We start from the raw sequence: 72089 nt of genomic DNA, 5'->3' as shown, positions 1-72089 counted from the left end.
AACTAGAAAAGATCTGTTTAAGTACAAACTTGAATCTTAAGATGCAGTTCTGCTAAACTTTAATGAAATGTCCATGAACTTGACAAACAATCTTTCAAAGTTCATGAACTTATTTAAAAGTTCATCAACTTTCAACGTGATTTATGAACTTTCAGTTAACTGGCAAAAAGTTCATGAACTAATAAATTATCACAATGATAGTTCATGAACTTCAATACTTGGTTCATGAACTTCACAAACATTGTTTCAAAGTTCATGAACGTATTTGGAAGTTCGTGAACTTTTGGAATAGTTCATGAACTTTTGGAATAGTTCATGAACTTTTGGAGTAGTTCATGAACTTTTGGAATAGTTCATGAACTTTTGTAACAGTTCATGAACTTCATGAACTTTTTTTCGCTGGGGGAGTTTCCTAAACGTATGCAATAACGAGACTGTTATGAAATTGGGTGGTCAGTGTATATAAATTCAATGTTTTATACTTTAATAACGATATACATCTCATGATATTAAACACAACTTTACCATGTACAAAATCCCGCAGCAGTAATAAGAATAACATTAGACAGTAGGCGCAGCCTAATATTCATTAGCAGCTCTGAGTAATCATGGTTACATTTTATATGAATGGAATACCAAATAGAGACATTCTTTGCATCATCTTTATATTAAACTCGACAGTGTGTTGCTCAATGTACTTTTTAGGCTTGCTGACTAGCCTTTATAAACATTTTTTTATGAAAAAATAGCTACGTAATCATTAACTCCCTAGTCAAAAAGCCCCTAAATACCGCTTATATCTTTCGATATGTACCTAGATTGTATGCATTTCTTTATTTTGATCATTAAGGGGTTCATAAAATGCACTTATTACCTAACAAAGTGTGTCAAATCATGAGGGGTTTAAAACTAAGATACTACAGCTGGAACTCTTCAGGAAATGTTTATATTTGCTCAAAGATCATCACTGCAGAACACAATGTTCAATAGCGTTACTTACGGCTTTCAGTAATTAGCTTGTTGCGTGATTGGTTGATTGACATAATCACGTGATGTTGTATTGTTTTAAGGTAGAACTATTCTGAATAAATAATTGCGGCCTTCTGGTAAAGGTGTCGGTTTGCTGACCTTTCTTGACTAAACCGGATGGGGTTCGCACTCACTTAAACTTAAGCACGCTTTTATTCTTAACTTGTATATTTCTTCAATTTCCATATCATAGAAAAACGAATAGTAAGATTATAAGTATCTTCCATGGCCGAGAGTGTAAGATAGGTTAATCCAAACCCGAGCGTAGCGTCGGTAAACCTCGTTCCCGCAGAACACACTGCACGAGGATTGGTATGAATCCATCTTACACGAGCGGCCATGGTAGATGCTTTTTCTCCTACCCAAGTTAACCAAAATAAAGTAAAATTGTATTTTCTCGCAGGAATTATTTTGTGCGTAGTGAAAATACATGCGTATAGATATGTGATAATTCGTGGTTGCCATAGATTTGCGCGCAGTGATTCAGATTATGTGAAAAGTGAAATCGTTCTACAAATAGTTTTGAGGAGAGTGCAGCATTATTTCTTGAATTGAGGTTGAAAACCTTTTATGGTGTCATTTGAAGCGAATTATTAATAAGCATCAAAATATTGCGACACGACAAGATTTCCATGACGACGGTCTTCAACAAGGAAGGTATTTAAGTGGTGACAATAAAAAAGGAGTTCCATGGTACTTGTTTTATCTTTGCCCATGGGCAAGATAAGAATTTCTAGCATGGTTTAATTTCCGGATTTACTTATCTGAGGTGGGAGAAAATAGTTTTTTAGATGCTTTACCGGGAAACTTATTTTTTTCCAAAACATGATTCAGTTGCTTTGAGTCATATGAGTTCAACACGATAATTCATTAAAATGTAAAAAAGGATTGAATCAACTTTTAGTTTGCTCTCTTAAGCTAATGAGAAACCTCATACACAGATGTGTGTGTATGAAGACTTGTTTTTTTGCGGACATGGTTGAACAAATGACAGCCTAACAGCTAGTGCTTTTAATTTATGTAAAAGGCAACATCTGAAACGATTTATCAAACACAAATCCAATATACAGAAGCCTTTCACGGTTTTCCACTGGAAAGTATAATGTAATTTATAGATCCAACACCCGTGTATCACCATTTTCATGTTCAATTATTAATACTGTCTTGGAATTTATATCACAGACAATCATGGGAAATGTTACCACAAATCATTGGTTACAAGCGTGTCAATATCATTTAATATACACAGTAATGCGCGTATCCAGTTTGCTAAGATATTTATTTTAGATCAAGTACTCTTGGCAAATGTAACCTATTTCTAGAAATAATGTAATGCCTGCCTTTTCTAATCTTTCATCTTGAAATGTGTTTCCATGGTAGCATTAACTAAGTTAGGAATTTGATTTTCATGGAATTTTCACTAAACAAGTCATTAGTTGGTCTTAAACAAGTCAGTCAATTCAGTATTATTAGCTTTCGAAGGATTTCTCATTCTTTTGGTTTTAAGAGAGCTGCACTCTCACAGATTGAACGTTTTGACAACTTTTTTACTTTTTGTCTTGGAACGAGCCAATATTTCGGAGCCAGTTATATGAGACCGCTGACAATAATATCAGATCGAACTTTTTTATTTGTCAGTTAAAACATTTATGTTTTGTGCATTTGTGCATTCTTAAACCATAAAACATTAATTTTCGAACGGAAATATGAAAAACCGCGATCTGATATTCTGTCAGCAATCATTTATCATTGGTTGGCAGATTTTTGCGCCCAAAAATGCTCTTTCCAAGACAGAAAATAAAAAAAAAAGTTTTAAAAATGGTATATCTGTGATAGTGCAGCTGTATAGCGTAGTAACTGTACATTTTTTGTTTGTTTTCAACGTTGACATAAAAAAGGCTTATTTCGAGGACAAAAGAAACGTTATTTACCATCTACACGACATCATTATGTATAAAAAAATGTCGCTTGGGTACCAGACTGTTTGAAGTGCGTTTTGGAAAAAAAAGAGAAATTTATATTACCGGTGCTCTATCATTCAGTTGGAATAAGAACAGTTTTCTATTTTAGAGCATTTATAAAACGCTTTCTAGGCAACCAACTGGACACCGATAGCCCACCAACTTCATGCCGTTTGACACGCACGCCGCAAGGCTGCTAACTTGATGCCTCTATGTAACTTACTTGATGCCTGAAGGCCGCTTATTGAACTCATCTAGGCCGCCAACTTAACGCTGCTTGGCCGCTTACTAGACGCTTCTATGTATCTCACTTGACACCGTTAGACCGCTAACTTGATGGCCAAATGGCGTTACGTTCTCATTGAGGCATATAATAAAAAAGAAGAAAACATGCTGGTTTCAGTTTTAGAGCCAAGGAAATGGCACTAGGTCTTAAACTTATTACAAAAGGTGGAACGTTTGACACGCAATTAAAGTCGCACATACATTGTTTTAATCATAGTGAAAAAAGGTATAAATATTACCCAAATACACACACAAACCACATGTGAGTCGTGTTTACTTTTAATGGGAAACAAACAGTTTGTCACAGTATAACACAATGCAAATAAGGAGTTTTAGCCGCAGCCATAGTTATTTGAGATAGTATCCTTTATTACAATACTTTAATCAAGCGTGCTTGACATCTCTCAGTTTCATTTCCGAAATTCCTTTAATCATATATCATTTATGCAAGTAATCCAATGCAATCTCAATTAGGTATTGATAACAGACCCCAGCTTTTGCAGTGTTGTTTCAGTTGTCAACAGCTTTAGTTGTGATAACTGAATTTGTGTTGATGTATTTTTCTGAGAGAAATAACAAACTTGTATAACTAGCCTGCAAACAATATTTATCTATCTATTTTTTAGTTTGTTTGTTGAAAATCCATAGTTAGAAAATAGCAAGACAATTATACATAATTATTTCATTTAACTAACGAAGGCGATCTCAAGCCGATGTCAACAGCTAAAAGCAAACAGAATTAAAATTGCCTTTATTTGTAATGTTGGTTTCCTTTTCTAAACCCAAATGGTAAGGGGTTGTTAACATAGTTTGATATTATCACCGTTATACTGTAACATAAATTGTAAGATTTCTGATTGCCTGACGTCATTTGAGTCACATTCAACCATTTACCTATTGCCAATTTGGTAGGCAAAGTGTATGTTTTAGCCTCCGAGTAAGGTTTCATACAGACAGTGACCGAGGAAGAATCATACAGACAATGACCAAGGCGAATTCATACAGACCGTGACCGAGGCGGATTCATATAGACAGTGACCTATGTTCATTGCGCTCTTACGGCATGGCAATGGAGGTAGAACCTCCACAAAAACGCGTCTTATAGCTATTTTATGTTCGTGAAGAAAATAATATATCCATGACACCATTCAAGGATTTATCTAAGGACTATACACGTAAACATTAATGCATTATAAGTAAGGTTTTTAAGGAATTATAATGCGTTTTTTTTCAGAGAATTACATGGAGCGTGGTGCTTTGTCATTTATTTTCAGTATAAAAATTGCCATCAATATATAACGGCGATGTGCTGCCTTTATATTTAAGAAATACATTTGTTATAATAATGGTTTTTCGTAGACTGTAGACGCGGACCTTACTGTACGCACTTTACGATACGTACTTTTATCTGTAAACAAACTGGTGGGAATAGTTTTATGTTGACCTCCTATAGCTTGACGTTTGATTTTTATGTTGTTTTTTTCTTATTTATAAGCGTGGTAAGAAGTAATATAAAGTAACCTTATAGATTATGCTGATACTAAATATTGTGATAGATTTCCTTTAGCTTATAATTTAATAACAACAACTACAGAAAACACCAACCAACTCAAACATAGAGAAAATTAGACAAGTTAACACCAATAGAAAAGGAAGAACGTTAAAGAATCATTTTTGAACGTATTCATATAAAACAATATTCAAACGCCAAGTAGACACTATTTTCCAGATCAACATGACTGAGTTACAGAACACAGCTAATGGACGCGTTCACAATCCATGACACAGTGGTGTACACGCTAAGCAGTGGGTTTTAGTTCCAGGCAATTTCTGATTCTCAAGCCGAATTAATATTTACCCAGATATTTACCCAGATACCATTGACTCCATTGAGAAGGTTTAATTTCCCCCATATATGGACTAACAGGTCAAAGTTTGAGCGGGTCCGGGAATTTGAGGGAGTAAGAATGTGACGCAGTACAGCCGCCCCATGAACGACAATGGCGATTATAACCGCCATCATATCGAATACAATGGACAGTATTCCAGATAGTATGGCCACACCGTGGACGACAACATTTACAGCGTCATTTATGCAAATAACGGTCTAAATAATGTCAGCTATACAACCAGTTATACGACTTTTGTAAAAAAAAAAAAAAATGAAAAATAAAACACGCTTTGTTCCATTTTACCCAAGTACTGCATGATAAATATTGTATACCGTTATCGAATAATGCATCCATTTTAATTCACGATTTGACCATTATTATAGCATAACCGCATCATATTTGTTTTTCTCCTTTCTTCATTATCGGAGGCGATTGAGCAGGCAAACAATATGATTCTCTAGTGGAAGCGAATGCTTTGATTATCAACCAATTAAACTTGACATTGCTTAATTGTTCAGAAAATAACAATTTTCTGAAATCGTCTTTTCTTCGTATTTCTGTCAGAATAAATTAAAGTTTAATTAGGTGTGCATGATTTGCTTTTATGAAAAATATTGGTATTTTTCTGTTACACAGATAACTGCCTGCAGTAAAACGAAACCGCCGATTAACTTCACGTTTCAAACTTTGGTGGAAAACAGCTTGTTAATACTTTTCAAAGAGCCAATAAAACTGTGAACTAATTATTGTATTAAAATATCAATATACATGTAACCTTGTTAATTTAACATAAGTAGATTTAAGAAGTGAAAAACATATTACAAAACAACTTGGGTGGTATTCAATATGCAACTTAAGTCAATAATATGGTCATACATCATTGACTCCATTTACTGTATAGGTCCATTATTTATATCGGACACTCGGACTAGCTACATCGTTCATCGTACAGCTAGCCTCGGACAAATAACTAGGCCAATATGAAATCACTTAATTAATAACATTATATTATAAATGGAATTCATGAATGAATAGCTATGTAGCTACACATTCATCAGTTTAAACGCACCTAAACAACCTATAATGTGCGTCTTTTAGAGTTAAGATATACCGCAACATTTTCAGTGAACACATACGTTTTTTTGTGCGTTAATGGTGGAACATATGATAGCCTTAAAGCCAGTCCTTTGAATTTCTGTCAAAAGCAACATCTAAAACGATTTATCAAACCAGAATTCAATATACAGTCAGAAGCCTTTCACGGTTTTCCATTGGAATGTATAATGTAATTTACAGACCCAACAGACGTATATGATATCGCCATTTTCATGCTATCGTACAATTGTTAATAGTGTCATGGATATTATATCAGATTGCACGCCGTTTTCTGTATTATTTATTGAGAAAATCTATACTGAAAATATAGATTACTGAGCTCGTACAAGTTGTGTATCCAATTTATAAAAAAAACCCAGACGTTTTGGCATTAGGGCAATCATGCGAAATGCTACAATATATCCTTGGTTACAAGTGTGTAGATATGTGTATGTCTAAATGGTATCACCAACATGCGCGTATCCAGTTTGCTATAATATTTATTTTTTAGGTCAAGTGCACTTTGCAAGTGAAACCTATTTCCAGAAAGGATGTTATGCCTGCCATTTCTGATTGTTCATCAGTGCGTTTCCATGACAACATCAACCAAAGAAGCAATTTGATCTTCATTCAGCTATCCCTATCTTGAACAGTGAGTTATTTTATCCTCAATGTAGTAGTATAAGCTTTCGAATAATCCTCGAAGTGTTGATCAATTCCGGAATGAATTCCTGTCTTGGCTACTTTTTTTTGAATATCAATTATTGTACATTTCAACATTTTTTAAATGGAGTAAGAAACGTTATTCGTCAGCTACACGACATCGGAACGTTTATAAAAAAGTTTCTTGCCTTCCAGACTGTTTTAAGTGTGTTCAAGTGGGATCAAATAAAGAAATATGTATAACTGGTATGTTTTTTTCAAGCTTTATTATTTAGCTGGAATTAAAACAGTCAGTCAGTCAAAACAAGACAGTTATTTATTATTCCATTATTTTCTAACCCATAATCTTTCTCTTTCATAACTTCCAGACTGTTCTAAGCTTAAATTGGCCAATAGAATCATAGCATCACCGACACCTGATCAAAAGTTAGAACAGTCCGAAAAACATTACAGTTATGGCCATTTTCGTTTTTATGAAAGTAAATACTATAGAACAATAACTGAATGTTCATCCCTTTTTATATAACATAGACATTTTTATGTTTTAATGGTGCGTGAAATTTTGGTGAAAGCCCGTTTAGAAACAGAAAAGGTTATAACAAGTTTAAACTGTAAACTAACTTTTCTTAAAATACGGTCAATAGCTGTGAGAACAATCTGGAACACAAGCGACAATATGTCCAGTATTAATTCTGAACAAAGCCATATATGCAAATAACAATTGTGAATATACAGCTTAAAAGTTGCAGTAGAAAAAAAGAGACTAGAATTGTTTAGAACTATTTGGTTTTCCTCTATACCATGTCCCAATTTCGCGAGTCATCTTTATTCTCACCGGTAGTCCTCTAACTTCAACACAGTTATACATGTCATCCCAAATCTTGCAAATTCAAACGAAAATTATGTGAAAACTGTCATTTTACAGGACGTTATAAACAATGGGAATGGCATTTTTTCAAGAAGTTTTGAGATCAAATTTCGATTCAGCAGCCCAGCGACCAAGCGGTTAGAAGTTAGCGGCCAGGTCGTCAAGCAGCCTAGCGGCCTAAACTTGTTTTCCATTTCAAAGCATTTATGAATACGTTTTTGAGGCCGCCAACTTCATTACGATAAGCGTAAGTAGGCCGCTTTCTTTACGCTGCTAGGCCAACAACTCCACGTCGGTAGGTCGCTATCTTCACAGCCGTTAGTCCGTCAACTTCCTGCCAGTAGGCCGCTAACTTAACGTCTTTAGGTTGATAACTTCACGCCAGTAGGAAGCTGTCTTTAATCCGCTATCTTCACGCCGCTTGGCTGCTAACTTGATGCATCTATGCCGCTTACCTGACGCCTCTAGGCCACTTACTTGGCGCCCATAGTCAGCTTATTTGACGCCGCTAAATTGATGCCGGTTACTTGACATAACCGCTAGGCCGCTAACTTGACGCCACTAGGACGCAAAGTTGAAGGCGAAATGGCGTTACGTTCTCTATGATTGTTGAAATATATTCATTGAATTCAAAAATAATTAACTATAAGATTGTCATAAACTGACAACAAATGTTTACCAAATAGCATTGATAAGATTATGTTCACCTAGACAAAAGCAATTAACCTTGACATCTGCCAAACTTGTTTATGTAACTAAGAAAAACGTTAATCATACATGGGTTTTTTATGTTTACAAATTCGATATTGATCAAAACATTGCTCATCATAGATGGGAGCATCCGACATAATTTGTTTTCTACATTCTGTCGAATTCAGTAAGCATTAACATTATGAATACATAGCCAAACATAAAAGAAATGCATGTGCATTGATTTACATGAGTTTAAGAACTATTTATAATTTAGGTTAAAACACCGATGCATAACTGCTTTTTAAAGTTTAATAGCAATATTAACTATGAGTTATCTTCCCTGTTTGTATGGCAACCCGTTACTAAGCAAAACATGTACATGTTTGTACGATGGATAAAAATAAAAAAAACATGCGTGGAATGTTTCCATGCTTTATCTGTTATATAAGTAAACAATGAAGAACTAGCATTTCAAAGCTGCACACTCACAGATAAACCGTTTTCATATTTGTTTTTCTTTCTTTTCCTGTTTTGTTTTGAAATGAACCAATCTTTGCGTAAACATCTCAAAACCATTGATTTAAGAATGGTGGCAAAAAATCAGATCGCAGTTTTTAATATTTATTATCGATAATATTCATTCTGCTAAGAGCAGTACTAAAGCTTTAAGAAAAATAAGTTTTTTGGCATAAAGCATTTATTTTTGAACGTAAATATAAAACACTGCTATCTGATTTGTCAGATATCTTATATCACTTATTCTCAAGCATTTACGCAAATATTGCCTCATTCTAATACAAAACATAAGTTGTCAAAACGGTCAGCTCTGTGAAAGAGGAGCTTTTATATGTACAACGCTAATCCATAATGTATGGCCAATCCAAAAGTTTTATGTTAACTAGGTAGGTAACTTTAGCTAGTTGTTTATGTTTTTATTTTATCCTTATTCTTATTCTTAGACAATACACTCATATTGTAGATTTAATTAACTTTATTTAAATACGAAATTGTATGGAAACGGTAATTAAAAGCTGTAATCTCACATATTTGATTCTGTGATATATTTTAAAATATGCTTACCAACACTTGCTTATTAAAGTTTGAAACAAATACCCACAATTCTTTTAAAAGTTATGTAAAGTACATATATGTTTCCTTTGAAGAGCATAGGCAGTTCCCTGCAGAATTTGACGTTAAAATACCGAATCATAGTTTACATGAAGTACAAGGGTTTGGGGTATCAGTATGACAAATATGTATAATAATATTCTGCAATGGTATTTTCTGGTACTTTCTGGTGTATTTTATTCTGTAATCCCCCCAATTGTTTATATTCTAGTATGTAAGCTAACTACAGCATGCACTCTCAATACGACAACAGTGTCCAATTAATATCAAATGTCTAATTTGTACATGGGATGAAGAGGACATCCCTAGAGTTAGACATCCAGTTTACAAAAACAAATCCAAGGTCTTGCCTTTCTAATGCTCTTCAACTCATAACGTCATCCATAACAGTCTCTGGGCTATATCACATCGTCAATTATATGTTAAAGTCAATCTTTTACTTTCATCTACTGGGAAACTGAAAAAGACTCAAAACAAAAATGCTCATGAACTATAATCTAATTTAGATACAATAACCCCTGAAGAATTATCGCAATACTTAGTCAAAGTAAACTTTTAGAGTTCTTCACTGTTTAATGTTCAAAATGCGGAACAACACAGCCTCTGGATAATATCAGAAAATACATCATAGGATATTAAAAACAATTGAAAGGTTATTACACAAACATGATCATTAGTATCTCTATCCGATACTTCTCCTAAGGCGTATGGGAATTAAAATAAATGATTGAAATTATCGAATCCATTAGTCTCAATTAAGTTAAGTCTAAAGGGACGATCGCCATATTCAAACCATACCATTGCCTTATTTTGACCAAGCATATTTGACCTAAAAGCCTTAACTCTCTCATACAAAAATCCGATTGATTGCTTGGGCCACCCTAAATGATTTGTAGTTGTTTTTTGTTCAAGATAGCTGCCAATGGCTTCCAATCAACAATATTCGTACATCCCCTTGACACCTTGTTGTATACAATTACATTCGAAACAAACGAAAATGATCGGCCAATCCGCATTTGTTTTTCTTTTTCTGTAGTACCAGGAAACGAATGGTTCAGAAGCTCAACCACTGAATAATACAATAATTTGATCACTAACAAAGCAATGAGGCTTTTATATATTCTGTCAAATATGAGTTCCATTCTTGAAAATATAGTGTTTTTTTAATATGATAAAAATGCTCTTTCACTGGAATCAACAAATATCCTCATTTATTGTACTAATGCTCGTTAACAGTTCTATTTAATAGGCAACGTAAGCTTACTTAACGAACATTCTTGAGGTAAGCGATTGTATAGTTTATAAATTGGTTCCAATGGGATTGTTGTATAAAGTAACTGCGGTTTTACTATTTCACAAGTGCTCAACATTATATTTTGTCCAATTAAAAGGCGATATTAATCAAAGTGTCCAATACATTTATTTCAGTAAATCATCAGTCCTCCGTTATTGATTTTAAACAGGTGAAGCGGTAGAAATAAACAGGGGCTGGTTCAAGTAGTGGTTAGTTTCAACAATATAATCTAGTTCACCGAACAAATTAAAGATTATTAAAAAGAATTACATACTAACAATATTTAACATTTACATTATCGTCACACAGTATGTCAAAACTAGAAAATCTCTTAGCAAACCTTGTCGTGACTGTACAAACATACAAAATGGGTTGTTTTTACGGATACAGACAAATCTGTTTTGATATATATATACATAATAAACTCAAAACAACATATTCATACATAATAAACTGAATGGTTTTGTTTATAGCTGTTATGGATATTGAAATGACTTTCCATTAAAGCAGTAAATCAAATACATTCTGTAAATGTACTTCTCTTACAGTATGATATAATCTTTCTTGAAGGTGTCTATCGTTTAATTCTTGTCATATCTCTAAGCGACATTAATGTACGTTAAATGTCTATGAAAAGCTCTAAGACTAATCTAATTCTGCGAAAATACCAAAATATGAAAGTATTGTTTTGTTTAATACGAAAGGAAAAAACAAAATTAATACGTGCGATGTTTGCACATGAAATAATATACACAATACATATTGTAACGGTCCATACAGACCTCTTTGGTAACGGTCCTAGTTCAATATAGAGCTCTTTGGTTATGGTTCTAGTTCCATATAGAGCTCTTTGGTAATGGTCCTAGTTCCATATAGAGCTCTTTGGTATGGTCCTAGTTCCATATGGAGCTCTTTGGTAATGGTCCTAGTTCCATATGGAGCTCTTAGGTAATGACCCTAGTTTCATAAAGTGCTCTTTGGCAATGGTCCTAGTTCCATATGGAGCTCTTTGGTAACGGTCCTAGTTTCATATGGAGCTCTTTGGTAATGGTCCTAGTTCCATATGGAGCTCTTTGGTAACGGTCCTAGTTCCATATAGAGCTCTTTGGTAATGGTCCTAGTTCCATGAGGACCAATTTTGTAATCGCCCTAGCTCCATATAGAGTTATTTTGCAATGGTCCTAAATCAATATAGAACTTTGTGGTAACGGTCCTAGATCCTTAAAGAGCTCTTTGGAGACGGTCCTAGTTTCATATAGATATATTTGGTAACATTCTTAGTTCCATATAGAGCTCTTTTGTAACGGTCCTTATTCCATATAGAGCTCTTTGGTAATGGGTCAAGTTCCACATTGAGCTCTTTATTAATGGTCCTAGCTTTATGAAGACCTGTTGATAATGGTTCTAACTCCAAATAGAGCTCTTTGCTAATGGTCCTTGCTCAATTTAGAGCCGGCTTCTGGTTTGCAACTATTATGTATGTCTTGTTTCAGACTGAGGTGAGGTGTATACATGATCTAAGACAACGTTTCTGTGTTCTATACTTAATTGTTATTTATCATTGATATAATTTAACGAAAAAAAATATCAAGTGTTTGTTCGCTTATCAAATGTTCATTAACTATGTTACCAATATTCCATACTAGAGGACGGTTTTAAAATATAAAGTTGTGTTTTTCATTCGAAAACCTATATCAATGGCCTTTTATGCAATTCCTGATCAAACACCACTTTTTTATAGTAACTGGGGTGAACGTTTTCACGGTTCCGTTTTCTGTAAATTTGTTGAAACTGCGTACATGTGCATTCATCTGACTGCTAAAAAAATGCTATTGGTAAACGCTATCCTGATAATTATGTCCGAGCCAACCAAGGCAATGCTTACGAAATACAGACGTATTAACATCTGATGTTTCAGACAATCCTGACCATGTATTTTGTTTACAACGGTATTATTGACAAAAATTCCGCATCGAATGTCTTTAAAACGTTACTGCACTTAAAATCATTTTTATTTCCAGTGCAGACTGTAGCACTTTTACCACTATAAATTCACCGAAAACACAATTTAAATTCAGTTTCCTGTTAAGGGATTGCCAGGGTAACCTGAGGCAACATCATAACTCTGCTGGGAGTGTCAGATATATGCATTAAACTCCCTTTTATTCGCAATACATTATGCATTTCCTATTTCAACTGTCAATTCCTTGAGAAATACACCAAAATATCTTGGTTTTCTAACTTACCCACTATCAGTCTCCCAATACTCATTAAAATTGAAAAGGTCTCTATGTTTTTTCTTCCCATTTGATGTATTTATGTTCCAAAGTTTTCGTCGGATTCCTTGATAGAAAGGCGATCAATACCAATGAAGACTGACAAAGTTCGCAACTCATATCTGCGGCAAATGATGAGTCAACTTTTTTAATAAACTTATTTCTTATATTGTGCTATTGTGTATTGTATTGCCAACAGATAATACTTGTCTGCATGCGATCACATAGTATCAAATATATCAGCCAAATAACTGACGTTTCTTGACTATGAAATATAGCTTTTTGTTAAAGGGATACTCGATGGACATGGCGCTGTCAAGATTGACCTTGTGCTGAATAAAAATGGTTAAGACCTTAAGACATATCCATCGAATAACGTCGAACTCGGTATTCGAAATAATAGTTCATACTATAATATGAAGGAATGACAACTCATACATCTTCCGTTAATGTCGATAGTTTATGCATGTTTTGACAAAATATGTCTGAACTCTATTCACATTTTAATGTCCATTCTGTCGGATTATCTGGTGCACGGATGGATTTTTCTGGTTATGAAGCCTTTTATAAGAAATGATTGGCCAATTATCGGCGGATGATGGTATCGAATGATCATGTTATGTTTGATTATGGGTTTTGTGACAATTTGACATAAATAAGCTTTTTGTTTGTTGAAAAAATACAAACTACAAAATTATTTCAGTACATTGTTTTATTTGATTGTTAAGCCATGCAGTATGTGTGATTCTATTTATCAGTACATACTACATGCAACTAGATGCGAAACTTTCTCATAACTATCGATTAATCCGAGTAATTAGTCGGTCTTTTTGTCCGATTAAAAGTGTCTGTTTCAACGAACCCGATCGACCATATTGTTTCTTTCAGACCCTTCACTTTTTTGCCGAATTGTGGATTTTAATTCGTAACTTTTATCAATAAATGTCATTTCTTGAATGAGCATGTTAAGAATTTACCACTTTATATCCGGAAGTTCCAAAATAGTGACATACCTTTTGCACCGCAGGAACAAAATCTTAAGACGCGTTGAATCTAGCTTTTTAGCATTTGGATACTAGTTATTTTGCTCCTAATTAAAGCAGTTTAGACTTCATAGGGTGCGATAACAAGGTGACCCAATATGTGTTTGGCATCACTTAAATTAGTAGAGTAAGTATATCAAAGTTTAAAACATACCAATATTGCGAAAACGATATTTTGGACAAACAATTGATTAAAACATGTTATTGTAACTACACTTAAATTCAAGAATAAAACAACAACAGTAATCAGCATGCAATACCATTTGAAATGACAGCGAAGATGTATGGGGTCATCAATTTCTTTTTTCCAGACTTATTAATAACTCAGTGAAATGACATAACTAATTTATAGGATACCTGAAATAACACTCATTATCCAACAAAAAACAGTAATTCCTCGAAAAAGAGAATTTAAGCACTATTTTGTTTTGCAGGAATATTCTAGCAAAGGAATGGGTCGCCCAAGAGTCCGCGTTCATCCGGTTAAAGCTACTGGCTTAAAGATGCAATCTTAATCCCAAATAAGCAGTTTCACAATTGATACCATTCTTTTACTCTAACGCAAAGGGTAAACATATATCGAGAACAATGATTCTTATGAAAGATAGCGTGTTTAATTTGAACAAAGTTGAAGTTTTTCTACCTTATTTGACGTTATTAGACCCACAAGTCGTATAATATTTGTTCATTTTCAGGCATTAAATACACGGTTAGAATATTGTTATCAGTAAATGATTAAATAAATATCCATAAGTGCATTACAAAGTAAGTAATTAAAGGTTTGTCACTCTAAATGTATGTTTGTTACACATGTGCATGTATTGATTTTAAATACGAGCATCGCTTTAAGTCCCGCTTATATGTGCGTAATGTGGGTTGCTGCCATGAAGTCTGCATTCCTAGTACAGAAGCATCAGATGTCCGGGTAATATGAAACAATTTGTCCCTAATCCCCAAGCAATTGCGATGCTAAAGGTATTCGGGAACATTTCCATTAAGCTGGATCTGGATACTACCAATTTTATCATTAAAACAAATTGTGCTTTAAACGCCATAAGTGACATGAGATGGAAGTGACAGCAATTCGCAGTCAAATCCAGACATTGGAAGACTTGAAGAAACAGAGTGAGATACAAGACATTCGGGTGCGATACCCTAGCTCTTTGCGAAGAGACATCTTATTTCTTTAACGTGCTCGGTGTAAAGCACCGATACACGGGATACAACTTTCCTGGATTGAAGCAGTACTAAGTACACCACTTTTCCAAGCACTACCCTTTAAATACCGAGCGCCAGGCAAGGACGCTACTTGTACCAACTTTTAACGTCTTTCGGTTTGACGCGGCCCGGGATTGAACCCACGACCTCCCGCTCCGTAGGCAGACGCCATAATCTCAAGGCCACGGAGACGGTAATTGAAAACTATAAACTATATCTGCTTATAAACTATCGTCAAAGCCCAAGTGAGTATGTAATTACGCTTGACAACGCTCAGTAAATAATCACTAACGTCACGTTCACCAACAAACGGAATAAAGGGCATGTTTATGTGCGTTAATGGACTGAAAAGAAAGCAATCAGCTTTAATTACATCTATGTCATTGCGTTATCAAATTTACTTGTATTGTACACACAATTAATGATTTTGATAGTAAATAACCTTTATGAATTTATGTTGTTAAACGTTAGAGAAATAGGAAGCAGTTGAATAAATACTCTTCGTTTGCTTTCAAGCTTTTAGGTTAAATATGGAATTTTGACTGTGAAGAAGAAGCAGTTTAGATAATTTACAGTAAACTAAGAAGTAAAAAAAAATCAAAATACAAAATACGCATCTTTGATCAACTGTTGTTAATTCCCTTTGATTGGCAATCTTTGTAAATATTATTAATACAATATAAGTTTTGACCGCGACCGAGGCAGATTCATACAGACATTGACCGAGGCAGATTTATACAGACATTGACCGAGGCAGAGTCATACAGCCAGTGACCGTGGCATATTATTTAAGGCAGTGACCGAGACAGATTCATGCAGACATTGATAGAGGTAGATTATAAAAGGCATATTCATACAGCCAGTGACTGAGGCAGATTCATGCAGACATTGTCCGAGGCCGATTCATGCAGACAGTGATCGAGGCAGTTTCATATAGACATTGACCGAGGCAGATTATTAAAGACAGTGGCCGAAGCAGAGTCATACAGGCAGTGACTGAGGCAGATAATAAAAGACAGTGACCGAGGCAGATTATTAAAGACACTTTAATACAGTGACCGAGGCAGATTATTGGAGACAGTGACCGAGGCAGATTCATGAAGACAGTGACCGCGGCAGATTCATGCAGACAGTGACAGAGGCAGATTCATGCAGAGAGTGAAAGAGGCAGATGCATGCAGACAGTGACAGAGGCAGATTCATGCAGACAGTGACCGAGGTAGATTATTAAGGACAGTGACCGAGGCAGATTCATGCAGACAGTGACAGAGGCAGATTCATGCAGACAGTGACCGAGGCAGATTCATGAAAACAGTGACCGTTGCAGATTATTAAAGACAATGACCGAAGCAGATTCATGCAGACAGTGAACGAGGCAGAGTCATACAGACAGTAACCGAGGCAGATTCATACACACAGTGACCGAGGCAGATTTATACAGACAGTGACCGAGTCAAACTTATATAGAGAATGGCTGATATTCTTTGCGCACTAACGACAATTCAACGAGGCTAAATCCTCTCCGCAAATACGCGACTTTAAGAACATTTCTGTACGTACACAAATACCTTATTCATACATCATTCGCAGGATTGATATCAAAAGGAATATTTACGCAAAAAATAAATGTATGGCAAATCAGTTATGTAAAGTTGAATTGTGTTTCTTCAATGATCAAGATGGAACGTGGTGCTTTGTCATTTATTTGCAGTATAAGCTTACTTTACTTTTTACAGCATGTTTTGCCATTCTGATCTTTAACGAGGAAGTTGAAAACAATGACGACGGCACGTGAGACGTGCGCCGACGGTCGCGGTACGTAGGGAATGAAAATACCTAAGCGGCAATGCCGGATCAGGCCGCCCCGCATTTGTGGTTCTAGAGATATCGTCGGCATAACTTACATTATAAGGTATGGCTATAACCGCTGAACAACTACGGTTTTGGACGAACTTTATGGCCTTAGAAACCGGTGACCAAAAATGTCCCAGGCACATCGAAAACTACGTCAGGTAGGTATTAGCAGCCCCTGCATAGCAAATTGATCCAAACGCCCGCACGTGCAGGGATTTTTAGCTATCTTCGACACGATGTACCCCAATTTACGGCATTCTCGCGCCATTTTGATCGTGAACGAGAAAGCTGCACTCGTAAGGAAACGTTGACGCCGGAATGTCAGACATGCACCGACGGTCGCGTCACATAGGGAATGGAGATGCCTAAACGGCAATACCGGTCCCGACCGCCTGTATTTGTGGTTCCTAAAAATATTCCGCATTACCATTACATTATAAGGTATGGCAAAAACTACGGTTTTGGACGCACATTGCGGTTAAAGAAACTGCGTTTTTTGGACGCACTTTGCGGCTTAGAAAACGGTGATGAAGTAACGTTCCAAACACACCGAAACTTGCGTCAAGTAGGTAATAGCAATCCCTACAGAGCAAAGTTGGTCCCAACTTCCGCACATGCAGGGATGATTACCTGTATTCGACACGAGATACCCCATTTCACGGATTTTCGCGCCATTTATATCGTAAACGAGAACACGTGCGACGACGACAGTGTCACCTAGCAAATGGAGATACCTAAACGTCAATATCGGTCCCAACAGTCCCGCCTTTGTGAGTCCGGAGATATCCTCGGCATTAATTTTACATTATAAAATATGGCAAAACCGCTTAAAAACTACGGTTTTGGACTCACTTTGCGACCTGAGTTACCGGTGACCGAATAAAGTCCCAGGCACTACGAAAATTGCGTCACGTAGGTATTAGCAAACCCAACACAGAAATGTTGGTCCCAACTTGCAAGTATGCTAAGCTATCTTCGACACGAAGTACACAATTGAAAGGCATTTTCGCGCCATTTTTTTTTCGTGAACGAAAAAGTTGTACGCGTTAGGAAACATTGACGCCGGCATGTCAGACATTAGCCGACGGTTGCATTACGTCGGGAATGGAGATACCTAAATGGCAACACCGGTCCCGACTGCCCCGCATTTGTGGTGCCGGAGATATCGTATGCATTAACTTTACATTATACTGTAAGGCGAAAACCGCTGGAAAACTACGGTTTGGGATGCACTTAGCGGCCTTCGGTGACCGAATAACGGTTTTAGGCGCACCGAAAATTGCTTCATGCAGGTTTTAGCTAACCCTATACAGCAAAGCTTGTGCAAAATGAAAAACTACGATTTTTGACGCACTTTGTAGCCTTAGAAACGGTGACCGAATAACGTCGCATGCAAACCGAAAATTTCGTCTCGTAGGTATTAGCAAACCCTACAAGCAAAATTTGAACGTTCAGGGATGCTATGCTTTATTCGACACGACACGCGATATCGGATCAGGGCCGCCCCGTTTTGTGGTTCCGGAGATATCGTCGACATTAATTTTACGTTATATTGTATGGCAAATACCGCTGAAAAACTAAGGTTTTGGACGTTCTTTGCGGCCTAAAAAACCGGTAACAGAATGTCCATGAAAACATAAAATATCTGGTTTCGACAAATATCGCACACTTGCGAACTAAGAAATTCCTAAAACAAATGGAAATGTTTAAAGTTTTGTGCGACAATCATCGCGCATTTGTGAACTTGCGTGTAGGGATAAAGCCTAAAACATCTGCTAGGTGTTTGCTAGTTAAGGCCCAATCTAACATTTTCTTTTTAAGTCGATTTACAAGCGAGTTTATGATTCAATATTTTTCTTTCGTTGTTGTTTTGTTATTCAGATACTGACTCTGAATTGTGAACGCTCAGTATTTATATATTGACTCCGTACTCAGGATGAAACGTGCTCGTTACACGTAATCATTTATTTTTGTAATTTCTTTTACGTATGCTGTTTAATCACACTTTCAATAACACTATGCAAGCCGCGATCTTACATAATGTGAGATATTAATCTTTATTACACTACTTTTATACATCATTCTATCAATTTATTTCCCGATTTTCTTTAGTCATATATCATTTCTAAAAATAATCAAAAACAATCTTCATCGGGTATTGATTACACATAATATGTATTATTCTGAAGAAACAAACTACCAGGCAGTTGTCTGTAACATCACTTCATCTTAGTTTTGTATAACACGCGTGTCGACAGCGTTATTTATCTTCCTTGTCCAGACCACAGCTGTTTCAGAGTTATGTCAAGTGTCATTACGCAACAGATAAACAAAGAATAATTAAATTAGTGTTGATTTATTTTCCTGAAGGATCAGAACGTTATATCTCCGTTTTGTAAACTAAGCGTATCAACATTGTTTTTCTTTTTTTTATTTTCAGTTTGTTTGCTGATCATTGTTAGGAGTAAAAGAGACAAATATACAGCATGATTTCAGTTCGCTGAAGAAGGTTATATCTACAGCAAAAACGAAAAAGGACACTTTTATATTGAACTTTTGTTTTCCGAACTCAAATGGTTTGTAGTGCTTTATCCATTTTTCATGCAGATTCATACAGACAGTGATCGAGACAGATTCATACTGACTATGACCGAGGCAGATTCATAAATACGGAAACCGAGGTTATTCACACAGACAATGGCCGAGGCAGAATTATAAAAACAATGACCAAGGCAGATTCATACAGACAGTGGCCGTGGCAGATTCATACTGACAACAATCGAGGCATATTCATACAGACAGTGACCGAGGCTGATACATACTGACAGCAATCGAGGCAGATTCATACAAACAATGACCGAGGCAGATTTATACAGACAGTGGCCGAGGCAGATTCATACTGACAGTGACCGAGGCAAAATCATAAAGAATGTTGCACAAGCAGATTCATACAGACAGTGGCCGAGACAGATTCATACTGACAATGTCCGACGCAGATTCATACTGACAATGACCGAGGCAGATTCATACATAGAGTGACAGAGGCAGATTCATACAGACAGTAGTCGTGGCAGATTCATATAAACAGTGGCCGAGGCAGATTCATACAGACAGTGACCGAGGAAGATTCATACAGAGAGTGGCCGTGTCAAATTCATACAGACAGTGGCCGGGGCAGATTCATACAGACAGTGGCCGAGGCAGAATCATACAAACAATGACCGACGCAGATTCATACAGTCAGTGGCCGTGTCAGAATCTTACAGACAGTGACCTAGGCAGAATCATACAGCCAGTGACCGTGGCAGATTCATACAGACAGTGACCGTGTCAGATTCATACAGACAGTGACCGAGGCAGATTCATTCAGACAGTGGTCTTGGCAGATTCATACAGACAGTGGCCGAGGCAGATTCATACAGACAATGGCCGAGGCAGAATCAAACAAACAATGAACGAAGCAGATTCATGCAGACAGTGGCCGTGGCAGATTCATACAGACAGTGACCGAGGCAGATTCATACAGACAGTGACCGAGGCAGATTCATACAGACAGTGGCCGTGTCAAATTCATACAGACAGTGGCCGAGGCAGATTCATACAGACAGTGGCCGAGGCAGAATCATACAAACAATGAACAAGGCAGATTCATACAGACAGTGGCTTTGGCAGATCCATACAGACAGTGACCGAGACAGATTCATACAAACAATGACTGAGGCAGATTCATACAGACAGTGACCGAGGAAGATTCATACAAACAATGAACGAGGCAGATTCATACAGACAGTGGCCGTTACAGATTCATACAGACAGTGACAGAGGCAGAATCATACAGACAGTGACCGAGGCAGAATTATACAAACAGTGGCCCTGGCAGATTCATACAGACAGTGGCCGTGGCGGATTCATACAGACATTGAACGAGGCAGATTCATACAGAAAGTGACCGAGGTAGATTCATACAGACAGTGACCGAGGCAGATTGATAAAGACAGTGGCCGTGGTAGATTCATACAGACAGTGACCGAGGCAGATTCATACAGACTGTGACCGAGGCAGATTCATTCAGACAGTGGCCGTGGCAGATTCATACAGACATTGACCGAGGCAGATTAATACAGAAAAAGACTGAGGCAGATTGATACAGACAGTGGCCGTGGCAGATTCATACAGACAGTGACTGAGGCAGATTGATACAGAAAGTAGCCGTGGAAGATTCATACAGACAGTGACAGAGGCTGATTCATACAGACAGTGACCGAGGCAGATTGATACAGACAGTGGCCGTTGCAGATTCATACAGACAGTGACAGAGGCAGATTCATACAGACAGTGACTGAGGCAGATTCATACAGACAGTGGCCGTGGCAGATTCATACAGACATTGACCGAGGCAGATTAATACAGAAAAAGACTGAGGCAGATTGATACAGACAGTGGCCGTGGCAGATTCATACAGACAGTGACTGAGGCAGATTGATACAGAAAGTGGCCGTGGTAGATTCATACAGACAGTGACAGAGGCAGATTCATACAGACAGTGACCGAGGCAGATTGATACAGACAGTGGCCGTTGCAGATTCATACAGACAGTGACAGAGGCAGATTCATACAGACAGTGACTGAGGCAGATTCATACAGACAGTGGCCGTGGCAGATTCATACGAACAATGACCGAGGCTGATTCTTACAGACAGTGGCCGAGGCAGATTCATACTGACAGTGACCGATGCAAAATCATAAAGACTGTTGCACATGCAGATTCATACAGACAGTGGCCGTGGCAGATTCATACATACAGTGGCCGAGGCAGATTCATACAGACAGTGACCGTGGCAGATTCATACAGACAGTGACCGAAGCAGATTCACACAGACAGTGACCGAGGCAGAATCATATAAACAATGACCGAGGCAGATTCATAGAGACAATGGCCGTGGCAGATTCATACAGACAGTGACCGTGGCAGATTCATACAGACAGTTGCCGTGGTAGATTCATACAGACAGTGACCGTGGCAGATTCATACAGACAGTGGCCGTGGCAGATTCATAAAAACAATGACCGAGGCAGTATCATACGGACCGTGGCCGTGGCAGATTCATACAAACAATGACCGAGGCAGATTCATACAGACAGTGACCGAGGCAGAATCATACAAACAATGAACGAGGCAGATTTATACAGACTGTGGCCGTAGCAGATTCATACAGACAGTAACCGAGGCAGATCCATACAAACAATGAACGAGGCAGATTCATACAGACAGCGGCCGTTACAAATTCATACAAACAATGACCGAGGCAGAATCATACAGACAGTGACCGAGGCAGAATTACACAAACAGTGGCCATGGCAGATTCATACAGATAGTGGCCGTGGCAGATTCATACAGACATTGACCGAGACAGATTCATACATACAGTGACTGAGGCAGATTCATACAGACAGTGGCCGTGGCAGATTCATACAAACAATGACCGAGGCAGATTCATACAAACAGTGACCGAGGCAGATTCATACTGACAGTGACCGAGGCAAAATCATAAAGACTGTTGCACAGGCAGATTCATACAGACAGTGGCCGTGGCAGTTTCATACAGACATTGACCGAGGCAGCTTCATACTGACAATGACCGAGGCAGATTCAAACAGACAGTGACCGAGGCAGATTCATACTGACTATGACCGAGGTAGATTCATAAAGACGGTTACAAAGGTTATTCACACAGACCATGGCCGAGGCAAAATCATAAAAACAATGACCGAGCCGGATTCATACAGACAGTGGCCGTGGCAGATTCATACAGACAGTGACCGAGACAGAATGATACAGACGGTGGCCGAGGTAGAATAATACAAACAATGACCGAGGCAGATTCATACATAGAATGGCCGTGGTAGATTCATACAGACAGTGACCGAGGCAGATTCATACAAACAATGACCGAGGCAGATTCATACAGACAGTGGCCGAGGCAGATTCATACAGACAGTGGCCGTGGCAGATTCATACAGACAGTGACCGAAGCAGATTCACACAGACAGTGACAGAGGCAGAATCATATAAACAATGACAGAGGCAGATTCATACAGACAGTGGCCGGGGCAGATTAATACAGACAGTGGCCGTGGCAGATTCATACAGACAGTGGCCGTGGCAGATTCATACATACAGTGACCGAAGCAGATTCACACAGACAGTGACAGAGGCAGAATCATTTAAACAATGACAGAGGCAGATTCATACAGACAGTGGCCGGGGCAGATTAATACAGACAGTGGCCGTGGCAGATTCATACAGACAGTGGCCGTGGCAGATTCATACAGACAGTGACCGAAGCAGATTCACACAGACAGTGACAGAGGCAGAATCATATAAACAATGACAGAGGCAGATTCATACAGACAGTGGCCGGGGCAGATTGATACAAACAGTGGCCATGGCAGAATTATACAGACAGTGACCGAGGAAGATTAATGCTGACAGTGACCGTAGCAGATTCATACAGACAGTGGCCGTGGCAGAGTCATACAAACAATGACCGAGGCAGATTCATACAGACCGTGGCCGTGGCAGATTCATACAAACAATGACCGAGGCAGATTCATACAGACAGTGGCCGAGGCAGAATCATACAGACAGTGGCCGTTTCAAATTCATACAGACAGTGGCCGAGGCAGATTCATACAGACAGTGGCCGAGGCAGAATCATGCAAACAATGAACGAAGCAGATTCATACAGTCAGTGCCCGTAGCAGATTCCTACAGACAGTAACCGAGGCAGATTCATACAAACAATGACCGAGGCAGATTCATGCAGAGAGTGACCGAGGCATATTCATACAAACAATGAATTAGGCAGATTCATACAGACAGTGGCCGTTACAAATTCATACAGACAATGACCGAGGCAGAATCATACAGACAGTGACCGATGCAGAATTATACAGACAGTGGCCCTGGCAGATTCATACAGACAGTCGCCGTGGCAGATTCATACAGACATTGACCGAGGCAGATTCATACAGGCAGTGACTGAGGAAGATTCATACAGACAGTGGCCATGGCAGATTCATACAAACAATAACCGAGGCAGATTCATACAGACAGTGGCCGAGGCAGATTCATACTGACAGCGACCGAGGCGAAATAATAAAGACTGTTTCACAGGCAGATTCATACAGACAGTGGCCGTGGCAGCTTCATACTGACCATGACCGAGGCAGATCTATACAGACAGTGACCGAGGCAGATTCATACTGACTATGACCAAGGTAGATTCATAAAGACGGTTACAAAGGTTATTAACTCAGACCGTGGCCGAGGCAGAATCATACAAACAATGACCGAGCCAGATTCATACAGACAGTGGCCGTGGCAGATTCATACAGACAGTGGCCGTAACAGATTCATACAGACAGTGACCGAGGCAGAATGATACAGACGGTGGCCGAGGTAGAATCCTAGAGACAATGACCGAGGCAGATTCATACATAGAGTGGCCGTGGTAGATTCATACAGACAGTGATCGAGGCAGATTCATAAAACAATGACCAAGGCAGATTCAAACATACAGTGGCCGAGGCAGATTCATACAGACAGTGGCCGTGGCAGATTCATACAGACAGTGACCGAAGCAGATTCACACAAACAGTGACCGAGGCAGAATCATATAAACAATGACCGAGGCAGATTCATACAGACAGTGGCCGTGTCAGATTCATACAAACAGTGGCCATGGCAGATTTATACAGACAGTGACCGAGGAAGATTAATACTGACAGTGACCGTGGCAGATTCATACAGGCATTGGCCGTGGCAGATTCATACAAACAATGACCGAGGCAGATTCATACAGACCGTGGCCGTGGCAGATTTATACTGACAGCAATCGGGGCAGATTCATACAGACAGTGGCCGAGGCAGATCCATACAGACAGTGGCCGAGGCAGAATCATACAAACAATGAACGAGGCAGATTTATACAGACAGTGGCCGTAGCAGATTCATACAAAGAGTAACGGAGGCAGATTCATACAAACAATGACCGAGGCAGATTCATACAGACATTGGCCGAGGCAGATCCATACAAACAATGAACGAGGCAGATTTATACAGACTGTGGCCGTAGCAGATTCATACAGACAGTAACCGAGGCAGATTCATACAGACAGTGACCGAGGCAGATTCATACAGACAGTGACCGAGGCAAATTCATACAAACAATGAACGAGGCAGATTCATGCAGACAGTGGCCGCTGCAAATTCATACAGACAATGACCGAGGCAGAATCATACAGACAGTGACCGAGGCAGAATTATACAAACAGTGGCCCTGGCAGATTCATACAGACAGTGGCCATGGCAGATTCATACACACAGTGACTGAGGCTGATTCATACAGACAGTGGCTGTGGCAGATTTATACTGACAGCAATCGAGTCAGATTCATACAGACAGTGGCCGATGCAGATTAATACTGGCAAGAACCGAGGTAGATTCATACAGACAGTGACCGAGGTAGAATCATACAGACAGTTACAGAGGCAGATTCATACAAACAATGAACGAGGCAGATTCATGCAGACAGTGGCCGTTGCAAATTCATACAGACAATGACCGAGGCAGAATCATACAGACAGTGACCGAGGCAGAATTATACAAACAGTGGCCCTGGCAGATTCATACAGACAGTGGCCGTGGCGGATTCATACAGACATTGACCGAGGCAGATTCATACAGACAGTGACCGAGGCAGATTCATACAGACAGTGACTGAGGCAGATTCATACAGACAGTGGCCGTGGTAGATTCATACAGACAGTGACCGAGGCAGATTCATACAGACTGTGACCGAGGCAGATTCATTCAGACAGTGGCCGTGGCAGATTCATACAGACATTGACCGAGGCAGATTAATACAGAAAAAGACTGAGGCAGATTGATACAGACAGTGGCCGTGGCAGATTCATACAGACAGTGACTGAGGCAGATTGATACAGAAAGTAGCCGTGGAAGATTCATACAGACAGTGACAGAGGCTGATTCATACAGACAGTGACCGAGGCAGATTCATACAGACAGTGGCCGTTGCAGATTCATACAGACAGTGACAGAGGCAGATTCATACAGACAGTGACTGAGGCAGATTCATACAGACAGTGGCCGTTGCAGATTCATACAGACAGTGACCGAGGCAGATTAATACAGAAAAAGACTGAGGCAGATTGATACAGACAGTGGCCGTGGCAGATTCATACAGACAGTGACTGAGGCAGATTGATACAGAAAGTGGCCGTGGTAGATTCATACAGACAGTGACAGAGGCTGATTCATACAGACAGTGACCGAGGCAGATTGATACAGACAGTGGCCGTTGCAGATTCATACAGACAGTGACAGAGGCAGATTCATACAGACAGTGACTGAGGCAGATTCATACAGACAGTGGCCGTGGCAGATTCATACGAACAATGACCGAGGCTGATTCTTACAGACAGTGGCCGAGGCAGATTCATACTGACAGTGACCGAAGCAAAATCATAAAGACTGTTGCACATGCAGATTCATACAGACAGTGGCCGTGGCAGATTCATACATACAGTGGCCGAGGCAGATTCATACAGACAGTGGCCGTGGCAGATTCATACAGACAGTGACCGAAGCAGATTCACACAGACAGTGACCGAGGCAGAATCATATAAACAATGACCGAGGCAGATTCATACAGACAATGGCCGTGGCAGATTCATACAGACAGTGACCGTGGCAGATTCATACAGACAGTTGCCGTGGTAGATTCATACAGACAGTGACCGTGGCAGATTCATACAGACAGTGGCCGTGGCAGATTCATAAAAACAATGACCGAGGCAGTATCATACGGACCGTGGCCGTGGCAGATTCATACAAACAATGACCGAGGCAGATTCATACAGACAGTGACCGAGGCAGAATCATACAAACAATGAACGAGGCAGATTTATACAGACTGTGGCCGTAGCAGATTCATACAGACAGTAACCGAGGCAGATCCATACAAACAATGAACGAGGCAGATTCATACAGACAGCGGCCGTTACAAATTCATACAAACAATGACCGAGGCAGAATCATACAGACAGTGACCGAGGCAGAATTACACAAACAGTGGCCATGGCAGATTCATACAGATAGTGGCCGTGGCAGATTCATACAGACATTGACCGAGACAGATTCATACATACAGTGACTGAGGCAGATTCATACAGACAGTGGCCGTGGCAGATTCATACAAACAATGACCGAGGCAGATTCATACAAACAGTGACCGAGGCAGATTCATACTGACAGTGACCGAGGCAAAATCATAAAGACTGTTGCACAGGCAGATTCATACAGACAGTGGCCGTGGCAGTTTCATACAGACATTGACCGAGGCAGCTTCATACTGACAATGACCGAGGCAGATTCAAACAGACAGTGACCGAGGCAGATTCATACTGACTATGACCGAGGTAGATTCATAAAGACGGTTACAAAGGTTATTCACACAGACCATGGCCGAGGCAAAATCATAAAAACAATGACCGAGCCGGATTCATACAGACAGTGGCCGTGGCAGATTCATACAGACAGTGACCGAGACAGAATGATACAGACGGTGGCCGAGGTAGAATAATACAAACAATGACCGAGGCAGATTCATACATAGAATGGCCGTGGTAGATTCATACAGACAGTGACCGTGGCAGATTCATACAAACAATGACCGAGGCAGATTCATACAGACGGTGACCGAGGCAGATTCATACAGACAGTGGCCGTGGCAGATTCATACAGACAGTGACCGAAGCAGATTCACACAGACAGTGACAGAGGCAGAATCATATAAACAATGACAGAGGCAGATTCATACAGACAGTGGCCGGGGCAGATTAATACAAACAGTGGCCGTGGCAGATTCATACAGACAGTGGCCGTGGCAGATTCATACATACAGTGACCGAAGCAGATTCACACAGACAGTGACAGAGGCAGAATCATTTAAACAATGACAGAGGCAGATTCATACAGACAGTGGCCGGGGCAGATTAATACAGACAGTGGCCGTGGCAGATTCATACAGACAGTGGCCGTGGCAGATTCATACAGACAGTGACCGAAGCAGATTCACACAGACAGTGACAGAGGCAGAATCATATAAACAATGACAGAGGCAGATTCATACAGACAGTGGCCGGGGCAGATTGATACAAACAGTGGCCATGGCAGAATTATACAGACAGTGACCGAGGAAGATTAATGCTGACAGTGACCGTAGCAGATTCATACAGACAGTGGCCGTGGCAGAGTCATACAAACAATGACCGAGGCAGATTCATACAGACCGTGGCCGTGGCAGATTCATACAAACAATGACCGAGGCAGATTCATACAGACAGTGGCCGAGGCAGAATCATACAGACAGTGGCCGTTTCAAATTCATACAGACAGTGGCCGAGGCAGATTCATACAGACAGTGGCCGAGGCAGAATCATGCAAACAATGAACGAAGCAGATTCATACAGTCAGTGCCCGTAGCAGATTCCTACAGACAGTAACCGAGGCAGATTCATACAAACAATGACCGAGGCAGATTCATGCAGAGAGTGACCGAGGCATATTCATACAAACAATGAATTAGGCAGATTCATACAGACAGTGGCCGTTACAAATTCATACAGACAATGACCGAGGCAGAATCATACAGACAGTGACCGATGCAGAATTATACAGACAGTGGCCCTGGCAGATTCATACAGACAGTCGCCGTGGCAGATTCATACAGACATTGACCGAGGCAGATTCATACAGGCAGTGACTGAGGAAGATTCATACAGACAGTGGCCATGGCAGATTCATACAAACAATAACCGAGGCAGATTCATACAGACAGTGGCCGAGGCAGATTCATACTGACAGCGACCGAGGCGAAATAATAAAGACTGTTTCACAGGCAGATTCATACAGACAGTGGCCGTGGCAGCTTCATACTGACCATGACCGAGGCAGATCTATACAGACAGTGACCGAGGCAGATTCATACTGACTATGACCAAGGTAGATTCATAAAGACGGTTACAAAGGTTATTAACTCAGACCGTGGCCGAGGCAGAATCATACAAACAATGACCGAGCCAGATTCATACAGACAGTGGCCGTGGCAGATTCATACAGACAGTGGCCGTAACAGATTCATACAGACAGTGACCGAGGCAGAATGATACAGACGGTGGCCGAGGTAGAATCCTAGAGACAATGACCGAGGCAGATTCATACATAGAGTGGCCGTGGTAGATTCATACAGACAGTGATCGAGGCAGATTCATAAAAACAATGACCAAGGCAGATTCAAACATACAGTGGCCGAGGCAGATTCATACAGACAGTGGCCGTGGCAGATTCATACAGACAGTGACCGAAGCAGATTCACACAAACAGTGACCGAGGCAGAATCATATAAACAATGACCGAGGCAGATTCATACAGACAGTGGCCGTGTCAGATTCATACAAACAGTGGCCATGGCAGATTTATACAGACAGTGACCGAGGAAGATTAATACTGACAGTGACCGTGGCAGATTCATACAGGCATTGGCCGTGGCAGATTCATACAAACAATGACCGAGGCAGATTCATACAGAAAGTGGCCGTGGTAGATTCATACAGACAGTGACAGAGGCTGATTCATACAGACAGTGACCGAGGCAGATTGATACAGACAGTGGCCGTTGCAGATTCATACAGACAGTGACAGAGGCAGATTCATACAGACAGTGACTGAGGCAGATTCATACAGACAGTGGCCGTGGCAGATTCATACGAACAATGACCGAGGCTGATTCTTACAGACAGTGGCCGAGGCAGATTCATACTGACAGTGACCGAAGCAAAATCATAAAGACTGTTGCACATGCAGATTCATACAGACAGTGGCCGTGGCAGATTCATACATACAGTGGCCGAGGCAGATTCATACAGACAGTGACCGTGGCAGATTCATACAGACAGTGACCGAAGCAGATTCACACAGACAGTGACCGAGGCAGAATCATATAAACAATGACCGAGGCAGATTCATAGAGACAATGGCCGTGGCAGATTCATACAGACAGTGACCGTGGCAGATTCATACAGACAGTTGCCGTGGTAGATTCATACAGACAGTGACCGTGGCAGATTCATACAGACAGTGGCCGTGGCAGATTCATAAAAACAATGACCGAGGCAGTATCATACGGACCGTGGCCGTGGCAGATTCATACAAACAATGACCGAGGCAGATTCATACAGACAGTGACCGAGGCAGAATCATACAAACAATGAACGAGGCAGATTTATACAGACTGTGGCCGTAGCAGATTCATACAGACAGTAACCGAGGCAGATCCATACAAACAATGAACGAGGCAGATTCATACAGACAGCGGCCGTTACAAATTCATACAAACAATGACCGAGGCAGAATCATACAGACAGTGACCGAGGCAGAATTACACAAACAGTGGCCATGGCAGATTCATACAGATAGTGGCCGTGGCAGATTCATACAGACATTGACCGAGACAGATTCATACATACAGTGACTGAGGCAGATTCATACAGACAGTGGCCGTGGCAGATTCATACAAACAATGACCGAGGCAGATTCATACAAACAGTGACCGAGGCAGATTCATACAGACAGTGACCGAGGCAAAATCATAAAGACTGTTGCACAGGCAGATTCATACAGACAGTGGCCGTGGCAGATTCATACAGACATTGACCGAGGCAGCTTCATACTGACAATGACCGAGGCAGATTCAAACAGACAGTGACCGAGGCAGATTCATACTGACTATGACCGAGGTAGATTCATAAAGACGGTTACAAAGGTTATTCACACAGACCATGGCCGAGGCAAAATCATAAAAACAATGACCGAGCCGGATTCATACAGACAGTGGCCGTGGCAGATTCATACAGACAGTGACCGAGACAGAATGATACAGACGGTGGCCGAGGTAGAATAATACAAACAATGACCGAGGCAGATTCATACATAGAATGGCCGTGGTAGATTCATACAGACAGTGACCGAGGCAGATTCATACAAACAATGACCGAGGCAGATTCATACATACGGTAGCCGAGGCAGATTCATACAGACAGTGGCCGTGGCAGATTCATACAGACAGTGACCGAAGCAGATTCACACAGACAGTGACAGAGGCAGAATCATATAAACAATGACAGAGGCAGATTCATACAGACAGTGGCCGGGGCAGATTAATACAGACAGTGGCCGTGGCAGATTCATACAGACAGTGGCCGTGGCAGATTCATACATACAGTGACCGAAGCAGATTCACACAGACAGTGACAGAGGCAGAATCATTTAAACAATGACAGAGGCAGATTCATACAGACAGTGGCCGGGGCAGATTAATACAGACAGTGGCCGTGGCAGATTCATACAGACAGTGGCCGTGGCAGATTCATACAGACAGTGACCGAAGCAGATTCACACAGACAGTGACAGAGGCAGAATCGTATAAACAATGACAGAGGCAGATTCATACAGACAGTGGCCGGGGCAGATTGATACAAACAGTGGCCATGGCAGAATTATACAGACAGTGACCGAGGAAGATTAATGCTGACAGTGACCGTAGCAGATTCATACAGACAGTGGCCGTGGCAGAGTCATACAAACAATGACCGAGGCAGATTCATACAGACCGTGGCCGTGGCAGATTCATACAAACAATGACCGAGGCAGATTCATACAGACAGTGGCCGAGGCAGAATCATACAGACAGTGGCCGTTTCAAATTCATACAGACAGTGGCCGAGGCAGATTCATACAGACAGTGGCCGAGGCAGAATCATGCAAACAATGAACGAAGCAGATTCATACAGTCAGTGCCCGTAGCAGATTCCTACAGACAGTAACCGAGGCAGATTCATACAAACAATGACCGAGGCAGATTCATGCAGAGAGTGACCGAGGCATATTCATACAAACAATGAATTAGGCAGATTCATACAGACAGTGGCCGTTACAAATTCATACAGACAATGACCGAGGCAGAATCATACAGACAGTGACCGATGCAGAATTATACAGACAGTGGCCCTGGCAGATTCATACAGACAGTCGCCGTGGCAGATTCATACAGACATTGACCGAGGCAGATTCATACAGGCAGTGACTGAGGAAGATTCATACAGACAGTGGCCATGGCAGATTCATACAAACAATAACCGAGGCAGATTCATACAGACAGTGGCCGAGGCAGATTCATACTGACAGCGACCGAGGCGAAATAATAAAGACTGTTTCACAGGCAGATTCATACAGACAGTGGCCGTGGCAGCTTCATACTGACCATGACCGAGGCAGATCTATACAGACAGTGACCGAGGCAGATTCATACTGACTATGACCAAGGTAGATTCATAAAGACGGTTACAAAGGTTATTAACTCAGACCGTGGCCGAGGCAGAATCATACAAACAATGACCGAGCCAGATTCATACAGACAGTGGCCGTGGCAGATTCATACAGACAGTGGCCGTAACAGATTCATACAGACAGTGACCGAGGCAGAATGATACAGACGGTGGCCGAGGTAGAATCCTAGAGACAATGACCGAGGCAGATTCATACATAGAGTGGCCGTGGTAGATTCATACAGACAGTGATCGAGGCAGATTCATAAAACAATGACCAAGGCAGATTCAAACATACAGTGGCCGAGGCAGATTCATACAGACAGTGGCCGTGGCAGATTCATACAGACAGTGACCGAAGCAGATTCACACAAACAGTGACCGAGGCAGAATCATATAAACAATGACCGAGGCAGATTCATACAGACAGTGGCCGTGTCAGATTCATACAAACAGTGGCCATGGCAGATTTATACAGACAGTGACCGAGGAAGATTAATACTGACAGTGACCGTGGCAGATTCATACAGGCATTGGCCGTGGCAGATTCATACAAACAATGACCGAGGCAGATTCATACAGACCGTGGCCGTGGCAGATTTATACTGACAGCAATCGGGGCAGATTCATACAGACAGTGGCCGAGGCAGATCCATACAGACAGTGGCCGAGGCAGAATCATACAAACAATGAACGAGGCAGATTTATACAGACAGTGGCCGTAGCAGATTCATACAAAGAGTAACGGAGGCAGATTCATACAAACAATGACCGAGGCAGATTCATACAGACATTGGCCGAGGCAGATCCATACAAACAATGAACGAGGCAGATTCATACAGACAGTGGCCGTAGCAGATTCATACAGACAGTAACCGAGGCAGATTCATACAGACAGTGACCGAGGCAGATTCATACAGACAGTGACCGAGGCAAATTCATACAAACAATGAACGAGGCAGATTCATGCAGACAGTGGCCGCTGCAAATTCATACAGACAATGACCGAGGCAGAATCATACAGACAGTGACCGAGGCAGAATTATACAAACAGTGGCCCTGGCAGATTCATACAGACAGTGGCCATGGCAGATTCATACACACAGTGACTGAGGCTGATTCATACAGACAGTGGCTGTGGCAGATTTATACTGACAGCAATCGAGTCAGATTCATACAGACAGTGGCCGATGCAGATTAATACTGGCAAGAACCGAGGTAGATTCATACAGACAGTGACCGAGGTAGAATCATACAGACAGTTACAGAGGCAGATTCATACAAACAATGAACGAGGCAGATTCATGCAGACAGTGGCCGTTGCAAATTCATACAGACAATGACCGAGGCAGAATCATACAGACAGTGACCGAGGCAGAATTATACAAACAGTGGCCCTGGCAGATTCATACAGACAGTGGCCTTGGCGGATTCATACAGACATTGACCGAGGCAGATTCATACAGAAAGTGACCGAGGTAGATTCATACAGACAGTGACCGAGGCAGATTGATAAAGACAGTGGCCGTGGTAGATTCATACAGACAGTGACCGAGGCAGATTCATACAGACTGTGACCGAGGCAGATTCATTCAGACAGTGGCCGTGGCAGATTCATACAGACATTGACCGAGGCAGATTAATACAGAAAAAGACTGAGGCAGATTGATACAGACAGTGGCCGTGGCAGATTCATACAGACAGTGACTGAGGCAGATTGATACAGAAAGTAGCCGTGGAAGATTCATACAGACAGTGACAGAGGCTGATTCATACAGACAGTGACCGAGGCAGATTGATACAGACAGTGGCCGTTGCAGATTCATACAGACAGTGACAGAGGTAGATTCATACAGACAGTGACTGAGGCAGATTCATACAGACAGTGGCCGTGGCAGATTCATACAGACATTGACCGAGGCAGATTAATACAGAAAAAGACTGAGGCAGATTGATACAGACAGTGGCCGAGGCAGATTCATACAGACAGTGACTGAGGCAGATTGATACAGAAAGTGGCCGTGGTAGATTCATACAGACAGTGACAGAGGCTGATTCATACAGACAGTGACCGAGGCAGATTGATACAGACAGTGGCCGTTGCAGATTCATACAGACAGTGACAGAGGCAGATTCATACAGACAGTGACTGAGGCAGATTCATACAGACAGTGGCCGTGGCAGATTCATACGAACAATGACCGAGGCTGATTCTTACAGACAGTGGCCGAGGCAGATTCATACTGACAGTGACCGAAGCAAAATCATAAAGACTGTTGCACATGCAGATTCATACAGACAGTGGCCGTGGCAGATTCATACAGACAGTGGCCGAGGCAGATTCATACAGACAGTGACCGTGGCAGATTCATACAGACAGTGACCGAAGCAGATTCACACAGACAGTGACCGAGGCAGAATCATATAAACAATGACCGAGGCAGATTCATACAGACAGTGGCCGTGGCAGATTCATACAGACAGTGACCGTGGCAGATTCATACAGACAGTTGCCGTGGTAGATTCATACAGACAGTGACCGTGGCAGATTCATACAGACAGTGGCCGTGGCAGATTCATAAAAACAATGACCGAGGCAGTATCATACGGACCGTGGCCGTGGCAGATTCATACAAACAATGACCGAGGCAGATTCATACAGACAGTGACCGAGGCAGAATCATACAAACAATGAACGAGGCAGATTTATACAGACTGTGGCCGTAGCAGATTCATACAGACAGTAACCGAGGCAGATCCATACAAACAATGAACGAGGCAGATTCATACAGACAGCGGCCGTTACAAATTCATACAAACAATGACCGAGGCAGAATCATACAGACAGTGACCGAGGCAGAATTACACAAACAGTGGCCATGGCAGATTCATACAGATAGTGGCCGTGGCAGATTCATACAGACATTGACCGAGACAGATTCATACATACAGTGACTGAGGCAGATTCATACAGACAGTGGCCGTGGCAGATTCATACAAACAATGACCGAGGCAGATTCATACAAACAGTGACCGAGGCAGATTCATACTGACAGTGACCGAGGCAAAATCATAAAGACTGTTGCACAGGCAGATTCATACAGACAGTGGCCGTGGCAGTTTCATACAGACATTGACCGAGGCAGCTTCATACTGACAATGACCGAGGCAGATTCAAACAGACAGTGACCGAGGCAGATTCATACTGACTATGACCGAGGTAGATTCATAAAGACGATTACAAAGGTTATTCACACAGACCATGGCCGAGGCAAAATCATAAAAACAATGACCGAGCCGGATTCATACAGACAGTGGCCGTGGCAGATTCATACAGACAGTGACCGAGACAGAATGATACAGACGGTGGCCGAGGTAGAATAATACAAACAATGACCGAGGCAGATTCATACATAGAATGGCCGTGGTAGATTCATACAGACAGTGACCGAGGCAGATTCATACAAACAATGACCGAGGCAGATTCATACATACAGTGGCCGAGGCAGATTCATACAGACAGTGGCCGTGGCAGATTCATACAGACAGTGACCGAAGCAGATTCACACAGACAGTGACAGAGGCAGAATCATATAAACAATGACAGAGGCAGATTCATACAGACAGTGGCCGGGGCAGATTAATACAAACAGTGGCCGTGGCAGATTCATACAGACAGTGGCCGTGGCAGATTCATACATACAGTGACCGAAGCAGATTCACACAGACAGTGACAGAGGCAGAATCATTTAAACAATGACAGAGGCAGATTCATACAGACAGTGGCCTTGGCGGATTCATACAGACATTGACCGGGGCAGATTCATACAGAAAGTGACCGAGGTAGATTCATACAGACAGTGACCGAAGCAGATTCACACAGACAGTGACAGAGGCAGAATCATATAAACAATGACAGAGGCAGATTCATACAGACAGTGGCCGGGGCAGATTGATACAAACAGTGGCCATGGCAGAATTATACAGACAGTGACCGAGGAAGATTAATGCTGACAGTGACCGTAGCAGATTCATACAGACAGTGGCCGTGGCAGAGTCATACAAACAATGACCGAGGCAGATTCATACAGACCGTGGCCGTGGCAGATTCATACAAACAATGACCGAGGCAGATTCATACAGACAGTGACCGAGGCAGAATCATACAGACAGTGGCCGTTTCAAATTCATACAGACAGTGGCCGAGGCAGATTCATACAGACAGTGGCCGAGGCAGAATCATGCAAACAATGACCGAGGCAGATTCATACAGTCAGTGCCCGTAGCAGATTCCTACAGACAGTAACCGAGGCAGATTCATACAAACAATGACCGAGGCAGATTCATGCAGAGAGTGACCGAGGCATATTCATACAAACAATGAATTAGGCAGATTCATACAGACAGTGGCCGTTACAAATTCATACAGACAATGACCGAGGCAGAATCATACAGACAGTGACCGATGCAGAATTATACAGACAGTGGCCCTGGCAGATTCATACAGACAGTCGCCGTGGCAGATTCATACAGACATTGACCGAGGCAGATTCATACAGGCAGTGACTGAGGAAGATTCATACAGACAGTGGCCATGGCAGATTCATACAAACAATAACCGAGGCAGATTCATACAGACAGTGGCCGAGGCAGATTCATACTGACAGCGACCGAGGCGAAATAATAAAGACTGTTTCACAGGCAGATTCATACAGACAGTGGCCGTGGCAGCTTCATACTGACCATGACCGAGGCAGATCTATACAGACAGTGACCGAGGCAGATTCATACTGACTATGACCAAGGTAGATTCATAAAGACGGTTACAAAGGTTATTAACTCAGACCGTGGCCGAGGCAGAATCATACAAACAATGACCGAGCCAGATTCATACAGACAGTGGCCGTGGCAGATTCATACAGACAGTGGCCGTAACAGATTCATACAGACAGTGACCGAGGCAGAATGATACAGACGGTGGCCGAGGTAGAATCCTAGAGACAATGACCGAGGCAGATTCATACATAGAGTGGCCGTGGTAGATTCATACAGACAGTGATCGAGGCAGATTCATAAAAACAATGACCAAGGCAGATTCAAACATACAGTGGCCGAGGCAGATTCATACAGACAGTGGCCGTGGCAGATTCATACAGACAGTGACCGAAGCAGATTCACACAAACAGTGACCGAGGCAGAATCATATAAACAATGACCGAGGCAGATTCATACAGACAGTGGCCGTGTCAGATTCATACAAACAGTGGCCATGGCAGATTTATACAGACAGTGACCGAGGAAGATTAATACTGACAGTGACCGTGGCAGATTCATACAGGCATTGGCCGTGGCAGATTCATACAAACAATGACCGAGGCAGATTCATACAGACCGTGGCCGTGGCAGATTTATACTGACAGCAATCGGGGCAGATTCATACAGACAGTGACTGAGGCAGATTCATACAGACAGTGGCCGAGGCAGAATCATACAAACAATGAACGAGGCAGATTTATACAGACAGTGGCCGTAGCAGATTCATACAAAGAGTAACGGAGGCAGATTCATACAAACAATGACCGAGGCAGATTCATACAGACATTGGCCGAGGCAGATCCATACAAACAATGAACGAGGCAGATTCATACAGACAGTGGCCGTAGCAGATTCATACAGACAGTAACCGAGGCAGATTCATACAGACAGTGACCGAGGCAGATTCATACAGACAGTGACCGAGGCAAATTCATACAAACAATGAACGAGGCAGATTCATGCAGACAGTGGCCGCTGCAAATTCATACAGACAATGACCGAGGCAGAATCATACAGACAGTGACCGAGGCAGAATTATACAAACAGTGGCCCTGGCAGATTCATACAGACAGTGGCCATGGCAGATTCATACAGACAGTGACTGAGGCTGATTCATACAGACAGTGGCTGTGGCAGATTTATACTGACAGCAATCGAGTCAGATTCATACAGACAGTGGCCGATGCAGATTAATACTGGCAAGAACCGAGGTAGATTCATACAGACAGTGACCGAGGTAGAATCATACAGACAGTTACAGAGGCAGATTCATACAAACAATGAACGAGGCAGATTCATGCAGACAGTGGCCGTTGCAAATTCATACAGACAATGACCGAGGCAGAATCATACAGACAGTGACCGAGGCAGAATAATACAAACAGTGGCCCTGGCAGATTCATACAGACAGTGGCCATGGCAGATTCATACAGACAGTGACTGAGGCTGATTCATACAGACAGTGGCCGTGGCAGATTTATACTGACAGCAATCGCGTCAGATTCATACAGACAGTGGCCGATGCAGATTAATACTGGCAAGAACAGAGGTAGATTCATACAGACAGTGACCGAGGTAGAATCATACAGACAGTTACAGAGGCAGATTCACACAAACAATGAACGAGGCAGATTCATGCAGACAGTGACCGTTGCAAATTCATACAGACAATGACCGAGGCAGAATCATACAGACAGTGACCGAGGCAGAATTATACAAACAGTGGCCCTGGCAGATTCATACAGACAGTGGCCATGGCAGATTCATACAGACAGTGACTGAGGCTGATTCATACAGACAGTGGCCGTGGCAGATTTATACTGACAGCAATCGAGTCAGATTCATACAGACAGTGGCCGATGCAGATTAATACTGGCAGTGACCGAGGTCGATTCATACAGACAGTGACCGAGGTAGAATCATACAGACAGTTACAGAGGCAGATTCATACAGATAGTGACAGAGGTAGATTCATACAGACAGTGACAGAGGCAGATTTGTACAGAATGTGACCGAGGTAGATTCATACAGACAGTGATAGAGACAGAACCATATAAACAATGACCAAGACGGATTCATTAAGGCAGTGACCGATTTTTGTTCTTCACTAATGACGTTGTAACGGGGATAAAAATCCTCCACAGAAACGCGACTATTAACACTTTTTGTATGTAATGTAAATAACATTCTAACTGCAAAATACGACGTATAGCACTTTAATTTACGTTATGAAATTTCAATGTTAATAATACCATTCACAGGATTGATCTTAAATGGACATACATTTAGCTTAGTGGTATTTGGAATAGCTGTAGACACAGACCTCACTGAACTCATTTGACCATAAGTGCTTTTCCCTGTAACCAAACTGGCAGGAGTAGATTCACATTGATCTCATACTGCTTGGCGTTTGGTGTTGTTGTTTTATTTATAAGCGCGGTAAGAAATAATGATAATGTACCCTTATAGATGATCCTGATACTTAAAATTATGATACGTTTCATTTTTAATCTTATAATTTGAGAACAACAAACCCCGAAAACCCCAAACAACATAAGCGCAGAGCATATAAAAGTATGTTTTAAGAGAATTTATCAGTCGGTAATACAGCGCATTCTATATAGAGGCGGAAATCGCGAGGTACATTATTTTGAAACCAGGCACTAAACATTTAGCGCCAAGTGAGACGGTATGTAATTTTGTTCCTTTTCACTCCATAATTAATAATTAAATTGCTTTACATTAACCCTGTTCCAGCGTTCAATACCTGTAACTCGTTGCCTTCAATATTCCAAACAGTTATGTAGTTTATCGGAACGCTGAAGTCACAAGTTTTGAATAGAGGCAAAACATGCTGCGGAAATATTATAACCAAGGAACTGTCAATTGTTTGCTAGATTTCTTCATTTACGCTATTTTGTTTACAGCACTTTTCATAGACATTGCATGCGACCTTGTTCGATTCCTGCTCTAGGCGCATGGGAGTTTGGTTAAGTGGTCACTAAGCCAGACAAGTGGGTTTCTTCTGGGTACTCCGGTTCCCCCACAACACAGAACAACACATGCGTTACATCGTGCCAAAGAGAGTGATTTATTTAATGGAAAAAAGTAATGTAGAATCTGCCGAAACATAAATCAAATAGCGACAACACAGACTGCAGTGCATTGACCTCCTTATGGTGATATAAATTTTTAAAACCTACAATAGAAACTGCTTCATTTTCTGATTCTCTTAATAAGACTGAATTTCTGTAGTAAACTATTTCACTGTAAACTACAGGAATAAACTCAATAGCCTAAGGAATAATGATAACTATGATTGTTCGGAAGTTGCAAGGCCTTTCAGACACCTTACGTGAGACAGACAACCATAAAAAATAACAGCTAAAGTTGTTTGGCTAAATATGAGTTTTTTTTCCGATAACGCATAAAAAACACTTATTTTTTCATTATGATACTCTATGACATAAAACTCGCAGTGAAAAACACAGTTATATAATAAAAAGACAGTTTGGGTTAGTAAGGTGCGAACCCACTACGGTGAATACGATATATTTTAAGAAAACAGCCACATGTACCACAAGGCCACCGATACTTAACGTTATACAAATATACCAACGTTTATTTCAAAAGTTCCAGCAATAAGTACCTTTGTTTTATTACTCCACACGTTTTTTTGTCAAAGAAAAGGTGCATTTTACAAAAAAAAGTGATATATAACATATAAAGGTTGGTCTTTAGGAACAGATGTATCGAGATGCATTCATGTTGGTATCATTGGCTTTTTGCCATGAAATATTATTCTATCAGTGCCAAATAAAGCTGCAGAAATGAAACGTTCGAAATTATTTCGCTAAATTAATTCACCAAATTTGTTGCAATGTAATTTAAATTTCCGTTGAACGAATTAATGAATAAATTGATGGATTGATGTCATTTTTCAGTTATGAACGCAAATGTGGATGGTCAAAGTGTGTGGAGTCCGAAAGACTTTACGCGTACTTTGACCAGCCCAATTGTGTTCATATCTCCGACAATGACATCAATACCGAGTTCAGTACCTCAATTGTACGACTGTAACCGGAAACACTATATTAAATGACGCATAAATATGAATATCATCGATTAGTATTGCAAGACATGTTGAAATTTGCATGTTCAAGCCCCATCAAACCTTTTCCTTTTATGTAGATTTACAAGCGAGTTCGTGTTTTAATATTATTCATTAGTTAACTCGTGGCCAGCCTTTATTACCCTTAATTTATCAAATATGATTTACCTCTCCGAATTTCTTTCCCGAATCTACATCTTTCCTGCAAGTAATCAAATACAATCTCCATCAGGTATTGATTACACATAAGCAGTGTCAGTCTCATGTGTAGTGGGGAATGCTGTGACAATTTCTTAACTGATATTATCCAGACCGTAATCTTAAACTTAGACGCTGTTTCAGTTTCCATTACGTAACGTCTTTACTAAGACCGATTCCGTTGTGATAACTGAATTAGTGTTGAGTTATGTTTCTGAAAGAAACAAACAAACTACCAGACACTTGTCTGTAACAACTCTTTATCTCAGTATTGTATAGCACGCATGTCGACGTTATTTATCTATATAAACCAAGAATATTTGAATAAGTTTTGATTAATTTGCCTGAAGAAAAAACAACCAAATTTGTCTTTAAAACCACCTTGTATCTCCTTTCTGTAAAAAAGCGTACCAACATTGTTTATCATTCTGATTTCAGTTTGTTTGTTTAAAAACCATTTTATGGACAGTGACCAATGCAGATTCATACAGAGAGTGACCAAAGCAGATTCATGCAGACACTGACCAACTCAGATTCATACATACAGTGATCAAGGCAGGATCACACAGACAGTGATCGAGGCAGAATCAAACAGACATTGACCGAGGCAGATTCACACAGACAGTGACAAATGCAAATTCACACAGACACTAATCGAGGCAGAATCATACACACAGAGACCGAGGCAGATTCACACAGACAGTGACAAATGCAGATTCATACAAACAGTGGCAAGGCATATTCATAAAAACAGTGATTAAGGCAGGTTAATACAGACAATGATCGAGGCAGGTTTATATAGACAGTGATCTATGCAGATTCATACAGGCAGTGATCGAGGCAGGTTCATACAGACAGTGATCAATGCAGATTCATACAGACAGTGATCAATGCAGTTTCATACAGACAGTGGTCGTTAGAAGAGACCACTTTTCCTAGCGATTGGAAGTTAGCTCATGTATTGCCATTATTCAAAAAAGGTGAAAAGTATTTGCCCTCAAATTATGGACCAATTTCCCTAATTAGTTGTGTTGGCAAGGTTATGAAAAGAGTAATACATAAACATATCCATAATTATCTTATACAAAATAATCTCATATTCAAAAAACAATCAGGCTTTTTACCAGGACATTCGACAATATACCAGCTCGTAGATATGTTTAATCAAATTTGTAAATCGTTTGACGACAAATAGTCAACATGTATTGTATTCTGTGATATAAGTAAAGCATTTGATAGAGTATGGCATAAAGGTTTATTATTTAAATTAAGACAATACGGTATCAATGGTGATGTTTTAAATTGGCTTTCAAGTTACCTTCAATGTAGATCACAAAGGGTATTTGTAAAATCATCATTCTCTCAAAAAAAGTCAATAAATGCTGGAGTCCCCCAAGGGTCCGTGTTAGGCCCTTTATTGTTCCTTATATATATTAACGATATAGCTGATCCGTTATTAAGTATAACACGCCTTTTCGCTGATGATAGCTCGCTAGCTGTAACTTCAACCGATGTTAATTACATTGAACGTACATTGAATCATGATCTCGATAAAATACATCGTTGGGCAGAGCAATGGCTTATAACTTTTAACTCTGCTAAAACGCAAGTTATGTTCTTCTCAAGAACCAATGATAACCGTTATTTTCAATAACAGCCAACTCAACTTTGTTGAACACCATAAACATCTCGGAGTAACACTTAGTGAGAATGGAAAATGGCATGAACATATTAACTCTATAATTAATTCTGCAGGCAAAGTATTGGGCTCTATGAGACTACTTAAATATAAACTGAAGCGGAACACTATTAACCAAATGTATATTTCATACCTTCGTCCAATTCTAGAATATGGGTCAATAATCTGGGACAATTGCACTAAATATGAGAAAGGCATGTTAGAAAGAATTCAGTATGAGGCTGCATGACTAGTCACTGGACTTACCCGTTCCGTCTCTATTAACAATTTATTAAATGAAATAGGTTGGGTATCTTTAGCTGATCGAAGAAAAATGCAAAAACTAATATTGATGTATAAATATAAGGAAGGTTACTTGCCACATTATTTAATTGACGATATGCCTCAACTTGTTAGAAATAATACCCCATATAATCTTAGAAATAATGATAACCTTGAAACACTTGCAAGAAGAACTGAAATGTATTCTAATTCCACGATACCATCCTCAGCGAAATTATGGAATGATCTTAACCCAGAAATAAAAATGTCTGACACACTAGCAGCTTTTAAATATCAGCTTAAAAAGATGTACAAACCCCCAACAGTCCCAAACTACTACTATTATGGTGAGAGATTAATGCAAATTCAACACACTCGAATAAGAAACAAATGTAGCAATCTTCACGCAGATCTTTCTAACAATTTTCTACGTGACGATCCATTTTGCGAATGTGGCAATAGTTACGAAGATGCTGAACATTATTTCTTCAGATGTCCTTTATATGAAAATGCGAGATTAACTTTATTTACAAAAACTAGACCCTATCACCCTTTAAGTCCTGATCAACTCCTTAATGGTATAGACAGTTTAACTGATGACGATAATAGTAAACTCTTTCAACAAGTCCAAGCCTTTATTAAACATACAGGAATATTTCACCAGCAAACTACCTAAGCGAGTATACGAATTAGTAAATAGCCATGTGGAAGCGTAAGCGCTGTAACATTTGATGTAACGCTATGTGAGGGTTGTGCTTGGGTGTGTGCTTTTGTCTCCTTTATATGTTTTTCTCTGTCCTTTTTTTTCTTTCTCGTCAGTTTTTTTTTCTTCTTCTATATCAATTTTCATTTTCTTGTTTGATACAATGTTGTTGTTTTTCTTCTTTTTTTCATAATGATATAACGAATATAACTTATACATGCAAATTCACAAATTAAATACATTATATACCTTTAGCATATTATGCATTATGCTCTTTTTAGCATATACTACTTTACATATCAATCATCTTGTTAACTCTAACGAAACTATAAGGGGAGAGCCGTAACTAATGTTGTTGATTACTTGTGGCCCGACCCTTTTGCATACAACCTTGATAACATTTATTTCAAACTTTTCTATATACATGTATGTAAATATTTTGACAATTGTAATAATGTTTATAAATATGCAATAAAATATTATTAAAAAAAGACAGTGATCGAGGCAGATTGATACAAACGGTGATCAATGCAGATTCATACAGACAGTGACCGAGGCAGATTCATACAGACAGTGACCAATGCAAAATAATACAGACAGTGACCAATGCAAATTAATACAGACAGTGGTCGAGGCAGATTGGTACAGACAGTGATCAATACAGACTCATACAGACAGTGATCTTAAAATGCACTTATTACCTAACAAGTGTGTCAAATCATGAGGGGTTTTAAAACTAAGACACTGACAGCTGGAACTCTTAAGGAAATGTTTATGTTTGCTCAAAGATCGTTTCTGCAGACCACAATTTTCAATAGCTTTACTTACGGCTTTCAGTAATTATTTTGTTGCGTTATTGGTTGATTGACATTATCACTTGATGTTATATTGTTTTAAGGTTGAAATATTCTGTGGAATAAGGCATTGCGGCCTTCTGGTAAAGGTGTCGGTGTTTTGAATATTCTTGACTTTACCGGCGGAGGTTCGCTACCACTAAAACTTAATGTATCTTTTTGCAATTTCCATAACATAGAGAAACGAATGGTAAGATTATAAGTATCTTCCATGGCGCCGAGAGTGTAACATAGGTTAATCCAAACCCGAACGTAGTGTCGGTAAACTTCGTATCCGCAGAACACTTTGCGCAAGGGTTGGAATGAACCTTACACGAGCAGCCATGGTAGATGCTTTTTCTCCTACCTCAGGTACACAAATTAAAGTTAAAATTTATTTTCTCGCTAGAATGAATTTTTGCGTAATGAAAATACATGTGTATAGATATGTGATAATTCGTGGTTGTCATGGATATGCGCGCAGTTATTCAGATTATGTGACAAGTCAAATCATCCTTTAAATAGTTCTGAGGTGAGTGCAGCATTATATCTTGAATGGAGGGTGAAATCCTTTTTTGGAGTCATTTGAAGCGAATAATTAACAAGTATTCTAAATATTGCGACAAGACAAGGTGATTACAATAAAAAAGGAGTTCCATACGGATACTGGATTCATCTTTGCCCATGGTCAAGATAAGAATTTCTAGCATGGTTAAATTTTTACTTATCTGAGGTGGGAGAAAATTGTTTTCAGATGCTTTACCGGGAAACTTATTTTTTTCCAAAACATGAGCCAGTTGCTTTAAGTCAAATGAGTTCAACACGATAATTCTTTAAAATGTAAAAAAATGATTGAATCAACGTATACATTATACAGAAGCCTTTCACTGTTTTCCATTGAAAGTTTAATGCAATTTTCAGATTCACTAGCCGTATATCACCATTTTCATGTTCAAATGTTAATACTGTCTTGGAAATTATATCACAGTCAATCATGGGAAAGGTTACCACAAATCATTGGTAACAAGTGGGTCAATTTGATTAAATATACACAATAATGCTCGTATCCAGTTTGCTAAGATATTAATTTTAGATCATGTGCTCTTGGCAAATGTAATCTATTTCTAGAAATAATGTAATGTCTGCCTTTTCCAATCTTTCATCTTGAAATGTGTTTTCATGGTAGCATTAACTAAGGTAGGAATTTGTTCTTCATTGAACTATCACTATGTAAGTCATAAGTTTGTCTTCAACAAGTCAGTGAATATATTAGTATTAGTATCGAAGCATTTCTTCTTCTTTTGTTTTAATAGCGTATTTACTGTACATTTTTGTTTTCAAAACTGACATGAACAAGCTTATAACGAGGAAAAAAGAAACGTTATTTACCATCTACACGACATCATCATGTTTTAAACAATTGTCGCTTCGGTACCAGACTGTTTGAAGTGCGTTTTGGAAAAAAGAGAAATTTATATCACTGGTGCTCTATCATTTAGTTGGACTACGAACAGTGGCCTAAACTTGCTTTATATTTTAAAACATTTATAATACGCTTTCTAGGCCGCCAACTTGACACCGATAGCCCGGCAACTTCATGCCGTTTGGCCGCCACTTTCACGCCGGTAGAACGCAATCTTCAAGCCGATAGGCCGCCACTTTGACGCCGATAGGCCGCTACCTTCACGCAGACCGCAAGGCTGCTAATTTGACGCCTCTATGTCGCTTACATGACGCCTGAAGGCCGCTTACTTGACTCATCTAAATTAACACTGCTACGCCGCTTACTAGACGCCTCTTTGTTGCTAACTTGACACCGCTAGGCCGCTAACTTGACACCGTTAGACCGGCAACTTGACGGCGAAATGGCGTTACGTTCTCATTCAGGCATATAATAAAACATGAAGAAAACATGTTGGTGTTAGTATAAGAGCCTGGGAAATGTCACAAGGTCTTAAATGTAACAAACAATTCTGGTATATTGTACCACATACATTTGAAATAGTGGAACGTTTGACACGCAATTAAAGTCGCAAATACATGGTTTAAATCTTAGTGAAAAAAGGGTATAAATATTAACTAAAATAAAAACACAAGCCACGTATGAGACGCGTTTACTTTGAATGGAAAAAAAACAACAACAACAGTTTGTTGCAGTATAACACAATGCAAAAAAGGAGTTTTAGCCGCGGCCATAATTATTTGTGATAGTATCCTTTATAACAATACTTTTATCAGGCGCGCTTGACATCTCCCAGTTTCTTTTCCAAAATTCCTTTAATCATATATCATTTCTGCAAGTAATCTAATGCAATCTCAATTAGGTATTGATAACATTTAAGCAGTGCTAGTCTAGCGTGTACTGGGGCACGCGGTGACAATTTCTAAACAGATATTGTCCAGACCCCAGCTGTTGCAGTGTTGTTTCAGTTGTCAACAGCTATACTGAGACAGATTTCGTTGTGATAACTGAATAAGTGTTGAGTTACTTTTCTGAGAGAAAGAACAAACTTGTATAACTAGCGTGCAATTTTTTTTTATCCATCTAATTTTTAGTTTGTTTGTTGAAAATCCATTGTTAGAAATTAGCAAGACAAATATACAGAATTACTTCAGTTAACTATCTAAAGCCGATGTCAACAGCCAAAAAAGCAAACATAATTAAAATTGCTTTTATGTGTTATGTTGGTTTCCATTTGTAAACTTAAATGTATGGTGGTTGTTAAATATATACTGTAATATATATTTTATGTTTTATGATTGCCTGACGCCATTTGAGTCACATTTCACAAACAACAATTTGCCTATTGCCAATTTGTTAGGCAAAGTATATGTTCTAGTCTCCGAGTCAGATTCATATAGACAGTGACCGAGGACGATTCATACTGAAAGTGACCGAGACGGATTCATACAGACAGTGACTGACTTTCGTTGCGCTCTATAGGCATTTCAACTGAGGTAGAACCCCATCGCATAAAAGCGCCTAATAGCTCTTTTTTGTTTGTGAAGAAAATAAGATATCCATGACACCATTCAAGAATTTATCTTAAAATGAATATACACGCAAACATTGATGCATTATAAGTAAAAATTGTAAGGAATTATGTTGTGTTTCTTCAGAGATTAACATGGAGCGTGGTGCTTTGTCATTTATTTTCAGTATAAGCACTGCCATCAATAAATAACGACGATGTTCTACCTTTATAGTAAAGAATTACATTTGGTATAATGGTTTTTCTTAGACTGTAGACGCGGACCTTACTTGACGCACTTTACGATAAGTGCTTTTATCTGTAAACAAACTTGCGGGAATAGTTTCACGTTGATCTTCTTTAGCTTGACACTTGATGTTTATGTTTATTTATTTATAAGCGCGGTCAGAAATAATATAATGTATACATGATTCTGATACTAAACATTTAGACAGGTTCCCTTAACCTTATTCTTTAATAAAACCAACATCGAAAACATCACACAACTCAAACACAAAGATAATTGAATAATGGTATCAGACAAGTTAACACCAATAGAAAAAGAACTACGTTTTCCAATTAAGAATCATATTTGAATTTTCTCATATTATACATTATTCATAAACTATTACGTATTTGACGCGATACGGGGATAACCGCGGTACCAAAACCAGACAATGGAAGACAATATTTGCAAAAACTAGCTCAATTTCGACCAAACCCGGCCAATATCAACAAAACTCGGCCAATATAGTGTCCTCCGTTTTTATTGCCTACATAACTCGCCAAATATAGGATTTCAGAAATGGACTTTTTCATTGGCTGTCGTTACTCGGCTTATATGAGAAATATGCTGGAAATTATTTTGAAAGGTAGCAATCTTGTTTTCCATTTTCCCGACCGTTTTGAAAATTGTGCTTCGCTGAAACCTTTTTGAAATTACTAGCCTTTTAAATACTTCAACCACTTGGTACAGTTTATTTTTAATCAACTATTACGTATTTGACGAGATACAGAGACAATTGCTGTACCAATACCAGACAATTGAAGACAATATATGCCAGAACTCGCTCAATATCGACCAAACTCGGCCAATATCAACAGAACTCGCCTAATATGGGTTCCCTCCGTTTTGATTGGCTACAAAACTCGCCTTATATAGGATTTGAGAAATAGGCCATTTTCATTGGCTGTCGTAACTCGCCTAATATGAGAAATATGCTGGAAATTATGTTTAAAGGTAGCCATTTTGTTTTCCGTTTTCCGACTGTTTTGAACATTTTGTGTTTCGTAGAACTCTATTTGGAATACTTAAACCTATTGAATGATTGAACCACTTTGTACGGTTTGATACTATAGATGTATTTAACCCGTTGGTTGATTTTACGACTATTATGATTTTGTACACCAACAAAATGGACGACGAAGGTGAAACATTTGACGTTTTAGCAAACGATTTACGAAATTAAGATGAAAAGACATGCAATCTTACAATGTACAGTGCTTTATTCTTAAATATGTGGAATGTCACTTTAAGGATGCATGTCAAAATCAGCAAAGTCAAGTCTAGAAAAGCAGACTGACACCATGAATGGATAAGGGATAAATACGGCTTCAATGTGAACTAAAGGTAAGTTATAAGAATGTTTTTAACCAAAATGGTAATAGTTAATTAATAAAATACTTATTAATAAGGTGATTTCATATTGGCCCAGTTATTGACCTCGGTCAGCTGTTTTTGCAGCTAACCTCGGACAAATAACTAGGCCAATATGAAATCACATAATTAATAACATTATAATATTCAAACGCCAATTAGACACTATTTGCTAGATCCACATGACTGAGGCACCCAACACGGCTAAAGGACGCGTGCGCAATTCAAACCACAGGTCGTTGAAATAAACATTGTGGCATATTGTACAGAATGTGGCATACACGCTAAACAATGGGTTATAGCTCAAAGCAATTTTTGTTTCTCAGGCCGAATAAATATTTACCCAGATAGTTACCCAGATATAATTGACTCCACTGAGAAGGTTAAATTCCGCCTGTATATGGCAGGGCAAAGTTTGAGCGGGTCCGGGAATTTGAAGGAGTAGAAATGTGACGCAGTACGGCCGCCCCATGAACGACAATGGCGATTATAACCGCCATCATATCGAAGACGATGGACAGTTTTCCAGGTAGTATGGCAAGACCGTGGACGACAACATTTACAGCGTCATTTATAAAAATTACTGTCTAAATAATGTAAACTATACATCAAGTTATACTTTTTTGTATTTTAAAAAAAAATTAGAACGGCCTCGCATGATAAATATTGTATACCGTAATCAAACATTGCATCCATTTTAATTCACGATTTGACCACTATTTTTACATAACCGCATCATATTTGTTTTTTCTACTTTCTTAATACAGGTCTTCATTATCGGAGGCAATTGAGCAGGCAAACAGTATGATTCTCTAGTGGAAGCGATGCTATGATTTTCAACCAATTAAACTTGATATTGCTTAATTATTCAGAAAATAACAATTTTCTGCAATCGTCTGTTCTTCGTATTTCTGTCAGAATAGATTTAGGTATAATTATGTGTGCATGATTTGCTTTTATTTGAAAAGTAATGGAAATTTTCTGTTACACAGATAACTGCCTGCGGTAAAACGAAACCACTGGAAAACAGCTTGCAAATCCTTTTCAAAAGGTCATTAAAACTATGTGCTTACTGTTTTATAAAAACAATAGATCAATTTATCCTGTCACCTGCATACAAATCGGTCCAATAACAAGGTGCCGTGTAAACTTTAGTTTATTAGGATAGTAGACCACGTGATGTTTATCTACAGTCAGGTGGTCATGTGACCGCGAAAACGAACTTCTTTTATATATTCTGCAATGTCAGAAGAAAAGCAGAACTGCCGTTTCAGTATCTTATCAATGGACCACTAACAGCCGACCTCAGCAATCACTCGCCCATAAAGTCCCATCATTATGCAAAATAATGACACTGGCAAAACAATCGACCTGAAATCTTCATGAGATGTGAAAATCTTACCCCACCCGCAAATGCTGGAAACTGTGAAACAGCATTCAACGATACTCGTCGATAGTTTATTCCATTTCTGTGGTGAATGACAAAATCTCACTTACAACAGAAATGAATGATCTCTTTGCCGGTGCAGTTATGATCATTCAACACTATCAACATCATTTAAATCCATTTAATATGTTGCGATTGTTTGTAAACACTCGTGATCTTGAATTTTGACCTGTGTACTGTACTCTGACTTGCGGAATAATTGTTACATCATCAGATAATGTTTAGAGACTGATCCATGCTTATGCACGTTTAAAAGTATTTTTATGTTTTGAATTGATATTGACGTATTAAAATGCAATGACTTTGAATATAAACGTAATAAAAAAGTTGAACAGTTTTACGAACTATTTTGGGGGCGATTTAAACATGGATACCGAGTGTGATGACGTCAACAGGGAAAAACAGTTGTCCCCCTTACTTTTAAAGATTCTTATTAATTTTAAGGTTTTATAGTGTTTAATTAAACAAAGTAACAGGATAAATAGATTACTAGGTTAGTGCCGTGGATGGAGAAAGTTTATCTGGCTCGGCTGCGGATTTTATCGGGTTCGCCTTCGGCTCACCCGATAAATTCCTCCGCCTTGCCAGATAAACTTCCTCCATCCACGGCACTAACCTAGTATTCTCTATACACATGTAATCTTGTTAATTTGACATATTGGATTTAAGAAATGAAAACCATATCACAAAACAATTTCAGTCGTCAAAAACAAGTCAATCTTATGGTCATACATCATTGACTCCATTCACTTTAGGCTCATTTTTTATATTAGACAATCTGATTAGCTATATCGTTCTTAGATCCAATTAAGAATAGGGTCCAATTTCCCGAAATTTCTTAAGACCCTTATGACAGAATATTAAGCTGAGCCTACTGTTTTTGTCTTTCAATAATGTGCATGATAATTACTTTTTTTAAGAGTTTTGATACTTAAGATAGGAGCTATATTCACAATTTACCATTTTTCATTTATATAAATCCAATTTAAGGATGTATATTGGCTTACTGAAATACGTTTTTAAGCCTGGTAAAATTAAGAACTTTCGATAAATTGTGCGAGTTTAACAAGTCTGGTAGCATATTAACGTAAATAAAAATGAGTATAAATCACAATTTAATCTCTGTGTTTTAAGTAATAACCACTGCGTTTGTTTTCATACAATCGTATAAAAGCGTCTGTTCAATATAAGTCGACTTAAGAGAGCATCTAATTAAACTCGCGGATATATGTTGGAAGATGTTACCTTTTGTGTCAAGAATATTTATTTTAAGGGGCATCATTTATTTTTTTTAATTTTATTATTATTAATATTATAAATGTTATTATTATTACATAATATTTATTATTATTATTATTGTTATTATTATTATTATTATTATTATTATTATTATTATTATTATTATTATTATTATTATTGTTGTTGTTGTTGTTGTTTCATTGTAATGCATTATCATCTTTAAATCTTTTGACTTAAATGACAAAAAACAAAAAGAAACCTTATGATTAAGGTACATACAAAATGATATAAGCCATTATAGATGGAATTTATGCATTAATAGCTATGTAGCTACATATTTATCAGTTTTAACGCACCTAAATATCGCTTATTTTTTATATGTACCTAAATTGTTTGCACTTTTGTCTGTTTTAATCATTAAAGGGACTCTGTCATGGTTTGTGCACATTTTGTTAATTACCCAAGTGTGCCAAATCACGAGGGTTGTTAAAACAAAGATACTGACAGCTTGAACCCTTCAGCCAATATGATTTTGTTTAAATCTCGTCTTTGAAGACAACAATTGTCAATAGAGTCACTAACGGCGTTCAGTGATTTTGTTGTTGCTGGATTTGCTGATTGACATTATTACATCATGACATCAATGCATTGTTGAAAGGTCAAAGTTTCAATCTCTGTTGTATAATACGTTGTGGCCAAGTAATAAAGGGGTCGGTTTTCTTATATAGTTTATTCCATTCACTGGCATGGGCTCAAACCCCACTTAAACCAAAATATGTGTGTATACGTTTTGTTTACACAGACGTTTATGTGGGTTAATGGTGGAACAAATGACAGCCGTAAAGCCAGTACTTTGAATTTCTGTAAGAAGCAACATCTAAAACGATTTATGTAACACGTATCCAATATACAGTCAGAAGCCTTTCACGGTTTTCCACTGGAAAATATAATGGAATATACAGAACCAATAGTCGTGTAAGATATCGCCGTTTTCATGCTATCTTACATTTGTTAATGCTGTCTTGGAATTTATATCAGATTGCATGCCGTATTCTGTATAATGTATTGATATAATATAGACTGAAAATATAAATTGATCAGCTCGTTCAAATGGTGTAGACAATTTATGAAAAACAACCGACGTTTTGGCATTTACGCAATCATGGGAAATGCTAAAATATATCCTTGGTTACAATTGTGTCAATATATGTATTTCTAAATATTACAATAATGCGCGTATCCAGTTTGTTATAATATTTATTTCAATGACATGCATGCCTTTTCCATTTTTTATCCTGAAATGTGTTTCCATGGCAACATCAATTAAGGAAGTAATTTGATTTTCATTCAACTATCCCTAAGTAAGGTCATGTGTTTCTTAAAGTTAGTTAATTTTTCCTCAAAATTGTGGTATAAGCTTTCAAAGCAATCTGCGAAGATTAATGAGGGGATTAATTACTACTTTTGCTTTTAATAGCGAGTTATTGTACATTTCGTGTTTTTATTTAAATAGATAAACAAACGTTATTAATCTATACGACATCGACACGTTTATAAAAACGTTTCTTGCGTTCCAGACTGTTTTTAAGTGTGTTTTTGGGTCAAGTAGAGAAATAAGTCACACTGGTATCGTCTTTTAAAGCTTTATTATTTAGTTGGAATTAGAAGTCAGAAAGTCAAAACAAGACAGTTATTTATCATTCCATTAAGTTTTAACTCATAATCTTTCGCTTTCATAACTTCTAAGTCTTAAATTGGCCAAAAGAATAATGACATCATCGACACGTGATCAAAAGTTAGAAAAGTCCGAAAAACGTTACCTTGATGGTCATTTTCGTTCTAATGAAAGTGAATACTTTAAAAAAACTGAATGTTAATCACTTTTGTATATACCAGCGACATATTTCTTTTTACATGGTGTGTGAAATTTTGGTAAATGCTCGTTTAGAATCAAAAAGGTTATAACAAGTTTAAATTGTAAACTACATTTTCTTAAAATACGGTCCATTGCTGTTAGAACAGTCTGGAACACAAGCGACAATATGTTTAGTATATCTACTAAACAAAGCCATATATGCTAATTACGAATGTGAATATACAGCTAAAGAGTCAATTACAATAGCAAAAAAGAGACTAGAATTGTTTAAAACTATTTGGTTTTCCCCAATACCATGTCCCTATTTCTCGGGTCAGCTTTATTCAGACCGGAAATCCGCTATCTTCAAAACATTAATAAATTTCATCAAAAAAGTTGCAAATCTATTCGAAAATAATGCGAAAACTGTCATTTTACAGGACGTTATGAACAATGGGAATGGCATTTTTTCAAGAAGTTTTAAAATAAAATTCGATTCAGTAGCCCAGAGACCAAGCGGTTAGATGTTAGCGGCCAGGTGGCCTAGCAGCCTAGCGGCCTAATCTTTTTTCTATTTCAAAGCATTTATCAATACGCTTTTGAGGCCGCCAACTTCACTACGATAAGCGTGAGTAGGCCACTTTCTTCACGCTGCTAGGCCAACAACTCCACGTCGGTAGGCCACTATCTTCACGCCGTTAGTCCGTCAACTTCCTGCTTGTAGGCCACTAACTTCACGTCTTTAGATTGATAACTTCACGCCAGAAGTAATCTATCTTTAATCCGCTAAACTGCCATCTTCATGCCGATAGGCGCCTATCTTCACGCCGCTTGGCTGCTAACTTGATGACTCTATGCCGCTTACCTGACGCCTCTAGGCCACTTACTTAGCGCTCATAGTCAGCTAACTTGACGCTGGTAGGCCGCTAAATTGATGGCGGTTACTTGATATAACCGCTAGGCCGCTAACTTGACGCCACTAGGACGAAAAGTTGGGGTTGGCGAAATGACGTTACGTTCTCTATGATTGTTGAAATATTTTCATTGAATTTAAAAATAATTAACTACAAGATTATCATAAACTGACAACAAATGTTCAACAAATAGCGTTAATAAGATTATGTTCACGTCTACCTAGACAAAAGCAATTAAACTTGACATTTGCCAAACTTGTTTATATAACTAAGTAAAATACGACTTTATCATCCATGGTTTTTTATGTTTACATATTTGATATTCAATTTGATCAAAACATTGCTGATCATAGAGGAGAGCATCCGACATAATTTGTTTTCTGCATTCTGTCGAATTCAGTAAGCATTAACATTATGAATACATAGCCAAACATAAAAGAAATGCATGTACATTAATTTACATGATTTCAAGAACTATTTATAATTAAGGTTAAAACACCGATGCATAACCGCTGAAGTTTAAAAGCGGTATTAACTATGAGTTATCTTCCCTGTTTTGAATGTCAACCCGTTACTAAGCAAAACATGTACATGTTAGAACGATGGATAAAAAATACATACGTGGAATGTTTCCATGCTTTATCTGTTATATAAGAAATTAATGAAGAACTAGAATTTCAAAGCTGCACACTCACAGATTTACAGTTTTCATTTTTTTTTTTTTTTTTCCTGTTTTGTCTTGAAATGAACCAATCTTTGCGTAAACATCTCGAAACCATTGATTAAAGACAGGTGGCAAAAAATCAGATCGCAGTTTTTAATATCTATTATCGATAATTTTAGTTCTGCTAAGAGCATTACTAAAGCTTTAAGAAAAATAAGTTTTTCGGCATAAAGCATTTATTTTTGAACGTAAATATGAAACACTGCTATCTGATCCGTCAGATATCTTATATCACTACTTCTCAAGCATTTATGCAAATATTGCCTCATTCTAAGACAAAACATAAAAAAGTTGTCAAAACGGTCAATTTTGTGAAAGAGGAGCTTTTATATGTACAACACTCATATTGTAAATATATTTAACTGTATTTGAACAATACGAAATTGTATGGAAACGGTAATTAAAAGCTGCAATATTTTTTCTGTAATATATGTCAGAATAAAATATGCTCAAATTAAGCATTAAAATATGCTTACCAACACTTGCTTATTAAAGTTTGAAACAAAATACCCACAATTCATTTTAGTTATGCAAAGTACATATATGTTTTCTTTGAAGAGCAAATGCAGCTCCCTGTGGGATTTGACGTTAAAATACCAAATCATATATAGTTTACATGAAGTACAAGGGTTTGGGGTTTTGGGTAACAGTTTGGCATATATGTATAATAATATTCTGCAATGGTACTTTCAGGTACTTTCTGGTGTATTTTTTTCACTAACCCCCCCCCCCCCATCCCCCAAAGTTTATATTGTAGTATGTAAGCAAACTACAGCATGCACATTCAATACGACAACAGTGTCCTATTAATATCAAAAGCCTAATATGTACATGGGATGAAGTGAACATCCCCAGAGTAGGACATCCAGTTAACAAAACAAATCCAAGGTCTTGCCTTTCTAATGCTCGTCAACTCATAACGTCATCCATAACAGTTTCTGGGCTTTATCACATCGTCAATTATATGTTAACTCGTTTTACTTTCATCTACTGGGAAACTGAAAGAGACTCCAAAAATCCTAATCAAATTTAATCTAATCTAGATAAAACAATCCCGGAGGAATTATCGCAATACTTTGTCAAATAAACATTTAGAGTTCTTGATTTTTTAATGTTAAGTTTCAAATTCTGGATTATATCAGAACATACAGCAAAGGATATCAAAAACAATTGAAATGTTATTACACAAACATGATCATTAGTATCTCTATCCGATACTTCTCCTAAGGCGTATGGGAATTAAAATAAATGATTGAAATTATCGAATCCGTTAGTCTCAATTAAGTTAAGTCTAAAGGGACGATCGCCATATTCAAACCATACCATTGCCTTTTTTGACCAAGCATATTTGACCTAAAAGACTTAACTCTCTCATACAAAAATCCGATTGATGGCTTGGGCCACCCTTAATGATTTGTAGTTGTTTTTTGTTCAAGATAGCTGCCAATGGCTTCCAATCAACAATATTCGTTCATCCCCTTGACACCTTGTTGTATACAGTTACATTCGAAACAAACGAAAATGATCGGTCAATCCGCATTTGTTTTTCTTTTTCTGCAGTGCCAGGAAACGAATGGTTCAGAAGCTCAACGACAGAATAATACAGTAAAGGCAATGAGGCTATTAGATATTCTGTCAAATATGAGTTCCTTTCTTGAAAATATAGTATTTTTTAATATGACAAAAATGATCTTTCATTGAAATCAACAAATATCCTCATTTATTGTATTAATGCCCGTTAACAGTTCTATTTAATAGGTGACGTAAGCTTAATTAACGAACATTCTTGAGGTAAGACAATTGTGTAGTTTATAAATAGGTTCCAATGACATTGTTGTATAAAGTAACTGCGGTTTTACTATTTCACAAGTGGTCAACATTATATTTTGTCCAAATAAAATGCGATATTAATCAAAGTGTCCAAAACATTTATTTCAGTAAATCATCAGTTCTCCGTTATTTATTTTAAACAGGTGAAGCGGTAGAAATAAACAGTGGCTGGTTCAAGTAGTGGTTAGTTTCAACAATATAATCTAGTTCACCAAACAAATTAAAGTTTATTAAAAATATTTACATATTAACAATATTTAACCTTTACATTACAGTCACACAGTATGTCAAAACTAGAAAATATCTTAGCAAACCTTATCGTGACTGTACAAACATACAAAATGGGTTGTTCTTACGGATACAGACAAATCTGTTTTGATTTGTGATAAACCATCGTATTCGATGTAGCGGCATAACGGCGTTCAATGATATATATACATAATAAAACCGAAACAACATACTTATACATAATAAACTGAATGGTTTTGTTAATAGCTGTTATGGATATTGAAATGGCTTTCCATTAAAGCTTTGCAGTAAATCAAATATATTCTGTAAATGTACTTCTCTTCCAGTATGATATTATTTTTCTTAAAGGTGACTATCGTTTAATTCTTTTCATATCTCAAAGCGACATTACTGTACGTTAAATGTCTTGGAAAAGCTCTCAGACTAATCTAATTCTGCGAAAATATCTTAATATGAAAGTATTGTTTTGTTTAATACGAAAATAGAATAAGAATTAATACGTGCAATGTTTGCACATGAAATAATATACACAATACATATTGTAACAGTCCTTGTTCCATACAGACCCCTTTGGTAACGGTCCTAGTTCCATATGGAGCTCTTTGGTAATGGTTCAAGTTCCACATTGAGCTCTTTATTAATGGTCCTAGCTTTATGAAGAGCTGTTTGATAATGGTTTCAATTCCATATAGAGCTCTTTGGTAATGGTCCTTGTTCAATTTAGAGCCGGCTTCTGTTTTGCAACTATTATGTATGTCTTGTTTCAGGTTCAGGTGAGGTGTATACATGATCCAAGACAACGTTTCTGTGTTCTTCATTTAATTGTTATTTACCATTGATATAATTTAACGAAATAAAATCAAGTGTCTGTTCGCTTAACAAGTGTTCATTAACTATATTACCAATATTTCATACTAGAGGACGGTTTTAAAATACAAAGTTGTGTTTTTCATTCGAAATCCTATATCTGGCCTTTTATGCAATTCTCACCACATTTTTATAGTAACTGGGGTGAACGTTTGCACGGTTCCGTTTTCTGTAAATTTGTTTAAACTGCGTACATGTGCATTCATCTGACTGCTAAAAATTGGTATTGGTAAACGCAATCCTGATAATTATGTCCGAGGCAACCAAGGCAATGCTTACGAAATACAGACGTATGAACGTCTGATGTTTCAGACAATCCTGACCAGGTACTTTGTTTACAGCGGTATTATTGACAACAATTCCGCATCGAGTGCCTTTAAAACGTTACTGCACTTAAAATCATTTTTATTTCCAGTGCAGAATGTAGCACTTTTTCCACTATAAATTCAACGAAAACACAATTTAAATTCAGTTTCCTGTTAAGGGATTGCCAGGGTAACCTGAGGCAACATTATGACTCTGCTGGGAGTGTCAGATATATGCATAAAACCTCCCTTTTATTCGCAATACAATATGCATTTCACATTTCAACTGTCAATTCCTTGAGAAATACACCAAAAGAATCGCTAACGTAATATAAATGCACCAAATATATCTTCATTTTCTAACTTACCCACTATCAGCCTCCCAATACTCATTAAAATTTGAAAAGGTCTCTATGTTTTTCTTCCCATTTGATGTATTTATGTTACAAAGTTATCTGTACAACTCTCCTGATTATATGAAAAACATACGTATTCAATTATTCAACTGCTCAATGTGATAAATGAACACCTCGTAATTATCATTGGTGCACTTGACGAATTCTGCAAGGAAATTAACAAAAAATAACAAACATAAATATGACGAAAAGAAAAATGTTATGATAGAATCATGATATGTTAAGAAATTTCGGAAGGAAATGTTTTTATTATGATCCCAATAAGTTCTCAGTTTATCAAATTAGTAATCAATATGCAGTGCACATCGGCACAGTTTTATCAGTTAATCATATGATTACATTAAAGGGTTAGTGAAACATATGTTCAATGGAAACCATGTCACTGCTGTTAAAACTAGTATTTGGGTACACAACGTCACACTTGCCCCACCATTTATTAATATTTCCATACTTAAAATACAAGAAAGAACAGGTGACGTTAACGGATAACACTTGTCTTCATGTGATCTCATATTAATAAATAAATCAGCCAAATAACTGACGTGTCTTGGCTATGAAATATAGCTTTTTGTAAAAGGGATACTCGATGGACATGGCGCTGTCAAGGTTGACCTTGTGTTGAATAAATATGGTTAAGACCTCAAAACATATCCACCGAATAACCTCGAACCTGGTATTCGAAATAATAGTTCATACAATAATATGAAGGAACGATAAATCATACATCTTTCGTTAATGTCGACAATTTATGCTAGTTTTGACAAAGTATGTCTGAACTCTATTCACATGTTTATGTCCATGCTGTCGGATATTCTGGTGCACGGATGGATTTTTCTAGTCTGACGCCTTTTATAACAAGTGGTTAGCCGATTATCGGCGGTTGTCGGTATCGAATGATCGTATTTTGTTTGATTCTGTTGTGTGGTTTTTTTTGGACAATTTGACATAAATTAGCTTTTTGTTTGTTGAAAAAATTACCAACTACAAAATTATTTCATAAACTTGTTTTATTTGCTTTTTAAGTCGTCATGCACTAGGTGTGATTTCTTTTATCAGTACATACTATTTGCAACTATATGCGAAACTTTCTCATAATTATCGATTTATCCGAGTAATTAGTAGGTCGTTTTGTCCGATTAAAAGTGTTTGTTTCAACGATCCCGATCGACCATATTGTTTCTTTACGAGCATTCACTTTTTTGCGGAATTGTGGTTATTTATTCATAACTTTCCATGTTAAAAAATACCACTTTATATCCAGAAGTTCCAGAATAGTGACATTCCTTGTGTAACGAAGGAACAATAACTTAAGACGCGTTGAATCCAGCTGGCGCATGCCAGAATATAAAGTATTATTCAAAATATCAGTGGTAAATGAAATATATTATATTATGCCATATTCTAGCATTTGGATACTAGTTATTTTGCTCTTAATTATTAAAGCAGTTTGGAGTTCATAGTGTGCGATACCAAGGTGACCCAATACGGGTTTGGCATAACTTGAATTTGTGGTAGAGTAATAATATCAAACTTTAAAAACACAAAAATATTGCGAAAACGATCTTTTGAACTAACAATTGATAAAAACATTTTATATCAACTACACATAAATTCTGGAACAAAAACAACAGTAATCAGCATGCGACACCATTTGAAATGACAGCGTTCATCAGGGAAAAGCTACCGGCTTAAAGATGCAATCTTACTCCCAAATAAGCAGTACCTTATTTGACGATATTTGACCCACAAGTCGTTTAATATTTGTTCATTTTTAGACATTTAAATACATGGGTAGAATATTGTTATCAGTAATTAATAAATTGAAAATCCATCAATGAATTATTTAGTAAGTAATTAAAGGTCTGTCACTCACTCAAAACTTATGTTTGTTTTACATGTGCATGTTCTGATTTTAAATACGAGTATCACTTAAAATACCGCATATTTGAGCGTAATGTGGGTTGCTGCCATGGAGTACAGAAACATCACACGTCCGGGTAATATGTTACAATTTGTCCCTAATTCCAAAGCATTTGCGATGCTAAAAGGATTCTAGAACATTTCCAATTAGCTGGATCTAAATACTACCAATTTTATCATTAAAACACATTGTGGAAATGCATGATTCAAAAATAGTTAATGCAGAAACCGCAGTGAAGGTGGATTTTTCATTTTGACAAATGCGATTTCGCAGCATGATAGTTATATGTTTACCGAGAAAACGGCAAATGCTGCTGACATATTCTCACGCTTATCCAAACCACTACCTGAGAGGACCTATTTTCGCACAAATGCCCCCAAATGCCGAAGTTTTGTGAAGATCAAAAACAATTATGCGTCAGTTTTTTATGACAAGGGAACAAATAATGCATGATTATTATTGACACCCAAAGTGCTGCCCGTCCAGCCGTTTGGTTTTTCAATGAAAAATCCCGCTAGAAACCGTTACAATAATGTAGAACTATTCGAATGAAGTGTTTTTCTCAAAAACAAACTTTAATGGAAACTATGTATTGAATTTTGAATGTAACAGATCTCTTTATATTTCATTCCATTGGACAGAGACACAAAAAAGAGTGGAGTCTAAGGAAAAACTTATAAACGTTTATTTTTATTTTTTTACGTTCGCATTTCACGTGTGTTATGCTAAAAAGCAAAGAGCGATTCTTTAAATCTCGTTTTAGTACCGAACGTTTAAGGACTCATGTATTTTTTGGATATTATATCTGAAATGAGAATACCTGTGTTACGTTTGTTATATTCTAAAACCATTTAATAACGTATAGGTTATAGTTCATGTATTACACTAGATTATATTCCAAAACAGGCTGCACAAAACTACTGCTTCATTTATAATTGTAAACTATAAACTATATCGGTTTATAAACTATCGCCAAAACCCAAGTGAGTATGTAATTACGCTTGACAACACTCAGTAAATAATCACGGACGTCACGTACACCAACAAAGGGCATGTTTATATGCGTTAATGAGCTTAAAAGAAAGCAATCAGCTTTAATTACATTTATGTCATATGGTTGGTGCAAGGCGTTATCGAATTTACTTGTATCGTTCACACAATTTTGTTTAACGTAAAGAAAAAAAACAGTTGAATACAAACTCTTCGGTTGCTTTCACGCTTTTAGGTGAAATATGGAATTTTGACGGTGAAGTTAAAAAGTTTTAAATATCAATTTCATAATTTAAAGTAAACAATGAAGTAAAAATATCAAAATGATAATACGCATCTTTGATCAACTGTTGTTAATTCACTTTGTTCGGCAATCTATGTTAATATTATTAATACAATATAAGTTTTGACCGCGACCGAGGTATATTCATGCAGACAGTGACCGAGACAGACTCATTACAGACAGTGACCGAGGCAGATTCATACAGCCAGTGACCGAGGCAGATTCATACAGACAGTGACCGAGACAGACTCATTACAGACAGTGACCGAGGCAGATTCATACAAACAGTGTCCAAGGCAGATTATTAAAGACAGTGACCGAGGTAGATTCATACAGACAGTGACGAGGTAGATTTATACAGACAGTGGTCGAGACAGATTCATACAGACAGTGACCGCGGAAGATTCATACATAAATGACGGAGGCAGAGTCATACAGACAGTGACCGAGGCAGATTCACACAAACATGACCAAGGCAGAGCCATACAGACAGTGACCGCGGCAGATTCATACATACGTTGATCGAGGCATACATACAATGATCGAGGCAGATTCATACAACAGTGACCGAGGCAGATTCGTACAGACAGGGACTGAGGCAGATTCATACAAACAGTGGCCGATGCAGATTTATACAGACAATGACCGAGGCAGATTCATACAGCCAGTGACTGAGGCAGGTTATTAAAGACAGTGACTGAGGCAGATTCATGCAGACAGTGGGCGAGGCAGATTCATATAGACAATGGCCGAGGCAGATTTTTTACAGACAGTGACCGAGACAGATTGATACAGACAGTGACCGAGTCAAATTTGTACAGACAGTGGCCGATATTTTTTGCGCACTAAAACATTTCAACGGGGCTAAATCCCCTCCGTAAATACGCGACTTTTAGAACATTTTAGTACGTAAACAAATAACTAATTCAGTCACCATTCACAGTATTGATACTAAAAAGAATATTTACGCAAAAGTGTGATGTTGTGTTTCTTCAATGATCAAGACGGAACGTGGTGCTTTGTCATTTATTTTCAATATAAGGCCAAAAAAAACACCTGTGTTTCCGGTAACATGGCGAAAAAAATAGTGTCGGTAGGTCGGGATTATTTTATTTTTTTTACACTTTCCATATCATCAATTTTCTATTGCATCAGATCAGTTATGTTATATCTACGCGTTTCCAAATTTACAATAAGTCTGATAAAACAGTACTATTTAATGTCTGAAATCATTTCCTTACCTTCGACTACCGTATTTTCCCGCCAATTTTGCTCATGAAATGTGGTGTTTTTTAGTTCAATACTCGTTTATAAGTCGGTTTTTAGGAAAAATCCAGCACTTCAATTTCAACAAATCTGTGATAATATTCTAGCCAAAAAGTCAATTATCAACTAAATTTTTAATTTTTTTGAGGAAAATCGCCGATTTTCTTGTCAACTGTGAGCTCCTTAAACTAGGCCTTCAAGTGGAGGTAGGTTAATAAAAGAACAAGTAAACGCGGTTATGGATTTATTTTACGTGTCTTATTTTCGTACATTACTACAATCAAAGTTTCATTCATATTTATAGTGAATTCAAACATTTCGGTCATTGTTTTAAGATTCCCAGACGACGATTATTGATTATTGTTTTTTTCGATCGTATGGTATTTTCGTATCAGCCTAGGTGAAATCCTGGCAATCAAATGAGATCATACGGTATCGACTGACGGAATTAGATACACTGAACCATAGCCACGTGCCTTTGATCTTATCACCGCTCGTGCTCTGACGTCACAAATTGTACCGTTTGATCTGCAGCCGACACATTCCAATTATTGTGTTGTTTACTTTCGCAGGTTTTTGTTTGGATTTCAGTTGATGGGACTTAAATAAGGCGAAATAAATAACCATTCATAATTGTGGATAAATTAATATAACGATTAATGAAATGTGTATTGGAACCTGGCAGTTAGCCTGTATGAATTCGCAAAGCATAGCGAAGAAGCCTGCATGATATACGCAAAGCCTAATCGTAAAAAAGTAAGTTTTATTTTGGACATGGATATGGATAAATAACACCGCGAACTATAATTCAAATTATTTTCATTAAAAAAACGCAAAATATGTCTCCGGTGATCGGCCACGTGTTTGGACCGTAAACATGCATTTGCCAATTTTAAGATATCGGACAGGGTTCGCCGCCTTCCGCCATTTTGTTTTCCCGTCTCGGTAAAACATAATCAGGAATGGAGTATATTTTCCGAGGACGTTGAAAGAAAATCGACGAAAATAATAACGATATATTTAAAGAAATATATTTTTTACGATATAATTTTTTATTTTTTTTATTTTTTTACTTTTATGTCTAAAAAGGATTAGGGTCGGCGAGGAAGAAATAGGGTCGGTCGGGTTTCCGGAAACACAGATTATTATTTTTTTTGGCCTAAGCTACCTTATATTTAAAAGCATGTTCATGCCTTTTTGATCGTAAACGAAAAAGTTGAACGCGTAAGAAAACAATAACGCCGGCAATTCAGACATTGTGGTTCCAGAGAAATCGTCGGCATTAACTTTACATTATAAGGTATTGCAAAAACCGCTGAAAAACTACGGCTTGGGGCGCACATTGCGGCCTTAGAAACCGGTGACCGAATAACGTCCCAGGCACACCGAAAATTGCGTTTCGTAGGTATTAGCAAACCCTACACAGCAAAGTTGATCCCAATTTTCGCAAATGCAGCGATGCTTAGCTATATTCGAATCGAGGTACACCATTTTACGGCATTTTCGCGCCATTTTGATCGTAAATGAGAAATTTGCACGCTTTGGGAAACGTTGACCCCGGCACATCAGACGTGCGCCGAAGGTCGCTCGACTTGGAAATGAACATACCTAAGCGGCAATACCGGTCACGACCGCCCCTTATTTTTGGTTCCGGAAATATCGCCGGCATTAACTTTACATTATAAGGCATGACAAAAATCGCTAAAAAACTTTTGGATGCATTTGCGGTTTTTGAAACCGGTGACTGAATAAAATCCCAGGCACACCAAAAATGGCGTCACGAAGGTATAATCAAACCCTGAAAAGCAGAGGTCCCAACTTCCTCACGTGCAGGGATGCTTAGCTTTCTTCGACACGAGAAACCACATTTTTAAGTCATTTTCGCGCCATTTTGAGCGTAAACGAGAATGTACACGTGATAGGAAACGTTGACATCGGCACGTCATTCGTGTTTCGTCGGTTGCATCACGTAGAGAATGGAAATACCTAAACGGCAATACCGGTCTTGACCGCCCCGCATTAGTGGTTCTAGAGATATCGTCGGCATTAACTTTACATTATAAGGTATTGCAAAAACCGCTGAAAAACTACGGTTAGGGGCGCACTTTGCGGCCTTAGAAACCGGTGACCGAATAACGTACCAGACACAACGAAAATTGCGTCACATAGATATTAGCAAATCCTACACAGTAAAGGTGGTCCCAACTTCCGCTTGTGCAGGGGTGCTTGCCAATCTTCGACACGAGGTACCCCATGTAACGGCAATTTCGCGCTATTTTGATCGTAAACGTTGCACACGTTCGAAAACGTTGATGCTGGAATGCCAGACGTGCGCCGAGGATCGCGTCAAATAGGGAATGGAGATACCTTAACAGCAATACCGGTCCCGACTGACACAACCTCCTCACGTGCAGGGATGTTTAGCTATCTTCGCCATGAGGTATCCCATGTAACGGCATTTTCGCGCCATTTTGATCGCCGGCACGTCAGTCAGACGTGCGCCAATGATCGTGTCAGGTAGGAAATGGAGATACCTAAACGGCAATACCGGTCCCGACCGCCCCGCATTTGTTGTAGCGGAGATATTGTCGGCAATAATCTTCATTATTAGGTATGGCAAAAACCGCTGAAAAACTAAGGTTTTGGACGCACTTTGCGGCCTCAGAAACTTGTGACCGAATAATGTCTAGACACACCGAAAATTGCGTCAAGTAGGTATTAGCAAACCTGAACAGCAAAGTGAGACTTAACTTTCGCACCTACAGGGATTCTTACTAAGATAATAAACGAGAAAGTTGGAAAACGGTGACGCCGGAATGTCAGACGTGCGCCGACGATCGCGTCACGTAGGGAATGGAGAAAGCTAAATCCCACAATAAAGGTACTCTTATTATCACAACAGTTTATAAAGTCGATTCTATTCATTATTATCTTGATCGATTTAAATGAATGAAAAATAAAGACGATCTGTTAATTGCAACAAACGGTATTTTATTTTTATAAAATTGCTTTTCACCCACGCTGAAGATACTTTTTGTCTGTTCCTTTAAATTCAATGAACATATCTAAGTCTCCCTGAAAAAAAACCACACACGCTAAAGCCAGTGAGCGAGGGCGATGACAGTGTTGTACTTTTCATTACTATTTTTGTCCGTTTTGTTGAAGAATAATTACATGATAGGTTCATTATCTACATCTATCTCCTCGGTTGTTGTACTTTTAACGAATATTTTACATCAAATTGCAATTAACTATATACTTAATCAGTCGTGCACGGAATCCTGGTTCCGCCATCAATTTGTCGACTTCATTAACAAGAAGACAATTTGAAATTCATCGTTTAATATCTTCTATTCTCGTAAATTTCCGAATGTCCATGAGCACATGAAATATTTGGTTTCGACAAAAGTCGCGCAATTGGAAGTAAGACATTTCTGAGACAATTGGAAAGGTTTAAAGGTATGTTCGATAATTATCGCGCATTTGTGATGTTGCGTGTAGGGATAAAGGTATAAAGTAAAGCCTAAAACATCTGCTTGTTGAGAAGTAATCACTTTTGTTGTAAATCTTAGGGGATTGCTAGTTCAAGTCCCATCTAACTTTTCCTTCTAGGTAGATTTTCAAGCGAGTTAATTCGCCTTATTCCAGAAGACCAGAATGCTTTGCGACAAAGGTGACTTCCGGTTTATTTCCGCATTCAATTACCTAGTTATCGATACGAGTGAAAGGAAGAGCATAATTGGCAAAATAGATTGATAGGTGAGTAAAACCTGTTAGGAACATCAGTTTATACTTTTTTCTATAAATTTCGACCGTTTTTTGTAAATGTCAATGAAGTTTTTGACGTTTATACCCAACTTCAGTACACATTTAAGTGGGTGGGGTAAAATAACAAACGACTCATAGTAGTTTTCAAAGACTTCAAATACATATTGATTGTTATGAAATATGCATTAAATTGTGGTTTGTTGAGTTTGTTATTAATTTAAATTAATAATATTTTGCAAATAGTGTGAAATTGTTAAAATATGCAACTTTAAAGCAGTCAAGTAAATGAAGCTTAAAGCATAATTAATGTGATTAAGAAGGGCATTTAAATACTGACTGCTGTGCTGTATATAAACAAATATTCAGGTCATAGAATAGCAGCTTATAAATAATGTACTAGTAAATTGTAACTATCTAAATTTCTGACTGATATTAAAGCTGCATTCTCACAGATTAAACATTTTGACAACTGTTTTATTTATTGTCTTCGAACGAGCCAATTTATGCAAACCTGCAAGAAAACCAGTAATATAAGACTGCTGACAAAACATCGGATCACAGATTTTCATATTTAAAAAAAAATATTTTAATGCATTTTTCTTAAACCGTTAGTAACGTTTTTAAAATTAGCCATAAAATTATAATTTTCAAATGGAGATATGAAAATCGGTGATCTGATTTTTTGTCAGCAGGCTTATATCACTGGTTTGCAGATATTTACGCAGAAATTGCCTCCTTCCAAGACAACAAATAAAAAAACAGTTGTCAAAACGGTAAATCTGTAAGAGTGCAGCTTTAGCAGTCTCTTTAGAGTGTTTTATATTTTTATTTTTCTGGCTAACTTGGATGATGATAAAAATATTCTATTTAATTTCAGAGATGTCCATTCCGGATGTTTCAGTCAGCCAAGTTGATGCTCAACAGGAGTAGGCAGTTGATACCATTAATCTGATAGCACCTGCTATATCAGTGGTTTTACAAGATATTTTTGTTCAAAACACAAGAGACTGGATTCGGTTCAAGAACAGAGATGAAGTAAATGAAGTGTGTCAAAATGAATGAAAACTTTCCTTGACTGCAAGGACTAAAGAAATGCACACAGTGACATAGATTTAAATGTTTGATACAAAAAGTAGACGTTTAGAACTTCAAATTATGACACAGGATGTGAAACAACACTTCATAGCCGATAACAGTCGAACAAGAGATTTTTCAAAAAGAAGAAAGATGGGTTTTTTAACCATTGGCAAATGAACCTTTAAAGGAATTATTGCATACCAAGGACAATTTATTTTGTTTTTGAATTATATAATGTTTAATGTTATTATTAAATTGTATAAAAAACGTTTTTATTAATATGATTGTCTATGATCTTCTTATTCCAATGACTGTTTAACTCCCATGGTTAATATTAAAAAGACATAAAATCGATTTGTGGGCAATAACTAGCCACCCGGTTAACTTAGTTTGTAGGAGCGCCGTGCTAGTATACCGGCAGCCCTTGGTTCAAGCGTTTTCCTATCATGTTATTTTAGAATTTTATATTCAATAAGCCCAGGTGTCGTTAGCGTACAGTAGGCCGAATATTTTCTTGGCCCCAATTCAAACAGCCTTGAGATTTAAATGAAACTTGGTACACATGCAAATTTTCAGAAACAGTAGGCTCATGTCCAGCAAGATCATACATAATATTTCAACACTTGAATGATTAAATACATCTGCTGCTATGTATTCACATTTCCATAACTAAGATTGTTCATCATTGTAAATATAGTGCTCAAGTTTAAAGCTGCATTCTCACAGACTGACCGTTTTGACCAAAAAATGTCTGAAAACCAGTGATATAAGAATGCTGATAGAAGATCAGGAAACATTTTTACATATCTTGACTGTTTTGACAAAAAAAAATGTCTGAAAACCAGTGATATAAGATTGCTGATAAAAGATCAGATAATGTTTTTACATATCTTTGTTTGAAAATTGATATTTATGGTTAGAAGCGTTACTAACGCTTTAAGAAAATGGAGTCTTTTGACAGTGTTTCAAACAACTGAGATCTGTCCTTTTGTGAATCATTTTATATGATTGACTGAATTGAAAGCAATGATACCAAAATCAATTAATCTGTGAGATTGCAGTTTTAAAGGTGCAGGTCCCTTAAGATCAGTTGGCAGGAGATCTCATCATATTTAATGAAGAATCATACATTCAATGATGCAATTCAACTTATTCATTTTGATTAGAATCATTATATTATGAACACCATGGGCTCTGATTTTTTTGATTTTTTTATGACAAATTTATCATATCTGTAGAAAATGTCTGATACTATCATACAAATTATAGCAAAACAAACAAAAAATGGTTGTACAGAATTAATATTTATTTAAATATCTATAAAAAGAGTTGTTCATATAATAAAACATTATGATGCACGTTTTAAATGTAAGTACAAGGACATAAAAAATATTTCATTTATATGATTATTGAATAATACTATCTCTTATGATAATAATAATAGTTATAAGTGTTAAATACTAAGCACTTAACATATTATACATGTATGCATATCAATAATAACAGTCAAAAAACAACAGTTCAACCAACAAAAGAGATCCAACAAGTACTAGCAATGGGAATCCAACCAATATGACCTGACAACCTACAGTAGCGGTTCAATCATCACTTCATTGCGCTCAAATCAGGCTCAACTAGATATCCATCCATTAAATACAGTCCAATCAACACTTGTGGTCAAACCAACACTTCTTGTCCATCCGTTAAAAGTTGTTCAACCAAAACATGTAAATCAACTGAGTATAGCTATCCCATAAACAATAGCTGTATATCCAACAGTGATTCAAATAACACTAGTTGTCCATCACACATTCTGTCCAACAAGCAGTCCAAACAACACTGATGGTCCAACCAACACTTCCGGTCCAACCATTTATAATTGTTCAACCAAAACGTATGGCCCATCCAATATAGTGCCCATTAAGTAATAGATGCCCAACCAACAATAGTGTTTCAACAGGCACTAGCTGTCCATCACGTTGCTACCAATCTAGCAGCCCAACCAATTGTAGTGAGGTTCTTAATTGATATAAATGATCTCAGAAGATAACATCCGCATATTTGAATCATATCTGTAAAGAAAGGAATGGAACATAAAAAGTATAATTTTTATAAAAAAGGTAAGTTACTCTCAGACTTAATTATGGATGGGTTTTAAGACAATCTGGACCCCGATTCAATTCCAGGCCTGGGTGTATGCGACTATTTGGGTGGCCATCATAATATTTAAACATAACTAACTAGTAACAATTCATTCAGAAGACTGCACAGGTGACAGCATGACATAATTACTCTTTCTAAGTAAAATGTTTATTACATAGTAATAAAATACACCGAGCAGTATCAATATCATAACCTATATTGATGATGATTTATATATGTTCATTCATAAGACTATTACATACAGTAGTTATACCTGGTAATGTATAGATTTCTCATTATAGATTATGACAGTCAGATAGTAAAACAGACTCATATATTATTTGTGTTAATTTTCAAAACAAATGTTTAAGAATAGGTGATAATTAGTTGTTGTTAATAATACTCCAATATTATAGTAACCGTCTTTTCTGAACCATCTACCCCACCCACCAGAATTAACTGTCCAGGTAAACAATCAAGCGATTTATTACTCATGACATTCAAATAATATCACAATAATGTAATATAAACTCATTAAAATGACAAATCTAATCAAAATAAATAAACTATAACAAACCTGGAATGATAATTAGTCCGTATTTATCGCTGTTATTATACTTCGTTATAACCCGGAAAGAAACCGGAAGTCACCCGGCCTCAAAGGATTTTGGTCTATTGGAAAGTCGAGAATGTTTCAATATGTTTGTTTCGTTGTTGTTTTGTTATTCAGATACTGACTCTAAATTGTGAACGTTCAGTACTTATATATTGACTCCGCAC

The sequence above is a fragment of the Mya arenaria genome, chromosome 9, assembly GCF_026914265.1.
Source record: "Mya arenaria isolate MELC-2E11 chromosome 9, ASM2691426v1".
Classification (NCBI taxonomy): Eukaryota; Metazoa; Mollusca; class Bivalvia; order Myida; family Myidae; genus Mya; species Mya arenaria.
The sequence above is the reverse complement of the archived record's forward strand: the minus strand, read 5'-3'. Positions refer to the sequence as shown.